The 72089-nt window shown below is 43.7% G+C and overlaps 1 protein-coding gene across 1 annotated transcript; it reads left to right on the top strand.

The window, feature by feature from the left end:
- The first annotated feature begins 39662 nt into the window (after nt 1-39662).
- Nucleotides 39663-71807, top strand: LOC138732922 (amyloid-beta A4 precursor protein-binding family A member 1-like). Its single transcript, XM_069879703.1, has 12 exons — nt 39663-39728; nt 39826-40066; nt 40213-40268; nt 44793-44832; nt 51044-51189; nt 57496-57582; nt 58233-58418; nt 67214-67393; nt 67505-67717; nt 70476-70595; nt 71234-71374; nt 71736-71807. The coding sequence occupies exons 1-12, from the start codon at nt 39663-39665 to the stop codon at nt 71805-71807; spliced, it is 1548 nt and encodes a 515-aa protein (XP_069735804.1).
- The last annotated feature ends 282 nt before the right edge of the window (nt 71808-72089 follow it).

Below are 72089 nucleotides of genomic sequence, written 5' to 3'. Positions count from 1 at the left end.
TATCTTTATAAGTGTTCGATAAACCAAAAAGCCGCATCTGTTGTAAAATTGCATTATTTAAACTGTCTTGATTCTTGAACTGCTACCAACGTTGTTTAATTGAGCCATTTCTTATTGTATCTGTTAACAGTCCCTTCTGTAACGCTGAAACTGTCTGGGTTTCGCGGCAGCAGTGGTGATGGCGAGCGGCACCCCCCTCAGCCCAGGGCAGAGGCCGCTCTGTGGGAGCTGGAGGGGTGGGGGGAGCATCCCTCGGCTGGGTGGCTTGGTTCTCTTTTTACAGTTTTTGGAATCTCCTTTGTTGCTTCATCACTAATTAGTTCCCAGCGCGGACTGCCATGCCGCGCACAGATGAAAGCTTGCAATATTTCAACATTTCCCTGCTGCTGTGCCTCCCTCCTGGCTTGCGCCCGTTGGTCTGAGGGACAGTGAGGGGGTGGATCAGGCTCCTTGTCGGTGTCTATCGGACCCGGGTCAAAGGGATTGTCGGCCCTCCCGTCGGGGGGTGCACAGGCAAGCGCAGCCAGTTTAGGGGGGTGGGGAGTTAGTGCAGGGTTTGACGATCCTGCACTCGGCTCGGAATTATCACTCTGCTGTTTAGAGCCGACATTTTTACAGACAGTTCCTTTCATGCCCTTCACCACAGGCAGTCCAAATAATTGGGAAATTGGACCCGGTTTGACCGGGACCTTTTCACCTTTTGGTATAGGTCCTAGCATTTGAATTGCCGCGCAAGCGACCTCCCGTTCCGCCTTCATCTCTTTTAATGTCTCTAAAACGAGATGCCAGTCTCCACGGACGGCTTTAACCTCTTTTTCTTCCTTTTTGGATCCTGAAAAAGTATTTTGCCATAACATCTCTCCGTAGTTTCGCCAGTCCGAGACCGAAAATATCGTATGCAGGTCTTCAAAATGACCCCATCTTTGACCTAACTGTATCAACCTTATCAGCAGTTTCGCGGGTATATCATGCCCTCTCTTGGAGAGGATTCCCACAAGTAGCGTGGCCGCAGCTTCTGTTTCCATAGCTGCACCTAAGGGGTGAGGAGCGACCTCACACCAGCGTCTACCCTGCTTTTTGCCCAGGCAGCGCTTCCCTTAGCCGCGGTTTCCCACTCCCCTCCTCTAGCTGCTTACCGCAGTCTTGGAGAAGTCAAAGGCCGTTAACCATCCTCTGCTACCAGATGTAGGAGTGGGAGGCGGACCCCGAGTAACGATGGAATCTCAATATGAGTATAGTCGTTCTCCTTTATTTTCACACACAACACTCCTTATATATTTATTCTAGCAGAGCACGCGCTAATAAACAACTTACAATTGGTCCTACTGTGCTGTCCATGCACCTTAAGTAGTTACAAGATTGGTTAAAAGATGTTAAGCATGCGAAGGGGGCTGGTACAATGGTCTTGGCATTTTAGGGACTTTCCAGCGCTGAGTTCCGTGCTTTTGTTATGTACTTTCTTCTATCAACATACCAAGGTCAGCTTAAAGGGGAACGCCAGGCTTAATCACAAGTGTTAAACCCTGGATTGTTCATTGCTATCAAATCATGTCCTCGGTCGTCGAGCCATCCTTCCACAAGTCCTGTCATAAATTTCCTGTCTTTTCCTCCTTGCTTCATGAATCTTTCACAATGGTAGGGAGCACAGAGGCTTGGAGACAGGTACAGAACATTTTTGAGATAAGGAGGTAGGTACGGGTACAAAACATTAATTCTGTACCAGCTTTGGCCATTTTTGTAAGGCCTGCATCTGTGATTTATACAGTCAAGTTCTGAGGCTTAGAATGAGAAAATGTTGAGGCAGAAATCAATCCTTTGACCGACTCTTACACCATCACAGAAATGTGGTGGGACTAATCCCATGGCTGGAGTGTGGCTATCGATGGCTGTTCAGAAGGGACAGACCGGGTAGGAGGGGTGGAGTCATTGCCATCTATCTCAGGAAAGGGATAGAATGTCAAGAGCTGTTGTTGAAGAGTAGCCATGAAGAGGTTGAGAGCTTGTGGGTTAAAACTAAAGACAGAAGAACCAACAGGAACCTTGTGGTTGGTGTGTACTACAGGCCACCCGATCAAGGGGAACCGACCGATAAAGTCTTCTTCCTCCAGCTACAGGAGGCTTCATGCTCGCAAGCTCTCATCCTATTCAGGGACATCAGCCACCCTGACATTTACTGGAAAAGTAGTACAGCAGGCTGTAGGAAATGCAAGAGACTCCTAGAGTGTGTCGAATAGAACTTCTTAACCCAGGTAATAGAGAACCCCACCCGAGGGGATGCAATACTGGACCTGATGGAACTAATAGAAGTGAACTCATCAGTGACATCAAGATCAGAGGCAGCCTGGGCAGCAGTGAGCATGCACTGGTGGAGTTCAAGGTCCAGAGGGATATGAGACAGGTGAGGAATATAGTCAGGACCCTAAATTTCAGGAAAGCAGACTTCCAGCTCTTACAGGAATTACTCAGTAGGATCCCCTGGGATGAGGTCCTCTGAGAGAAGGGAGCAGAACAGAGCTGGAAAATATTCAAGGATGCTTTCCATAAAGCGAAAGAGCGCTCAGTCCCCAGATGTAGAAAATCAGACAGGGAAGGGAAGAGACCGGCGTGGCTGAGTCGAGACCTGCTGGTTAAACTAAAGAAGAAGAGGGAACTACACAGGCAGCGCAAGCAAAGTAGGGTAACCTGGGACGTGTACAGGGATACTTCCCAGTTATGTAGAGATGAAGTCAGGAAGGCCAAGGCGCAGCTGGAGCTGAATTCGGCAAGGGAAGTGAAGACCAGCAAGAAGGGCTTTTACAGGTACATCAACCAAAAGAGGAAGGTCAAAGAGAATGTACTCCCACTGATGGTTGGAAATGGTGTTGTACTTAACATTTTTGCCTCAGTCTTCACCGATAACTGCTCTCCTCACCCCTCCTGGGTTACGGGACAACAAGATAGTGACCGGGGGATAAACCCCCTCCCACTGTAGAGGAGGATCAGGTTCATGACCACCTGAAGAACCTGAACATTTATAAGTCTATGGGACTTGATGATGGGACTTGATGCATCCCAGAGTCCTGAGGGAATTGGCTGAAGTGGTAGCCGAGTCGCTCTCCATGATATTTAAAAAGTCATGGCAATCAGGAGAAGTGATTGGAAGAATTGGATGACCCTGCAAACTACTGACTTGTAAGCCTCACCTCTGTGCCTGTCAAGATCATGGAACAGATCCTCCTAGAATCTATGCTAAAGCACATGGAGGACATGGAGGTGATTAAAGAGAGCCAGCATGGCTTCATCAGGGGCAAATGTGAGCTATCTGGACTTCTGCAAAGCCTTTGACACGGTCCCCTGCAACATCCTTCTCTCTAAATTGGAAAGATATGGATTTGATGGGTGGACGGTACAGTGGATAAGAAACTGGTTGGAGGGTCATATTCAGAGAGTAGTGGTCAACATCTTGATGTCCAGATGGAGATCTGTGACTAGTGGTGTCCCTCAGGGGTCCGTACTGGGACCAGTGCTGTTTTATATCTTCATCAATGACATAGCAAGATTGAGTGCACTCTCAGCAAGTTTGTAGATGACACCAAGCTGAGTGGAGTAGTTACCACACTGGAAGGATGGGATGTCATCCAGAGCAACCTGGACAGGCTGGAGAAGTGGGCCTGTGAGAACCTCATGAGGTTCAACAAGGCCAAGTGCAAGATCCTGCACCTGGGTCGGGGCAATCCCCATTTTCAGTACATGATGGGGAGTTACGTGATTGAGAGCTGCCCTGCAGAGAAGGACTTGGGGGTGCTGGTTGATGAGAAGCACGACATGAGCTGGCAATGTGCGCTCGCAGCCCAGAAGGCCAACCATATCCTGGGCTGCATCAAAAGAAGTGTGGCCAGCAGGTCGAGGGAAATGATTCTGCCCCTCTATTCCTCTCTTGTGAGACCTCATCTGGAGTACTGTGTCCAGTTCTGGAATCCTCAACATAAGAAGGATATGGAACTCTTGAAATGGGTCCAGAGGAGGGCTACAAAGATGACCCGAGGGCTGGAGCACCTTCCATATGAGGACAAGCTGAGAGAGTTGGGATTGTTCAGCCTGGAGAAGAGAAGGCTCCGAGGCAATCTTATAGCGACCTTCCAGTACCTGAAAGGGGCCTACAAGAAACCTGGGGAAGGACTGTTCACAAAGGCTTGTAGTGATGAGACGAGGGGGAACGGGTATAAACTGGAGAGGGGCAGATTTAGACTAGACATTAGGAAGAATTTGTTCACCATGAGAGTGGTGAGACACTGGAACAGGTTGCCCAGGGGAAGTTGTGGCTGCCTCCTCCCTGGAGGTGTTTAAGGCAAGGTTGGCTGGGGCCTTGGGCAGCCTGATCTAGTGGGATGTCCCTGCCCATGGCAGGGGGGTTGGAACTATATGATCTTTAAGGTCCCTTCCAACCCTAACTATTCTATGATTCTATGATTCTATGAAATTGTGATTAGTGCATGATTTAAGATCTATAAATGCAGTAATGCAGCCGATGGGTGCATTACAGCCCAGACTATCAAATACAACTGTTACTAGCTGTATGGTACTTTTTTTATAATAGCTCTAAAAGATTGTTTCTTTACAATCCAGACGACTGTAAGCATTTTGCTTTTTCAGTACCTGATGTAAATAATTCCGAATCCATGAAAAGATATCACTGGACAGTATTAGCGCAGGGCATGATGATCAGCCCAACTATTTGTCAGACTGTGGTCACAGCCGCTCTGCAATCTCTCAGTCTACTTCTCTTTTTTTGCAACAATGGAGCACTGAACACATTACAGGTATACCTCAAAACCCTACTGGTCAAGTCATCATTGAGCGTAGCTATTCAACTGTGAAAAATGTGTTGTTGAAACATAAAAGGGGGAATATGCCTCCCCAGGAAGAATTAGACAATGCTGTCTATACCCTCAATTTTTTAAATGCCGACTTGGTTTCTGGTAGAAATATGACCACTGCAGAAAGGCATTTTTCAGTTTTTGAGGAATTATCACATCATCCAAAGGTTATGTACAGGGACCCTATGGCAAACAATCATTGGAATGGACCTGCTGAACTAATAACATAGGGGAGAGGGTATGCCTGTGTTCTTCTTCCCTCAGGAACTCAATGGCTTCCGGCACAATATATTAAGCCCTACCATGAGCTGGAAAAATGTGACCCAGAATCGGATGCCTCAGATGGAGAAGTTGAACCTGAATGACGATAAAAGACCATGGAAACAAGAGAAGCCAACACAAGATGATCCTATCACCTGGGGAAAACTGAAACAACTATAACAAAGCACAAGTACCATGATGGTAGCTGCAGGTGTATCACCTACCCCAGCAAACACCTTCCTGGCATACTTAGGTATCGTCATTAACAACAGTGCAGTAAGAATGTTAAAATGCTAAGGCAGAAGCTAAAAAGATCTTAATAACTGTACACCATGATGGAAAAGTTATAAAACAGGTAATGGAATGAATTAAGAGAGTGGAAGAACACCATTGGTGGGAAACTTTACTTAGTTGGTCCCCAACAGCCACTGGCATCTTCAATGCGTTTCTGCACCCTGTGGTAGTTGTTCTGCTAATGCCAATCTGCTTGTATTTTGCCATGGTAGTGACTTGTTACAGGATGAGGCAGGTGAAATGCTGCATTGACAACCAGGTGAAAGGACTGGGGCTGGCCAAGCGTTTCCTACCATAGTCAAGGGCAAGACTGGGTTGGCCTCTGTGTTTGCCACCAAGAAGAAGTTTTAGCTCCTCTGCTGGCTGCAACCCAGTAGGCATTGAGCGATGGAGACACATGCCATACCAAACCTTGATGTGAGGGATGGCCTTCTCTGTTTTAAGAGGGCCATCCAGGAGGGGAGAGCATGCCAAGTAGCCTGTGGTTCACTATAAAAAAGCAAGAGTCAGCATAACTAACCTGTCTTTGAATCTCCCATGCCCAAATGCTGTGTGAAGAAACTGATTATGTATGATTTAAATCTCCTTAAGCAGAGGAGAACAGGACAAAGAAAGCCAAGGACAGTGTCTTTGAAGAAAAGAGACAGAAATATGATGCCTGAGTGTTGAAAAGCATCCACTGAATATTGCAGAAATGTTATCAGCCTCAAAGACTTTGGAAAGATGATAAAAGATGAGCCTTGCAAGGACAATTAGCAGTGCTATTAAAGAAAAATCCTGTAAACTAAATTAAATTTACGAATTTGGACATTTGTTTGCCTCAGTTGTGCTTGTGTTGTTTTAATATTTGCAATGCTCAGAATCCTCTGGGAAATGGAACAAGATGGAAATGGCCTCAAGCTCTGCCAGGGGAGGTTTAGGCTGGACATTAGGAAAAAATTTTTCACAGAAAGGGTCATTGGGCACTGGCACAGGCTGCCCAGGGAGGTGGTTGATTTGCCTTCCCTGGAGGTGTTTAAGGCATGGGTGGACGAGGTACTAAGGGGCATGGTTTAGTGTTTGATAGGAATGGTTGGACCCGACGATCCAGTGGGTCTCTTCCAACCTGTTTATTCTATGATTCTATGATCTCAAAAGAACAGAACTCAAGGTCCTTGCTACCCTTGCTGTAAACCCAATCTTCTAAAAGAAAAAAAGGGGAGATGTGGGAGCAATGCCAAGTATGTGGAAGATTAAATGAGACTAACATAAAGCATGGAGCTGGTACCAAACATATTAGAATAAACATTACTAAAAAGACCAAGTGTTCCGAGCTCGACACACAGGATGACGCATCTTGAATATGTGAGAAGGCCAGGCTGGAAAAAGCCGCCTGGGAATAAGTAAATTGGAGATATGGCTGAGAACAGTCACGAGAGTGTAGAATAGACAAAAACCAAAAACATCCTGTTTGTCTGAACATCGGAAAACCGAAGAGCTGTATAAAGATCTGCCTGAATGAGAGAAACCAGAAGGAGGAGGAGTAGTGGCGGTAGTAGTACTTTCCTAAAGTGACTTCTGTATGCTATGCTGATAAAAAGAATATAGAGAAATCTGTGAGGTCTGTGTCTCCTTCATCGCTGCAATGTCCAAAATGTATCTCATCATTAAAGAAGGGCAAAGAAAGAAATCTGCCATTTCTAGAACTGAGACCTCAATGACAGTACAAATGTCACACACAGGAGACCTTACTTTTAGAGAAATGAAGACAATCTAAAATATTTGTTTTATTCCATGGATTCTGTATTTTTTATAATGAGGCAGTTCCACCTAAAAGGCAGAGAACTGTCAAAGAGTTGCAAGAAAAAGACATCCAGAAAGGGAAATTGTTTGTGATCCATTTCATGCATGTATTCATTTGATAAGCACTAGTTTGCCATCCCAATTAATAAAACCATCAGCTATAGTTCACATTTCTATTCAGAACATACAGTGCGTGGCCAGTCCTGCTCAAGCAAAAGTGAACTTTAATATATTTTCATTTGAAGGCGCTATCAAATTATGTTGTATTGTAGTGCTGATATAATCTGTGTTGGAACATTTTACAGAGAACAAGGCCTGGATGCTGTGATACTGAACAACTCTAACAAGGCCTTGAAACAGAGAGCCAAAAGATAAACAAATGCCAGCTGAAAGGAATACAACAGCTAGTTCAGTGGGAACAAGTACCAGCTGAAAGAAAAACAATTAGAGAGAACTATCAACATAGTTAATTTTAGTGTAACTTGGTTTCTTAGCATGTGCAGTAGTTTAGCCAATAATATGTTAGTAATAGCCTTATGGACAGCTACCTTTGACCAATAATACACTGTAGATACCCTTGTGGGCACCCAGTTATGTAACCAAAAAGGGTTTATAAAGAAACAGCTAAGCTCAATAAAGTGAACATTCGCTGATCATATTGATCTCTGCATTTGATTCCGTGATGCTCCCATCAACAAATCTGCTGGTTTATATGAGGGTCTATGACTACACTGCATAAAGAGCAAACTTAATTCTTCATTTGTTGCACTTAACACATCTGAAATTAACTCAAGTGTACCACATATCCATTTACATCTAACTTTCAGAAGCTACCATGTACCACATTTTACATGCATGCCAATTCTAGTTAGAATACATTTTTCTTACATTAAGTTAACCAATGTTTACTATGTATAATGGTTTGAGCATGAACAGATTTCATTTTCTTCACAGCAACTAGTATGGGGCTAAGTTTTGTATTTGTGCTGGAAACAGTGTTGATAGCACACCCGTGTTTTCATTACTGCTGAGCAGTTCTCACAAAGAGTCAAGGCCTTCTCTGCTCCTCACTCCATCCCACCAGTGAGCAGGCTGGAGGTTGGGAGGCGACACAGCTGGGAAAGCTGACCCCAACTGACCAAAGGGATACTCCATACCATGTGACATCACTCTCAGCAATAAAAGCTGGGGGAAAGGAGAAGCAAGGTGGTGGGGGTGTCATTAAGATGAAAACATCCTGCTTTCCTAGAAATGTCTAAGCATCTGCCTGCCAATGGGTAGTTGTGAATTAACTCCTTATTTTGTTTTACTTGAATATACACCTTTTCCTTTACATGTTAAACTGTCTTTATCACAACCCACAAGTTTTCACACTGTTGCAACATCTGGTACTCTCCCCATCCCCCTGTGTGGGGCTTAGCTGCCTACCAGAGTTAAACCACAACAGTATGAAAGGTCACATAATAGCTATAAAACAACAACAACCACAATAATAATAATAATATTAACAATGAAAATAGTAATAATAAAACGAGATCACTAGCTCTTGTCCTTGTGGAAGACTTCAATCTTCCGGATGTCTGCTGACAATACGGAGGAGAGGAAGCAGTCTAGGAGGTTCCTGGAGAGTGTGGAAGACAACTTACTCACACAAGTGGTGAAACAGTCGACAAGGGAAGGTGCCCTCCTGGACCAGCTGTTTGTGAACAGAGAAGACCTTGGCGGAGGATGTGACGTCTGGGGCAAAGTGATCATAAGATGGTAGAATTCTCAGTTCTAGGTGAGGTGAAGAGGGATGTTAGCAGAATGGCCACCTTAAACTTCCACAGGGCAGACTTTGGACTCTTCAAAAGGCTGGTTGGCAAAGTCCCATGGGAGACAGTCCTTAAGGGCAGGGGAGCCCAAGAGGGCTGGGTACTCTTCAAAAAGGAAATCCTAGTAGCACAGGAGCAAGCTGTCCCCATGTTGTGGAAAAGGAGCCGTTGAGGAAAAAAAACTAGCTTGGTTGAGCAGGGAGATCTTGAGAGATATCAAAAAGAAGAGGAATGTCTATGAACTAAGGAAGAAGGGACAGGTGTCTTGGGTGGACTACAGGGAGGAAGTGAGATTGTGCAGAGAAAAAATCAGGAGGATTACAGCCCAACTAGAGCTCAGATTGGCCAAGTCGGTGAAAGAGAACAAAAAATCTTTCTATAAATACATGAACAATAAAACGAGGATCAGGGAGAATATTCAGTCCTTATTGGATGCAAAGGGAATAACTGTGACAGGGGATGAGGACAAGGCGGAGGTACTTAATGCCTTCTTTGCCTCAGTCTTTAATTGTAAAGAAAGTTGTTCCCTCTGTGTGCAAACCCAGGAGTTAGAGGAGCCGAATAAGGCTCCCATGATCCAAGAGGAGGCAGTTAGAGACATGCTTGCCCAGCTAGACACCCACAAGTCTATGGGGCCAGATGGGATCCACCCAAGGGTATTAAAGGAGCTGGAGGATGTGCTGGCCAAATCCCTTTCCATCATCTTCCAGCAGTCCTGGAAGACTGGGGAAGCCCCACTGGACTGGAGGCTGGCTGATGTTGTGCCCATCTACAAGAAGTGTTGGAGGGAGGATCCAGGAAATTAGAGGCCTGTCAGTCTGACCTCAGTGCCAGGGAAAGTCATGGAACAGGTGATCTTGAGTGCTATCATGAAGCACATGCAAGAGAACCGGGTGATCAGGCCCAGTCAGCAAGGGTTCACGAAAGGCAGGTCTTGCCAAACTCACCCGATTGCCTTCTATGACAAAGTGACCCGCCTACTGGATGAGGGAAAGGCTGTGGATGTGGTCTTCCTGGACTTCAGTAAAGCCTTTGACATAGTTTCTCACAGCATTCTGCTTCAGAAACTGTCAGCCTCTGGCCTGGACAGGCACACACTCTCCTGGGTGGAAAACTGGTTGGATGGCCGGGCCCAGAGAGTGGTGGTAAATGGAGTTAAATCCAGCTGGAGGCCGGTCACAAGTGGTGTTCCCCAGGGCTCAGTGCTGGGTCCAGTCCTGTCCAGTGCTTTTATCAATGACCTGGATGAGGGAATCGAATGCACCCTAAGTAATTTTGTGGATGACACTAAGCTGGGTGGAAGTGTGGATCTGCTGGAGGGTGGGGAGGCTCTGCAAAGGGATCTGAACAGGCTGGACCGCTGGGCTGAGACCAATGGCATGAGGTTTAACAAGGCCAAATGTCGGGTCCTGCACTTGGAGCACAACAACCCTATGCAGTGCTACAGTCTTGGTGAAGAGTGGCTGGAAAGCTGCCTAGCAGGGAAGGAGCTGGGGGCGTTGGTAAAAAGCCGACTGAACATGAGCCAGCAGTGCAACCAGGTGGCCAAGAAGACCAATAGCATCTTGACCAATATCAGAAACAGTTTGGCCAGAAGGACCAGGGAATTCTGCCCTTGTACTCGGCATTGGTGAGGCCACATCTCAAATCCTGTGTTTAGTTTTGGGTCCTTCACTACAGGAATGATGTTGAGGTCTTGGAGCATGTCCAGAGAAGAGCGACAAAGCTGTTGAAGGGCTGGAGAACAAGTCTTACCAGGAGCGACTGAGGGAACTGCACCTGTTTAGCCTGCAGAAACGAAGGCTGAAGGGAGACCTTATCACTATCTTCAACTGCCTGAAAGGAGGTTGCAGAGAGGTCGATGTTGGTCTCTTCTCCCAATTATCAAGTGATAGGATGAACAGGAATGGCCTTAAGTTGCTCATAGGGAGGTTTAGATTACACATCAGGAAAAACTTCTTCACATGAAATGGTTCTCAAGCACAGGCTGCCCAGGGAGGTGGTTGAGTCCTCATCCCTGGAGGTATTTAAAAGATGGGTAGATGAAGTGCTTAGGGCCGTGATTTAGTAGTGGACAGGTATGGTTGGACTCGATCTCCAAGGTCTTTTCCAACCTAGTGATTCTATGATTTTTATTGTTCTGTCAACTGAGAAATTCTCACTCATGCATTTCAAAGTTGAAATAGTTAGCAACAATATCAAGATGTATAAACACAAAAAAAGAAAATGTAAAAAAATAAATGAGGAGAGGAGCTACAAGAGAAGAATAGCATTTGCATAGCTCTGTTGTTTTATACTAAAAATAAGCTTAAATGTACTTATATTAAATGAGTAAAGATCCAGTAACTGAAGAGGCAAGTAATGTATCTTAAATGAAATGGCTGTCTCTTACAAAACCACCTTTAAGGCTATATCTCACAAATAAAGAAAAGTTTTATTTACTACGTGCCAAATAATAAATTTTTCCTTTAAAGTAATGAGCTCCAAATAAAATCCACCAAAATCCTCTTAACTGAAACACTATTAAATGCTTTCAAACAACAAAAATAAGAGGCTTATTCAGCAAACTGTTAATTGAAATTGACTCTATAAGACTCAGAGCAGAATTAAAGATTGTCTTTAGACAATCTGCTCCTACAACTCACTTAGCATATGAAAATTGGAAACAAATCCAAAGACAATTTTTAAAATTTATTTTTACATTCTCCTCCTACTCTAAGTTTCCAAGAGCTCTCTTCCTTTTGTGTAATGTTCGTTGTTTGTTTTTAATAACATGAAGTGGAATACCAGTGCTAAGAGACAATATTTTTACCTCTGACTAGGAGTTATTTATTGATTTATTTAGATGTCAATTATTACTCCACAGGTTTTCAGATTAAAAAAAAATAAATCTATTTGAATTGATTACCACAAGCTGGGTAATTCAAAATATGTCCAATTTTTATTAAATAACAGATGTCCAAATGGACAATAAGCTACCCTTTGCTCTAGGCCCTCTTCAGCCAGACAATGTTCACAGCCATGTATTCCCTCATTTGCAAGTCAGTCCAAACTAAAGCAAGGAATGATTTACACTAGGCCCTTTAGTCTTAAGCTGTAACACTGCACACATATACAGAAATATATTCAAGATCCATGGAGCCAGAATCACTTTAATCAAGAATAAATATGACTCTTCACTCCAACTACAAAGTCACTATACCGCGGAGTCGAGAGGAAAGGGCAAAGGAAAAGTCAAGGGTTTGTTGAGAGTTGGGGCAATCCCAAGTACAGTTATAGGCTGGGCGGAGAATGCATTGAGAGTAGCCCTGAAGAGAAGGACTTGGGGGTGCTGGTGGATGATAAGCTCAACATGAGCTGGCAATGTGTGCTTGTAGTCTGTGGGTATGGAAGATTCCATTACTGCAAAAATGTACGATAATACGGAAGATATCCTTGCACTTGTAAGCCAGAAAACATGGGACAGCTAAGGAAGAGGAGAAAACGTGGAGTTGAGATAACTGCAAAGGAAATGTTGGGAGTTTCTGGTTGCTAGATAAGAGGAATATTTGTAGCAAATAGAGTTATGCTGAATCACTATAACTGTGAGACTTCAGTGTGGAAAATCACTAGGATAGCTACCTATCGGACTGTTCAGAAGGCTGGTTGGCAAAGTCCCATGGGAGACAGTCCTTAAGGGCAAGGGAGCCCATAAGGGCTGGGACCTTGGTTGAGCAGGGAGATTTTGAGAGATATCAAAAAGAAGAGAAATGTCTATGACCTATGGAAGAAGGGACAGGCGTCTTGGGTGGACTACATGAGGGAAGTGAGATCGTGCAGGGAAAAAATCCGGAGGGCTAAGGCCCAACTAAAAATTATATTGGCTAAGTCTACGAAAGATAATAAAAAATCTTCTATAAATATATTAAAAATAAAAGGAGGACTAGGGAGACCATACAGTCCCTATTGGATGCAGAAGGAACAACAGTGACAGGGGATGAGGACAAGGCGGAGGTACTTAATGCCTTCTTTGCCTCAGTCTTTAGTTGTAAGGAGGGTCGTTCCCTCTGTATACAAACCCCGGAGTTAGAAGAGCAGAATGAGGCTCCCATGATCCAAGAGGAGGTGGTCAGAGCCTTGCTTGCCCAACTAGACACCCACAAGTCTATGGGGCTGGATGGGATCCACCCAAGGGTATAGAAGGAGCTGGTGGATGTGCTGGCCAAACCCCTTTCCATCATCTTCCAGCAGTCCTGGAAGACTGGGGAAGTTCCACTGGACTGGAGGCTGGCTGATGTCGTGCCCATCTACAAAAAGGGTCAAAGGGAGGATGCAGGGAAATACAGGCCTGTCAGTCTGACCTCAGTGCCAGGGAAAGTCATGGAGCAGGTGATCTTGAGCGCTATCATGAAGCACATGCAAGAGAACCGGGTGATGAGGCCTAGTCAACATGGGTTCACGAAAGGCAGGTCTTGCCAAACTCACCCGACTGCCTTCTATGACAAAGTGACCCGCCTAATGGATGAGGGAAAGGCTGTGGATGTGGTCTTCTTGGACTTCAGTAAAGCCTTTGACACAGTTTCTCATAGCATTCTGCTTGAGAAACTGTCAGCCTCTGGCCTGGACAGGCACACTCTCTCCTGGGTGGAAAATTGGTTGCATGGCCGGGCCCAGAGATTGGTGGTAAATGGTGTTAAATGCAGCTGGAGGCCGGTCACAAGTGGTGTTCCCCAGGGCTCTGTGCTGGGTCGAGCCCTGTTCAATGTCTTTATCAATGACCTGGATGAAGGCATTGAGTGCACCCTTAGCAAGACTGCGGATGATAAAAAGCTGGGTGTAAGTGTCGATCTGCTGGAGGGTAGAGAGGTTCTGCAAAGGGATCTGAACAGGCTGGACCGCTGGGCTGAGTCCAATGACATGAGGTTGAACAAGGGTCCTGCACTTGGGGCACAATAACCCTATGCAGTGCTACAGACTAGGAGAAGTCTGTCTAGAAAGCTGTCTGGAGGAGAGGGACCTGGGGGTGTTGGTCGACAGCCAACTGAACATGAGCCAGCAGTGTGCCCAGGTGGCCAAGAAGGCCAATGGCATCTTGGCTTGTATCAGAAACGGCGTGACCAGCAGGTCCAGGGAGGTTATTCTCCCTCTGTACTCAGCACTGGTGAGACTGCTCCTTGAATGCTGTGTTCATTTCTGGGCCCCTCACCACAAGAAGGATGTTGAGGCTCTGGAGCGAGTCCAGAGAAGAGCAACGAAGCTAGTGAAGGGGCTGGAGAACAGGTCTTATGAGGAGCGGCTGAGAGAGCTGGGGTTGTTTAGCCTGGAGAAGAGGAGGCTGAGGGGAGACCTCATTGCTCTCTACAACTACCTAAAAGGAGGTTGTGGAGAGGAGGGTGATGGCCTCTTCTCCCAAGTGACAGGGGACAGGACAAGAGGGAATGGCCTCAAGCTCTGCCAGGGGAGGTTCAGGCTGGACATTAGGAAAAAAATTCTTTACAGAAAGGGTCATTGGGCACTGGAACAGGCTGCCCAGGGAGGTGGTTGAGTCACCTTCCCTGGAGGTGTTTAAGGCACGGGTGGACGAGGAGCTAAGGGGCATGGTTTAGTGTTTGATAGGAATGGTTGGGCTCGATGATCCAGTGGGTCTCTTCCAACCTAGTTATTCTATGATTCTATGATTCTATGATTCTGTATTGGTTTTATGAGACTTTTTATAACCCTTCTGAGACTGTGTGTTCATATGATCAACAGTTCATACTTGGATGACTTTTTCTCTGTTGTAACTTCATGACTGGATGATTCCACCTTCGGCCTGGCAGCTTCTTAATCTTTTTTACTCGGCTCTTCTTGGCACTTTCCAGCTTCATCAAGGATACACGGGTATCTGTTCAAGGTCAGTGTTAAGCTCGCATTCTGATCCCTTGGAGCAGCCAAGGTTTCCCACAAACTCCGAATGTTTCTATGATTTTAAACCACACTTTGGCTCACTGTCATCAAACAAATGCCACATTGGCAGCTTTATCTAGTCTTTTGATGAATTTATCAGACCATTCAGAATTTATACATAAAATTATTAACACCTTAGAAGATTTAACAGCAAAATTGCAAATATAGAATGAATGGAATGCATTTGCAGGAATTCTTGCTGGATTGAGACCTTGGATTATAAAATTAGTCATGATAGGTTTTATGATTTTACTTAAGTTTTTTTTTCTAGCATATTGATTTGTGTGCCCTGCTTAATCAAATTAGTGCAAAGCTTGATTGATAGAGTGTTAAGACAAATATTAGTAGTTCACGAAAATGAAAAAGGGGGAATTGTTGGTTGCCTTAAATCAATGATAAAATTAGGACCATTAGTGTTAGTCATTTTTATAATAGTGTTAACGATAGTACCATGTTTAACTCAACGTTTGCAATACATGATTGAAAAGGCTGTTCAACGAGTGTTTGTAATACAACAAAAAGGGGGAAATGTGGGTACGGAAGATTCCACCACTGTGAACGTGTAGTATAATACAGCCGATATCCTCGTGCTTGTAAGCAAGAAACCGCGGGACAGCTAAGGAGGAGGAGAGAACATGGAGTTGAGATAACTGCAAAGGAACTGTTAGGAGGTTTTGGTTGCTAGGTAAGAGGAATATTTGTAGCAAGTAGAGTTATGCTGAATCACTCTAACTGTGAGACCTTAGTGTGGAAAATCACTGGGATAGCTAGCTAACAGGGTAGATATGGGTAAATAAAGCTTTGCTTGTGCATAAAATACTCAAACGGAGTCCGTGCCTTTAGTCACCACAGTAGTCCAGAAGGCCAACCGCATCCTGGGCTGCATCAAAATGTTTCTCCCCCTCTACCCTGCTCTCGTCAGACTCCACCTGGAGTCCTGCCTTCAGTTCTGGAGTCCTCGGCACAGGAAGTACATGGATCTGCTGGAGTGAGTTCAGAGGAGGCCACAAAGATGATCCGAGGGCTGGAGCAACTCCCATATGAGGATAGGCTGAGAGAGATGGGATTGTTCAGCCTAGAGAAGAGAAGGCTCCGGGGAGACCTTAGAGGAGCCTTCCAGTACTGAAAGGGGGCCTACAGGAAAGCTGGGGAGGGACTCTTTATCAGGGAGTGCAGGCATAGGACAAGGGGGGAATGTGTTTAAGCTAAAAGAGGGGAGATTTAGATGAGATCGTAGGAAGAATTTTTTTACTATGAGGGTGGTGAGGCAGTGGCACAGGTTGCCCAGAGAAGTCATGACTGCCCCATCCCTGGAGGTGTTCAAGGCCAGGTTGGAGGAGGCTTTGAGCAACCTGATGTAGTGGGATGTGTCCCTGCCCATGGCAGGGGGATTGGAACTAGATTGGCTTTAAGATCCCTTCCAACCCAAATCATTCCATGAAAGAGGAAGAATTGTTTGTTCCAATGCCAAATTTTATACTTTATCCAACCCAAAGGAAACTACGTGACACAGAGAAGACAACCCACCTTCCATAAGTTAACTACTATGATAGAGTCAAACTCCCTTTTGCACTCTAAATCTGAGGGGTTTTTGTGGAGTGGTCCAGATTCAAATGGAAGAATGGAGATATCCCTACTGCTAGATTTACTGTAAGAAATAACTTTGGGGATGTAAAAACTTCAGGCTTTAACTCTATCAATATAAGAAAACACCTAGAATCTAGGTATCCCAGTTCCCTAACCCATTTTCTCATTCTTAGGGAATGGAGAAGAAATCTCTTACCAAAGTAAAATGAAACTATGACAAAAAAATTCACTATGCTGGACTGAATCAGCAGTTTGCATAAATACACATATCAAAGCAGAATTTCAAGTTGGATATAACTTTTTCAGACACTACAAACAAAATTAATCAGCAGCCTAAATTTATGAAAATGTACGTGTATTTTTCTACATTAAAAAAATTATTAGTTATAACTATGCAGGAAAGAAGAATTTAGATGTGCTTTTTTTAGTCTGAAATCCCCATAAGAGATAGGCAAAATTACCAATAGTCTGAAAACTTACAATTTTATAATGATCAGTGCTCTTTTTTATTTGAAATCAATAAACAATATACTCAGCATACATTGAAGAGGTTCTGCTTAAGAACTCCAAGCTCAACAACTTATGACATATTAATTAACTCTTCTTATAGAAATATTCCTGCCTCCATGACTAGGGTTTTTTTGAGTCATAAATGCTATTACTTCCTCTAGAACAAGTTGGTCTTTTCAGAACAGCTTAAAGAACAATTTAAAATGTAAAACCCTAACATGTCTTTTTTTCTCAACAACGTAGACAGGGTATTAGCACTATCTATACATACAGACAATGCTTTCACTACAACCTATTTGTTTCAACTTTAAAAATCTTCAACTATTCAGTCACACATGGTAACTGAAAAAAACCTGGGTTTTTTTTGTTGTTAGGGAATAAGTTTTATAGCTACTTCAGAGAACAAAACCCAGTGGAAAAGAAAAAAATATTTTCTCAAGTAAGACCCAGTTCAAGCAATACTGAAGTCAACTGGGGCTCCAGCTCATTACATTGATTTTGGATTATTAACTTTGTTGAAAGAGCAATAAAACAGATGTCTGACTTACTAATAAGGAAATAGAATTTAATATTCTATCACCACCACTACTGGTAAATAGATGTGCTAATGACCAAAGATTTTTTTCACAATGTAGTTACTATTCTTAAAATAACAAATTATGATCACTGTGCCTACAGTTCATTAATATCTAGATTATAATTTAGTACTGTTCATTAACATCTAGATTATAATTTAGTACCGTCAGAAAGAAATCAGAGTTGATAGTCCTTTCTACAGTTGCAAATTTTACCAAACTGTCCTGTGCTAGGCCAAATATCTGATCCTTATTACTCTTTACTATTCTGTTAGTTTTTGTAATTCACTCCCAGGTGATAAATGGGGAATTGTTTCCTCAAGGGCATACCACACTGAATTCAATGGTAAATCATACTGTCATTAAAGCAGTTTTGAGATTTTCATATTAGTTTCTTATTAATCCTTTTAATGCTTTTCAAAACATTTTTTGAAGTACTAAATCTGACTTGCAAGAGATTACTGCTAATCCTGGGATGGCTGGAACAGAGCCTGCCCTACCCATCCTCTGCAAGGTTTCCACTCAGGGAAGACAGGAAGGCTCAGCTGCTCGCACAGCAGCTACTGAACCACTGCATACCTGACTACTAATGTAATCCAAAAAAAGCATATGTTTAACTTTAAATGCCAGGCCATTAACTGCAAGGATTCAACAGCTATTCTATGAGTATTTCCAAACAACAAGCAGGGCTGACAGACAGAAGCAAAAACCCTGTACAGCTGTTCTATGGTAAGACAGCTGCAACTATTCATTTCAGTCATAAATGTACAATTTTTATATTGTTACTTTTATCAATATATTTAAAACATCAAGAAAATCAAATATGGTTTATTTCATCATAATTTTTTTAATATATCAAACTATGCTGATTTGCATTAATTCAATTGCTCTTTTATCTGAATCTTTTATCAGCTTCTCCACTCTTCTGTCTGAAGCTTGACTTCAGGTTGAATGGTTTATAGATAGATATCGTCCTTTATCTGTTCTTTTTCGAATCTGGCAAAATATCAGCAGTCTTCAAAGTGTTTTTTGGCATTTAAGAATTTATCAAAGTATCAGTGGGACAGACTGTCTTATCCAGTTCGGTTTAGGCCATTTTTCCAGGCCTGCTAATTTAAAAGTACTTATCCTTCACAGGTTTTAATACTCTCCTTGTATACTCACTGAAAAATACTCCATCTTCCTTGGGTCATAAAAGCCCATTATCCTGATTCTTTCCAGATGGAGCACAAAAATATCCATGCCTTTTCCAATATCACACTGAAAAAATGAGGACACTAAGAGGGCTCTAAGGCTTTGTGTATAGTTAAACAGAATTAAGGAAACAGTATGGAATAAAAGAGTGTCCATAAATGAAACAGCAGTGTTATGAACCTGGTACCTTCAGTTCTTATTCTCACTCATTTTGCATTAAGTGTGCCCAGGTCATTAGTAAGAAAGATGTAGGAAGGAGCAGAAAACAGGTATCACTGAAAACTGTTCTTTGTTCATGAGCTGCTTGTTTCAGTAACAAGGACTTCACACAAACTCAGTAAGTTTGAGTTGTCTTTGTCAAATCTTTTTTTTTTGTGCATCATTGCATTTAACAGAACTAAAGAGGAGGAACAAATTGGTTTATCAATATCTTGGAGTTTTCTTACAGAAGTCTGGTTCCAGGAAACTACTTTCAGTGTATATATTTGTGTATTTTCAAAGAACTGTAATTTTGATAAAATACTCAGAAATTAAGTGCATTAGAAATAACAAAAAAGTAAAATAAATAGTCAAAATAAAGTATAAAAATATTGAGGTGCACTTTCAACAGAACAAACAAGAACGAAAAAATTTTAGGTTGGAATTCATCTATATTGTACTATTCACATATGCACAGCAACTTAATAAAAATACTTCTTTACAAACTAAAAAGGTGCACATTTCCTGCTATGCCTTTTAAAGGCATCTTTCAACATGACTATCCAAATCAATCTGAACTGAGTTTTGCTGATGCACTGAAGAAAACTATCAAATGAGAAATGCTCCCTACAGTTCATTGCCAAAGTCCTACACCCCAATCAACAGGAAAAAAATTAACTTTTGGCTCAAATAGCAAATACAAACAAATAATTTAGCAGCATGTGTCTTCTAAAAACCTTGGTTTTTTAAAACCAGGGTCTATTTTGATGACAATGACCTAACTACTAGAATAAAAGCTGCATATCTGACAAAGAGAAAGGACCCACCCATTAACACTTCCCAGAGCATTCAGGCTAAATCACAGACCTTTGCAACGTTAAATAAATTTTTAAGAAGTCAGAGAATTTTAGGATTCGTTAAACATACAACATTCCTCTTATAAGAATCCTCTGTATTTCTGTTGCTACATAGCTCGCAGTTAGTCACTTATCAGTGCATTTCTGACTGCAGCAGTACCCCCATCCCTTTACAGCTCTCATTTTTCCAGCGAAGATGAAAAGCTGCTGCAGTGAAGTGCAGAGGCAGCACCGCCGCGTCCTGTAACGCTGGGCTGATGCCATGCGCAAGGGAACTCCGTACTGTTGCACAACGGGACGTGCACTATCTCCAGAGGAATACGTTAATGTTCCGACCCCACAGGCAAGGGCTGCACATCCTTAAATACCCGTCTCGCTTCTTCCCATCACTGTAGGGTGGCACAGCTGCCCCAGATAGAGGATTTAAGACCGTCACCAGCAGCTGCCGCTGTGGCAGCGCGAGGGGGCAGGACAACCTCAGCCCTGCTCGCCATATATCTCTTTCATTCTTCGTTATCTGATGCTCCTTTTCTTAGATACCCTCCTCCCCCACTCCTTTTTATGTCAACAAGCTTTTTTTTTTTTTTCTCGCTTATTTTAACCACAAAAGTGTGTTTTCTCCCTTTCCGGCATCGCTGCCTTCGTCACAGGCGCGGCTGAGCACCGCAGGGAGCCGTCCTCGGCTCCCCCCGCAACAAAGCCACCAGGATTCGACAGCCCTGCGCCGCCAAACGCGTGAGCGCCCACTCACTCATTCATCCATCCATCCACCCCATCTCCGCAACTACTTGTGCTTCAATCCCACTACCAGCGGCCCCACCCGCGCCCAGTGGCTGCACTAGTACCGCGACCAATACGCCGTTCCACGCCCCGCCCCAAGTCACGGGCCGCTCAGCGCCGCCGCACAGCCAATGGGACGACGCGCCCCGGTGATTGTCGTCTATCCCGTCCTTCCCCTCCGCCTTCCCCCCCCGGAAAAGAGTTGCCTTAGGCGGAAGGGCTCCGGCGAGAACTACTTCCTGAAAACGTACGTTTCGTCGCATTTAGCACTTGCTGAAACGACGGTGAGCTGCTGCTCTCAGAGCAGCCCTGATAAACGCAGCACGCGTCGCCGACAGTAAACGCTTCGGAAGGGCTAACGAGCAGCTGTGCGGAGTGGACCGCACTGTCACAGAGGGGCGCTTCCCCCGAGTGGCTACTGCATTCCTCTTTAACGCGGATTCATCCACAGTGTTAATGGACAAACAAATATAAAATAGTAAAAAAGTAACCACTCGGCCGCCAACAGTGAAAAACAGGACCCAAGGGTATACCTCTGCCTGAAAGTTAATGCAAAAGAGGCTAGAGAAGTTAAAGCACTAGTTCAATCTGAATAACTATGCAAAGACACTTTCATTCCAGAATAACAAGGTTGTGTTAGTCTCAGACAATATTACAATGCTATGGAAAGGGCACACCACTGAGTACTTAAAACATCTAAAATCTGTTGCCAGTCTGAACACACCTACAATGCGCACATTAGTGAATACAGAATATGAGTTCTGTTAATGCACGTGACCAGTACCCCCTGCTCCTGACAGCATGGCTAGCATAACACCATTTTCTAAGACAAACAGCCATAATATCAGCGTGCTGATCACATATCACCCCCTTCTCTCTTTTTTTCAACACTGTGGTTATCACCAGGATGTGATGACCCCCATTATAGAACAGATAACCCCCTGTCAGCATTAGGACAAGACTATTTGCCCACCAAGCATTGTTGCCAGGATGTGGTGCCACTCTATATGGAACAGGGAAGCATAACAGCACATAAGATATTGACTATAAAATCAAGCAGCCGCAAGTCTAAGCAGGACTCAGTCCAGAACTGCTGCTGGATGGCAAACCCCATGATCTCCCCGTGTTAAGGGGCCCCTCCACCATTGTCTTCTTCCTCCAAGGATTGAGTGACTCATGTTCTTTTAGGTTCTACGTGTACTAGAAAGCTAAAGCTGAGCCAATCAGCAAAGCTGGTAGCATTTCTGTGAAAATATATTTTTAAAAGAGTAGAAAACACCAGACAGAGACAGGAGAAAGGGAACAAGAAGAATGAGAAATAGAGGGAACACTAAGGCCAGAGAAAGGAGGAGGAAGAGCACCATGGCAGAGCAGATATTCCCTGCAGCCCATGGAGAACCTATGCTGAAGCAGGGAAAAAGAGGGAATGAAGGACCAGCAGAGAAATTGCCATGTAATGACTGTAAACACACACACGCCCATACCAATTCCCTAACCCCCAGCACCGCTGGGGGGATTAGAGGAGTCTGGTGTGAAGCTGGGGAGAGAAGGAAACTTATTTTAATGTTTATCATCTTGTTTCTCACTACCCAAATCAATATCTATTTTAATTGGCAATAAAATAATTTTCTTCAAGTTGAGTCTGGTTTTGCAGTAATTGGTAAGTAATCTCCCTGTCTTTACCTTGTCTTTACCAGGTTGCCCAGGGAAGTTGTGGATGCCCCATCCCTGTAGGTTGGATGGGGCCTTGGTCAGCCTGATCTAGTGGTATGTCCCTGCCCATGGAAACAGATGATCTTTAAGGTCATATCCCTGATCACTTCATCTACCCGTCTTTTAAATACCTCCAGGAATGGGGACTCAACCACCTCCCTGGGCAGCCTGTTCCAGTGCTTGATAACCCCTTCTGTGAAGAGATTTTTCCTCATGTCCAATCTAAACTTCCCCTGAAGCAGCTTGAGGCCATTCCCTCTTGGCCTATCACCTGTCACTTGGGAGAAGAGACCAACACCCGCCTCTCTACAACCTCCTTTGAGGTAGCTGTAGAGAGCATGAAGGTCTCCCCTCAGCCTCCTCTTCTCCAGGCTAAAGAACCTCAGTTCCCTCAGCCGCTCCTCATAACACTTCTTCTCCAGCCCATTCACCAGTTTCGTCACTCTTCTCTGGACACACTCCAGGACCTCAATGTCTTTCTTGTAGTGAGGGGCCCAAAACTGAACACAGGATTCGAGGAGCGGCCTCACCAGTGCTGAGTACATGAGCAGAATCACTTCCCTGGTCCTGCTGGCCATGCTGTTCCTGCTACAAGCCAAGATGCCATTAGCCTTCTTGGCCACGTGGACACACTAGTGGTTCATGTTCAGTCGGCTGTAGACCAACACCCCCAGCTCCTTCCCCGCTAGGCATCTTTCCAGCCATTCTTCCCCAAGCCTGTAGGGCCGCATGAGGTTGTTGTGTCCCAAGTGCAGGACTTGGCACTTGGCCTTATTAAACCTCATCCCGTTGTCCTCAGCCCATCGATCCAGCCTGTTCAGACCCCTCTGTAGAGCCTCCATACCCTCCAGCAGATTGACACTTCGTCCCAGCTTAGTGTCATCTGCAAACTTGCTAAGGGTGCACTCGATCCCCTCATCCAGGTCGTTGATAAATATATTGAACAGGACTGGAACCAGCACTGAGCCCTGGGGAACCCCACTGGTGACTAGCCTCCAGCTGGAGTTAACTCCGTTCACTGTGGGCATAAAAGATTCCACTGTCATGCATATACCAGGGCAAGCGGCCAATGCCTTGGCATACCCACGATATCAGCAGCAAGCACAGAGCAAACGGCCGATGTTCTCATGCTTGCTAGCTTAGTGAGACCTTGGAATCTTTACCGAGACCCATGACTTAATAAGAAAAGAATGCGTTAGACGGAAAACATGAAGATAAGGGGCACATCGGTACCAAGTATTTGTTGCTCTTTATCATTGTAGCTGTGGGATTTTTAGACGTGGAAATTCACTGGGGTAGCTGCTATCTGGGTAGAGAAATACTATATAAGGCTTCGCCTCTATACAATGAAGCGATTTCGTTTGTCACCCCAAAACAGAGTCCTTGCCTGAATCGCTACAAATGGTGCCCAACTTGTGAAGGACCCACAAACCTGAGGGCAAACCCTGATATTCAGGGGAAGAATCACTGTGCAGCAGCGATGGTAGCAAAGCTCAGTTGAATGTACTAAGGCCACTAAGGAGCACTGAAGCTGTCCGGACAATAATGCCTGAAAGAAGGTGAGCAACCGAGAACGGGAACATAATGAGGTCTTCAATGTCCGTGGAAGAGCGGTCTACACTTAACATCTTTACATTAATTTTGAAGAAACGGGGGGTTAAGTATGATGAGCAATGACTCAGAACTTTGTTGAAATGGATACAGGGTCGGGAGCCAAGTTTAGATGGGACTCATACATGTGATATAGAAGTCTGGGACGCCGCGGGAGTTAAATTTTGGGACACAGCTACCAGGGAGACCCTGTGGCGCTAAGCCTGTTATCTACCTGGTGGTTAATGTCCGCATTCTCAAAAAAGATTTAGTGGAACTACAGAAGACGCAGGAGGCCACTGATATTCCCTATTCTGAACCAAGACAAGGGAAGGTGCCCTCCTGGACCTAGTGTTTGTGAACAGAGAAGGCCTTGTGGGGGGTGTGGTGGTAGGAGGACGCCTGGGGCAAAGCAATCATGAGATGATAAGGTTTTCAGTTCTAGGTGAGGTGAAGAGGGTGGTTAGCAGGTCAGTCGCATTAAATTTCCAGAGGGCAGACTTTGGACTGTTCAGAAGGCTGGTTGGCAAAGTCCCATGGGAGACAATCCTTAAGGGCAAGGGAGCCCACGAGGGCTGGGAGCTCTTCAAAAAGGAAATCCGAACAGCTAAGGAGAAAGCCATCCCCATGTTCCAGAAAAAGAGCCAGCAGGGGAAATAACCAGCTTGGTTGAACAGGGAGATCTTGAGAGATATCAAAAAGAAGAGAAATGTCTATGACCTTTGGAAGAAGGGACAGGCGCCTTGGGTGGACTACAGGAGGGAAGTGAGATCGTGCAGGGAAAAAATCAGAAGGGCTAAGGCCCAACTAGAAATCAGATTGGCAAAGTCTGTGAAAGATAACAAAAAATCTTTCTATAAATATATTAACAATAAAAGGAGGACTAGGGAGACCATACAGTCCCTATTGGATGCAGAAGGAACAACAGTGACAGGGGATGAGGAAAAGGCTGAGGTACTTAATGCCTTCTTTGCCTCAGTCTTTAATAGTAAGGAAGGTTGTTTCCTCTGTGTACAAACCCCGGAGTTAGAGGAGCAGAACAAGGCTCCCATGATCCAAGAGGAGGCAGTTAGAGACATGCTTGCCCAACTAGACACCCACAAGTCTATGGGGCCAGATGGGATTCATCCAAGGGTATTAAAGGAGCTGGTGGATGTGCTGGCCAAACCCTTTTCCATCATCTTCCAGCAGTCCTGGAAGACTGGGGAAGTTCCATTGGACTGGAGACTGGCTGATGTTGTACCCATCTACAAGAAGGGTCACAGGGAAGATCCAGGGAACTCCAGGCCTGTCACTCTGACCTCAGTGCCAGGGAAAGTCATGGAGCAGGTGATCTTGAGCGCTATCATGAAGCACATGCAAGAGAACCGGGTGATGAGGCCTAGTCAACATGGGTTCACGAAAGGCAGGTCTTGCCAAACTCACCCGATTGCCTTCTATGACAAAGTGACCCACCTAATGGATGAGGGAAAGGCTGTGGATGTAGTCTTCTTGGACTTCAGTAAAGCCTTTGACTTAGTTTCTCACAGCATTCTGCTTCAGAAACTGTCAGCCTCTGGCCTGGACAGGCACACACTCTCCTGGGTGGAAAACTGGTTTGTGGAGAAATTTTACAGAGAAGAAGGCCTGGATGCTGTGGGACTGATTGATACTGAGCAATTGTAACAAGGCCTTGAAACAGAGAACTGAAAGAAAAACCAAGGTCAGTTCAGTGAGAACAAGAGACAGCCTTCTGATAAACAAAAGCCAGCCGAAATGAATACAAGAGCTAGTTCGATGGGAACAAGTACTAACTGAAAGAAAAACAATGGAAGAGAACTATCAACATAGTTAATTTTAGTGTAACTTGGTTTCTTACCATGCGAGGTAGTTAAGCCAATAATATGTTAGTAATAGCTTTATGAATAGTTACCTTTAGCCAATAATACGCTATAGATACCCTCGTGGGCACACAGTTATGCAACTAATAAGGGTATATAAAGAAACAGCTAAGCTCAAGAAAGTGTCTTCGAGACATCAGATTGAAGTCCATGCGTTTAATCCCCTCACTGGTTGGATGGTCGGGCCCAGAGAGTGGTGGTAAATGGCGTTAACTCCAGCTGGAGGCCAGTTACAAGTGGTGTCCCCCAGGGCTCAGTGCTGGGTCCAGCCCTGTTCAATGTCTTTATCAATGACCTGGATGAAGGCAACGAGGGCACCCATAGCAAGTTTGCGGACGACACTAAGCTGGGTGGAAGTGTCGATCTGCTGGAGGGTAGGGAGGCTCTCCAAAGGGATCTGAACAGGCTGGACTGCTGGGCTGAGTCCAATGGCATGAGGTTTAACAAGGCCGAATGCCGGGTCCTGCACTTGGGGCACAACAACCCTATGCAGTGCTACAGACTAGGAGAAGTCTGTCTAGAAAGCTGCCTGGAGGAGAAGGACCTGGGGTTGTTGATTGACAGCCAACTGAACATGAGCCAGCAGTGTGCCCAGGTGGTCATGAAGGTCAATGGCATCTTGGCTTGTACCAGAAGCAGTGTGACCAGCAGGTCCAGGGAGGTTATTCTCCCTCTGTACTCGGCACTGGTGAGACCGCTCCTTGAATCCTGTGTTGAGTTCTGGGCCCCTCGCCACAAGAAGGATGTTGAGGCTCTGGAGCGTGTCCAGAGAAGAGCGACAAAGATGGTGAGGGGCCTGGAGAACAAGTCTCACGAGGAATGGCTGAGAGAGCTGGGGTTGTTTAGCCTGGAGAAGAGGAGGCTGAGGGGAGACCTTATTGCTCTCTACAACTACCTAAAAGGAGGTTGTGGAGAGCAGGGAGGTGGCCTCTTCTCCCAAGTGACAGGGGCAGGACAAGAAGGAATGGCCTCAAGCTCCACCAGGGGAGGTTCAGGCTTGACATCAGAAAAAAAATATTTCACAGAAAGGATCATTGGGCACTGGAACAGGCTGTCCAGGGAGGTGGTTGAGTCACCTTCCCTGGAGTTATCTAAAGGATGGTTGGATGAGGTGCTCAGGGACATGGTTTAGTGATTGATGGGAATGGTTGGACTCGATGATCCAGTGGGTCTTTCCAAGCTAGTGATTCTATGGTTCTATGATTCTATGTACATGTTTCAGTTGACACATATTCGAATGCAATATGGGCAACAGCACATACAGGGGAATCTTCAAAGGAAATAGTGAAGCATTTTTTCAATGCATTTGCAGCTTTGGGAATTCCCACACAGATAAAAACAGACAATGGGCCAGGATACCTAAGTGACTGACTTAAGAAATTTTTTCAAACCTGGGGAATAACACATCACAGGCATACCGCATTGTCCACAAGGACAAGCGATAGTAGAGTGAGCCTATCAGACACTGAAGAATATATTGTTAAAACAGAAAGGGGGAACGAAGAGTGAAACACAGCAGAACAGATCAGTTAAAGCACTGTATGTATTGAATTACTTAAATGTGCGAAATCAGGGAGTAGAACAATCACCTATAGTAAGGCATTTTTTGTCTTTACAAACAGAGGGTCAACAGCTCAAAAGAAAGGAGTCAAGGTATTGCTAAAATCTTTGGAATCAGGCCGATGGAAAGGACCATATCAGTTAATAACATGGGGCTGAGTGTTTCCACGGGTCAAGGACCCAAGTGGATGCCAGCACGGTGTGTTCGTCCATATTTAAGCAGAGATGGTAATTGTGACGAAGATGACAGCGATACTAATATGGACAGCAATAATGCTGCGGCTGTATCGGCACTCATGGATGGGACAATAAGTTTGAAGATGAATGATGGTTGAAAAACTTGTTATAAAGGATGTTTAGGTTGGAAAACTTGCTTGGTGGATAAGGATTGACAAGCTAGCTAAAAGCTTTAATCAAAATCACTTTTCTTTCTATATTTCTATGCCTAATCATGTGTTTATTATGTTTTCTGTGAAAGGTACAATGTACAATTGATAGTCCTTCGAAGGCTGTGATGATTGCAAACAAAGAAGGGGGCGATGCGGGCATAAAAGATTCCACTGTCACGCGTATACCAGAGCAAGCGGCCGATGCCTTGGCATACCCACAATACCAGTAGCAAGCACAGAGCAAACGGCCAATGTTCTCATGCTTGCTAGCTTATTGAGACCTTGGAATCTTTACCAAGACCCGTGAGTTAATAAGAAAAGAATGCGTTAGATGGAAAACATGAAGATAAGGGGCACATCGGTGGTAAATAGTCGGTTGCACTTTATCACTGAAGCTGTGGGATTTTTAGAAGTGGAAATTCACTGGGGTAGCTGCTAGCTGGGAAGAGAAACACTATATAAGGCTTCACATCCACACAATAAAGTGATCTCATTTGGCACCTTGAAACGGGGCTCGTGCCTCAATCGTTACAGTTTACCACAACCTTTTGTGCCTGGCCATCCAGCCTGTGTTTTACCCAGCAAAGTGTATGAGCCATGAGACACCAGCTTCTCTAGGAGAACGTTGTGGAAGACAGTGTCAAAGGCCTTACTAAAGTCCAGGTAGACAATGCCCACAGCCTTTCCCCCTTCTATGAGGTGGGCCACCTGGTCATAGAAGGAGATCAGGTTAGTCAAGCAGAACCTGCCCTTCTGGGAACCCATGCTGACTGGGCTCGATAGCCTGGTTGTCCTGCATGTGCCACGTGATGGCACTCAGGATGATCTGCTCCATAACCCTCCCTGGCACCAAGGTCATACTGACAGGTCTGTAGTTCCCTGGGTCCTCCTTCTGGCCCTTCTTGTAGATGGGTGTCACATTCACAAGCCTCCAGTCAACTGAGACTTCGCTGGTTAGCCAGGACTGCTGATTAATGATCAAAAGTGGCTTGGTGAGCACTTTCACCATCTCCCTCAGGACCCTTGGGTGGATCCCATCTGGCCCCATAGACTTGTGTATATCTAGGTTACATAGCAAGTTGCTACATAGCTTCAAAGTGCTTTCCTATAACTGCAAAAAAATGTACTTGGAACCTGTTGGGCAAGTCCAGGCAAGAACAGTCACATTTTTGGTGCTTCACTCTGTACCTTGTTGTGAGAGCCTTGTATGGAAAGAGTCACTGACCATCGGGCTCCTCACATTCCTGTGTACCCTTGTTAAGAGTGCTGAGGGCTGCAAGCTCTACTCTAGTTGAAATAACTGTCTGTAAATCAGGTGCTTTGTATCCATATAAGGATGGGCGCTTCCTTTTCAACAGTGGGATATTTTTTTCTCACACAGTCCAAATGTAATGCCTATTTTAGCATGTTTCCAAGGTGGCTGAAGATTGCTAATATCTCTAATAGGAGGTAGTATATGATCAAAGGTACAGCCTATCCAAATGATTTTTTTTCAGGCACTTAAGGATGCTCTCAAAATTCAGTAACATTATCCAGATGACCTCTGAGTCCAGGCTGGCTCTGAGAGCACTCTGAAAAGTGTTGGGTACCAGTGCGTCTGTGTGGCACGCTTTTGAAAGTGGACCCAGCATCGAGCCCTGGGGAATAACACTTGTGACCAGACTCCAGCTGGATTTAATTCCATTCATCACCACTCTTTGGGCACAGCAGTCCATCCAGTTTTTTACCCAGCAGAGGGTGCGTCTGTCTAGGCCAGTGGCAGCCTGTTTCTCAAGCAGAGTACTGTGAGAAACAGTGTCAAAGGCTTTACTGAAGTCCAGGTCCACTACAGCCTTCCCCTCATCCATTAAGCAGGTCACCTTGTCATAGAAGGAGATCAAGTTAGTTTGGCAGGACCTGCTTTTCGTAGACCCATGCTGACACTGTCCTGTGTGTGCTGTGAGTTGGCACCCAAGATGACCTGTTCCACGACCTTCCCTGGCACTGAGGTCAGGTTCCTGGATCCTCTCACTGGCCCTTCTTTTAAATGGGTGTAACATCTGCCAGACTCCAGTCAATTGGAACTTCCCCAGTCAGCCAGGACTGCTGGTACATGATGGAAAGGGATTTGGTGAGCACCTCCACCAGCTCCCTTAAAACCCTTGGATGGATCCCATCCGGCCCCATAGACTTGTGAATGACTAATTGGTCAAGCAGGTCCGTAACCATTTCCTCTTGGATCAAGGGAGCTTTGTTCTGCTCCCCATCCCATCTTCTGGCTCGTGAGGTTGAGTATCCAGGGAATGCCTCACCTTACTATTAAAGACTGAGGCAAAGAAGGCATGAAGCACCTCAACCTTATCCTCATTCTTTGTTACTATTGTCCTCCCTGCATCCAGTAAAGGATGCAGATTCTCCTTGGCCCTTCTTTTGTTATTGATTTATTTGCAGAAGGATTTTTTGTTATCGTTCACAGAATGGGCCAATCTAAGTTCTAATTGGTCTTTAGCCCTTCTGATTTTATCTCTGCAATATCTCACTTCATCTCTGTAGTCCTCACAAGTTGCCTTCCCCTTCTTCCAGAGTTCATGTATTTTCTTCTTTTTCCTGATTTCCCTCCAGAGCTCTTTACTCAGTCAGGCCGGCTTTCTCCCCCGCCGGCTTATTTTCCAGAACACGAGGACAGCCTGCTCTTGTGCTGCCAGGAATTCCTTTTTAAAAAGCATCCAACCCTCATGAGTTCCTTTGCCCTTAAGGACTGTCTCCCACAGAACTTGATTGAGCAGCCTTCTGAACAGACCAAAGTCTGCCCTCCGGAAGTCCAAGGTGGCCATTCTACTGACCCCCCGCCTTGCTTCTCCTAGAACTGAGAATTCTATCACCTCGTGATCGCTGTACCCCAGGCCTCCTCCAACCGTTACAATTCCCACAAGGCCTTCTCTTGTTCACAAACAACAGGTCCAGCGGGGCACCTTCTCTAGTCGATTCAATCACCAGTTGCATCAGTAAGTCGTCTTCCACACACTCCAGAAACTTCCTAGACTGTTTCCTCTCTGCTGTATTGTACTTCCAGCAGACATCTGGTAAGTTGAAGTCTACCACAAGGGTAAGGGCTAGCAATCATGAGACTTCTCCCAGCTGCTTATAGAATAACTTGTCAGCCTCCCCATCCTGTCTGGGTGGTCTATAGCAGACTCCCACCATGATATCTGCCTTATTATGTGCACCTCTGATTTTCACCCATAGACATTCAACCATCAATGATTTCAAGGCTGTCGAAACTCTCTCTAACATAGAGGGCTACCCCACCGTCTCTTCTTCCTTGCCTATCCCTCCTGAAGAGTCTGTAGCCTTCCATAGCAGCACTCCAGTTATGTGAGTCATCCCACCATGCTTCTGTGAGAGCAATTATTTCCTAGTCCTCCTCCCTTACCATAGCTTCTAGCCATTCTTGTTTATTGCCCACGCTGCGTGCATTGATGTAGATGCACTTCAGTAGGGATGTTGATCCCGCTACGCTCCTAAGGGGAACAGTCTTAATTCCTAAGCAACTACTCACTGAATAATCTAAACCTTCTGTGGAGCCATTTGAAGTGCTATTCTTCACTTCCTGTGAGGTGGCAGACCAAGGGTCCTTGCCAGCACACCATCTATCAGAAACTGGAGTGCCATTCCCAGGTTTTTTTCTATCAAGCCTGGTTATGTCCCACTCCCACTTCACATCTAGTTTAGAGCTCTATTGATGAGCCCTGCTAGCTTCTTGGTGAGTACACTTTTGCCCCTAGGGGACAGGTGTACCCCATCCTTGGACAGCAAGCCTGGTGGTTTGCCCATCAACCCATGATCAAAGAACTCAAAGTTTTGCTCCTCACACCAGGTTCAGAGCCATTTAGTTATTTCCCGGCACTTCCTAATCTTTCCCTCATCATTGCCAGTAGTTGGAATGACAGGGGAGAAAACTTGTGCCCCCGAACCCTTCACCATACTTCCCAGGGCCCTAAAATCCCTTTTAATTACACTCAACTTTTTTGTTGAGATTTTGTTACTACCTAATTGGAAGATCAGCAATGGCCTGACCAGAGTCGGAGGTTTTCTTCCTACATCTCTAATCGAGGCCCCAGGAAGGCAGTAAACTTCCCTGTGCAATGGGTCTAGTCTACAGATCAGGCATTCTGTTCCCTGGAGAAGGGAAGTCCCCTATGACAATAACCCACCTCTTCTTCTTATCAGAGGCTGTTTTAATGGAAAGCTTGTTTCATCTTAACCTAGGGAATGCTTCTAAGCTGTGAGACCCATTATCCTCATTAAGGTTCAGTTCCACTTGCAGAGCTTCATATCTACTGTGCGAGGGAACCTGGGAGGCTGAGGCTGTCACAGGGCAGACACGCCTGCTGCGTCAGGCAGGAACCTGCTGCCATTCCACTCCATCTCCTAAATTTCTCTCCGCAGCTGAATGGAGAGAGGATGGGGAGTCCTCTGTCACATGAGGAACACTTGGGTCTGAGACAGGGAGCATAGGGTGTTGTTCCAGTGTTCAATCTCTCACACTCTCTGATTGTTCTCAGCCTGCTTACCTCCTCCCGGGTTCCATCACCGAGTGGAAGAGTTGCTCCATGCGAGCACACCTCCCACAGGTGAATTCCCCACTGGTGTCTGATACCAGTGCAAGAGGGAGGCATGCCTTTTCAGGTGATGAAATGAATATGCATAAATTTGTAATATAAAAGATGCAGTTTTCTTGCTTGGCATGCGTGTTTTTGAAGGATCAACCCCCCACACATCCAGCGCTGCTAATAATAAAGGAAATACCTGCTTAATAACGACTATCCAGTTGTTATTGAGTTATTATTTCAGAATCCTTGCCCAGCCACACCTAGCCTCCCACTTTGGTGAGGTGTGTTAGAAAGCAAGGGGACTTGGAAACTCCATCCTTTGAATCAATACACTCAGTCTCTGAATCAGTAAGTCAGTAGAAGAAACTGAGCACATGCCTAAAATGCCTACAGTGGCTCAAGTTACAGGACAGTGATATTTTGCTGCTTCTTAATTTAAAACATCAGACATAAATTACAGTATTCACATATAAATGGATGACTGCACATGCAAATGGATGATGAGATTCGGTTCCTTGGTAAGTTCAGGTTGAAAGAAGTCACTGCTAAAAAAATAAATGCATGTATGCAACCCAGTTGTTTGAGCTTTATAGGAAACCTATGAGCTTCCCAAAACTCTACAATGCTTTGGAAAGATTATTGAGAAAAAGGTAATCATTGCACTGAAACGACAGACCTTTCATTTGTCAGTCTTTACTTTGTTTGAAAAAAAATTGCTTACCATTAGTAGTTTAATTTGTGAAGCCTTATGATAAAATATATACACAAGGAAAGAACCCAATGAAGAACAAAAAGACCTCAGCCCCTAAAACACCATTAGACCAACTGTCACGTGGACAGAGCATGAAGAGTGCATGAGGGGTGGGAACGGAGATTATAAGGGTATAATTGCTCAAGGATTTTTTTTTGTTCGAGGTCCCTCTCTGGAGGCACCCAGCTTGAGCTGTAACCTGATGCTGTACCATCAATAAATTAGCCTGAAGTAATTTGTATTGGACACTCTGCCTAGGGAAACCTAGGGTTGAGCTAACAGGGGAAACCCAACAGAGTGTGAGTAGATTACGGAGTCAAAAGGGGCACTCGTTGGTTCATTAGAGCTGCCCAGTGCATATGGTCCATGGTCCTAGCAACTGAAGTCTCAGGTGGAGTGAACATGACTCTCAGTGTGGTGTGTATGCTCTGGTGAGTTGTTTTTTCTGTAACATGAGACAGTGGTGCTCAAGACCCCCTGGGCAGAGAGGAAGGTGAAAAGCAAGTTCACAACCCTGGACTTGAGGAAAGCAGACTTCGGCCTCTTCAGGGATTTGCTTGGAAGAGTCCCATGGGATAAGGACCTGGGGGGGCAATAAAGCTGGTTAATGTTCAAGGATGACCTCCTCCAAGCTCAAGAGTGGTCCATCCCAATGAATACAGAGTTAGGCAAAAATGCCAGGAGGCCTGCATGGATGAACAAGGAGCTTCCAACAAAACTCAGATATAAAAAGGAAGTATACAGAAGGTGGAAGCAGGGACAAGTAATGTGGGAGGATGTGGTGGGTTGACTTTGGCTGGCTGCCATACACCCAACCCAACTGCACTCTCATTCCCCTTCAATAGGATGAGAAAAGAAAATAAGATGGAAGCACTTGTGAGTTGAGATAATTACAGGGAAATAATTTACCAATTACCATCATGGGCAAAACAGACTTGACTTGGGAAAAATTAATTTCAATTGGCAATAAATTACATTTGAGTAGGATAGTGAGAAACAGAGACAAAAATCTATAAACATCTTCCTCTCACCTACCTCCTTCTTCCCAGGCTTAACTTCATTCCTGACTCCTCTACCTCCTCCCTGTCCCCACCACCCTAACCAGCAAGGAGAATGGAGGTTGTGGTTAGTTCTAACAGTTCCTCTCTGCTGAGCCTTCCTCTTCACCTTTCCAGCATGGAGCCTCTCCCATGGTCTGTAGCTTTCTTAAGGGCATATCCACCTGCTCTGGCTAGGGTCTTCCATAGGCTGCACTGTTGATATCTCTACCCCTCTGGCATTCTTCACTGACTTGGCATCTGCAGGACTTTGGTTTGATTTTTTTTATGCATACTTTTTTCTCACTTCTCTCTCCCAACTGCTGTGCAGTGTTTTTTATCCTCTGTTAAATAGGTTATCACAGAAGTGCCATCAGATTTTCTCATTAGCTGAGCTTTGTCCAGCAGTAGGTCTGGTTTGGCTCCGTCTGGCTTGTTGTCTCTTCTCACAGAGGCCACACTTGCCACTCCCCCACTACCAAAACCTTGCCACATAAACTCAATAGAAGGAAATATAGAGACACAGGAGAGCCAAAGCCCACCTTGAGTTGAAACTGATGAGAGGTGTCAAGGGCAACAAGGGCTCCTATAAGTACATCGAGGACAAAAGGAAGGCTAGGGAAAACGCAGGCCCACTGCTGAATGAGATGGGAGACCTGGTGACACAGGACATGGAAAAGACTGAGGTACTGAATGCCTTCTTTCCCTCAGTCTTTACTAGCAAGACTGACCTTCAGGAATCCTAGGTCCCAGAGACCAAGGAGAAAATGGGGAGTGTGGTATCACAGACTTGCTAGGCCCTGTGGATGGCAAACACTAAACTCATTGTGAGTTTGCAAAGGAGAGGTTTTTGAAAAAGAGAGTGGTTGACAAGAGAGAGCAGCAAAGGACAACTGCATCTGGTAAAACAGATAGTGTGGGTGGTGATCTAACACTCATATCAACTAAGAGATACCTGGGGTGAGACAGAGACCTCACAGCCTGGTGCTGCTTTATTGAAGAACAGAGACATCCCTGAAAGCATGTACTGAGCTCCCCACTTCAAAGGCATGGCAAAATACCAAGTAATTGCTTCTGACCACCTACTTGTTTTATACACACACACACACTTACTGTTAACTGGTTGTAACTTTAAGGCAGCAAGTATATTTATCAATGGCAATCCCCAAATTGTTTTAATCTGTCACTTGAATTAAATTACTTGCTGTCTCCAGCATTGCGAAATTGTTTTTCTAACAGGCATTGCTGCAAGCAGTTTGGGCTACAAGCCACAAGTATTAACCCCATGTGTACCAGTCTCTGAGGAGGCTCTCATTGGTAACCAAATTCTGACTTGTGGCAAAACCACGTATAAGTGCACACATACATAACCCTTTAGTCATAAACCATCAACCAAGCCTGAGACTAGAAATGAATCCAGCTGCACCTGGGCTCCTCTCTGAGGGGATGCTGAGAAAGCAAGAGCGTCCATCTTGAACCTCATCCCTCAATGGGAGGGCCTCCTTAGCCACCTGTCAGAATCTCCCCTGTTTAACATGACAGGCGAGCAAGGAAGGTGCACCCTTGGTGGAAGAGGATCAGGTCAAGGAATACTTACGCAAACTGGACATACAGAAGACCCTGATGGGATGCACCCACAAGTGCTGGGGGAGCTAGCTGATGTAATTGCAAGGCCACCCTGGATAATCTTTAATCAAACATGGCAATTGGGAAAATCTAACTAAAGTTAATCCAAAAATCTGTCATTAATCATTACATTTAATGACTAATACATCTGTTAGCAGGTAAAACTACATGCTGATTACACATCTGTGAAGGGTCTGAGCACAAATCCTATGAGGAGTGGCTGAGGGAACTGGGGTTGTTTAGTCTGGAGAAGAGGAGGCTGAGGGGAAACCTTACCACTCTCTACAACTACCTGAAAGGAGGTTGTAGAGCAGTGGGTGCTGGTCTCTTCTCCCAAGTAAGAGGTGAGGACGAGAGGAAATGGCCTCAAGTTGCACCAGGGGAGGTTTAGATTGGATATTGGGAAATATTACTTTACTAAAAGGGTTGTCGAGCATTGGAACAGGCTGCCCAGGGAGGTGGTGGAGTCACAGTTGCTGGAGGTGTTTAAAAGATGTGCAGACGTGGTGCTTAGGGACATGGTTTAGTAGTGGGCTTGGTAGTGGTTAACTGTTCAACTTGACCTTAAAGGTCTAGACGATTCTGTGATTTTATGAAAGTTTACTGAATAGTTTATGACTGCTAGTGATTCAAATTTGTGACTTGCACTATCTCTGCAGCCATCAACACCAAGGTGAGGACCAAAACCCAAAAAATGTTTAATTTTCAAAATGCATCTGATATTAATATATTTATTCTGATTAACATAAACCAAGACAAATAAACATCAACAGTATTATATTGATATGTTAGCAACTTGAGGCAAAGGGGAAATTCTGTATAAGACTCATCAGAATTTAAAACCTTTAAGAGAGCCACTGATTAACTCTGTGGTTTTATTCAGATACTGTACACACTAAATAGAAGGTTTTGAACTTGTTTGATCAAACTATTTTGCTCCATTTTCAGAAGGTATATCTTGTTTCACAGTTGAATAAGCCTTACCCTATTCCAAGAGATGTTATACATACACAAAGCAACAGAGGTAACATTGCCAATAGAAGTGCAAATTAACACTGCTACAGTTAACTATGCTTCTAATATTCTCTTTTCAGATGGTTCAAATCAATAAGGCATGGATTGCATTATTAAATAAATCAGAAATATGGGTTTTTTTCTAGAAGGTTTTAATTTTTAAATGCAAAAAAATATTTCTGTATTTCAAGCAGTCTAACAGTAGTTATAATTTAAATAAAAGTTGTTATTCCACAGTACTGGAAGAAACCTTGATCGTTAAAGTACCTATTAGGATAACAAGTCACATGATTGATTCTTGTAGAATGTGAACATAACCTGTTCAAAATCTTATGCTACAGCTCTCAGAAAAGCTTCATTCCTAGAATAACGAAGTTATGACAGTCCAGGACAGTACTATTATTACAAAGTAAAATGTATTTTAAAATTTAGGAACTATGAGTCTTGTCACTGAACTATTTGAATTCCAAGACAACTAAGTGGGGATCAACACAGTAAATTTATTTCTCAATACATTTGTTTATATGCTCTCACACACATGCAAATAAAGGTACCATTAGTGTTAACTACATGATAAGGACTTCCTAGAATTTGCATTTAATATGCAAAGAGTTTATATATAACAAAGTACAAAATATCCATGGACAAAGATTATCCAGATCTGCAACACAGAACTCGCATATGTGAACAGAGTAATTTCAATATATACTCCTCTCATAATAGCATATACTCATACAGTTTGTAAAGGAGCAATAGCACATTTGGCATTCGGGTCAACCTCGAAGAAGAAATAACTAAAACCTCCAAACCCAAGAAATCCACCCATAGAAGTACAGATATTAACTCCCCTCAACTTTTCAATGTTGCTTGTTCTCCCCTGTTTCTGTTAATTACAGCATATAACTACTCCTTTAACTATCAACAGCTTTCCTTATATTCTCCTCCAAATCCAAGCAAAACTGGCATGAAAGGTAACATCATTCATATCAAACAGCACAAGATTGGCAAATCAATCTATTCTCCAAGAGCAGATAACAGCTGCAAGACAAGGCATTGTGAGCAAGAACTTTATACCCACAGTACCGTAAGTTACTTTTAACAGACAGGAGAACCATAGCTATAATTGTTATATTATAGAGAGAAACCCAGCAGTTACCCTAAACAGAGAAAGCTGCCAATTTATTATGAGGACTAGTTATGAAAAGCCTCCTAAAAACCACAAACAAGAAACCCTCTTTGCAACAAAATATCTTTGCTCACTATGTGCCATATTTCCTTGTTTTTATTAATACCCTACAGTTTTGTGGAAATAATTACAATGCAAAGTCAAAATAGCATTACACTTATGAACAATACTTCAAACCGCTATTTAGCCTCAAACTTTAGTGTTTTAGCTTACTGTTTCAACAGGAGTCAAATTATTCATGCTCTAATACAATTATATTAACAAGTTCAAAAACACGTTCTTTTATACTGAACTTTACTCCTCACCTTCTGGAAATCCACATGACAAATGCAAAAATAAATTCCCTAGTCTCAAAGTGTTCACACTTTTGAAATTTCTTACTTCCACTAGCAATAATAATATTAAAACAATCACCCTCTAACGATGACAAACATACTCATAGAATTCTATTAATCTTTGACTGTTGAGTCAAATCAGCATAGACTAGCCTTGTGACTATGTCCATCCAGCAAATAGTATCAAAGGTACTATTATAGTAGCACATGCAAATAAGACAAAGCAAATATTGTTCTTTAAAGTTTCCAGCTGCCTATCCCTCCTATAACCTCTAACAGAAGATAGCACTTCCACTCAATATAGGCCTCTGACATTGAGTGAATGCTTATTGCCTAGAGACTTCATCCTCCAGCTACACCTGATGCAAAACTGAATGATTACCATCCATCAATTAAAATAGAATTCTACAACGGCCCAGTATCAGTTGCCATTGAAGTCACTATCACAGGTTTTTAAATACTATTTTAGCAAACTGGTATATATAGTCATAACACAAGTTAATTAAGATAAAAAAAAACCAATCCATAAGTGTGGGGTTTTAAATAGCAGAACACTAGAAGCTGAATATGTGAGTCAGGGGTCAAACCTAAGTTTATACAGTGCTTTTGCTTTCCTATAATTGGTAACAAATGAAGATAATGTGAATTCAAACAGCAAACCACTAGAAGATCAGTTTAAAGATCAGTTACAACTACTAGATTGCTGTTGCAAGGAGAGTCGGCCAGAGTCAAGACACACACCCAACATGAGTTTAGAATCTTGCTCCGTTTATTACGTGCCTTCCACCAATTTTTATACACCGTGTTACAGTCTATGCGTAAGGTGCCTATTGGTCTGTGTCCACTATTCACGCACACTAATACACTAATTGTATTCACATACACTAATTGGTTAGCAGTTACTACGCACTAGGTGCCCATTGGTAGCAGTTGCCAAGCATGCTCTGTTCTTGTTCCTGCCTTGCGGTTAGCTGTACTACTTACTACATTACCCACTTCGCCTTGCTACAAGCCAACTTCCTCTAAATGTCAAGGTTATTCTAAGATTGAGGCGCTGCCACAATATCAAGCCTTAAAGAGCCAGCGTCCTGATGCCCTTTCCTTCTTAACCAATACTCTACAGATTGCCATTTCCAAGCTGAGTTCTCCTACATTCATTTAGTAAGGTCAGGATGCTTCTTTTAAACCTACAAAAGAGACTCCATTAAAAGCTGAATTCAGGTGCATCACAGGATTTTATTTTACCATTCAAAATACTGATACCCTCATTAAAATGAGATTAGTGATGTGTTTTACTTGTCAAGTTGTTCATCTGTTTAATTTCACTTCATTCATCCATGAAGTTTGCAGTTGGCGATGGCAGTCAAGAGCTTCTGGGCAAGGACTAAAGGACAGACAGTTAAAACAGATGTCGTCGTGGACGTCTGCTATAGGTCACCCAACCAGGACAACGACACCGATGAGTCATTCTTTAAGGAACTAAGGGGCATCTCCCAGTCATCTGCCCTTGTCCTCACAGGAGACTTCAATTTGCCTGATATCAACTGAGAGTACCACACAGCTGGTACAAACAGGTCCAGAAGATTCCTACCTAAACTCTCTGGACAATAACTTCATGGCACAGGTGCTGAGGGAACTGACCAGGAAAGGTGCCTCTCTTGATTTGTTGCTTGTTAACGGAGAAGGTCTTGTGGGTGAAGTGGTGATTGAAGTCTGCCAAGGCCACAGCGACCACAAAGCAGTCAAGTTTAACATCTATGGTAACAGAAGGCAAACTGACAGCAAGACCTCAACTCTGGACATGAGGAAAGCAGACTTCAGGTTGATCAGGGAACTGCTTAGTAAGGTCCCCTGGGAAAAAACTTTTGAAGGTGCTGGGGTCCATTGGTGCCGGTCACTTTTTAAGTACCACCTCCTAAGAACACAGGACTGAGCAATTCTGAAATGCCAGAAGTCAAACCGGTGAGGCAGAAGGCCGGCCTGTCTGAGCAAAAATCTTCTACTGGAACTGAGGCATGAAAGGATGGTGTATGGCCAGTGGAAACAAGGACAGGTGACATGGGAGGAGTACAGGGATGCTGTTTGCCCCTGTAGGGCAAATATTTGTGCAGCCAAAGCTCAATTAGAGTTGAAGCTGGTCAGCGCTGTGAAGGACAATAAAAAGGGCTTTCAAAAATATATTAATAACAAAAGGCAGGCCAGAAATAACATTGGCCCATTGCTTGATGAGCGTGGACATATAACAAACAGGGATATAGACAAAACAGAGACATTTAATGATTTTTGCCTCTCTCTTCAACACCGATGATGGGCTCGCCACACACCCCCCCAAGCCCTGGGCTAGAGGAGCAAGACTGGGCAAATGATAAACTCCCAATCACCCCCAAACTTGTGCAGGATTTGGTGCTCTAGCTGAATCCCTATAAGTCTATGGGGCCTTATGGGATTCATCTGAGCGTATAAGCTGGCTGATGTCATAGCGAGACCTCTCTCAATGATTTTTCAATGCTCTTGGGAATCTGGAGAGGTACCAAGTTGACTGGAAGCTGGTAAATGTTGTCCTAGTCTTCAAGAAGGGCAGCAGGGATGAGCCTGGTCACTGCAGGCCTGTCAGTCTCACTCCAGTGCCTGGTAAGATCACAGAGAAGATTATTCTGGGACCTACTGAAAACCACCTCAAAGGCAACACAGTCATTGGTCCCAGCCAGCACGGGTTCATAGTGGGAAGGTCCTGCCCGAGAAACTTAATTTCCTTCTATGACAAGAATCATAGAATCATAGAATAACCAGGTTGGAAGAGACCCACCGGATCATCGAGTCCAACCATTCCTATCAAACACTAAACCATTCCCCTTAGCACCTCGTCCGCCCGTGCCTTAAACACCTCCAGGGAAGGTGACTCAACCACCTCCCTGGGCAGCCTGTTCCAGTGCCCAATGACCCTTTCTGTGAAGAATTTTTTCCTAATGTCTAGCCTAAACCTCCCCTGGTGGAGCTTGAGGCCATTCCCTCTTGTCCTGTCCCCTGTCACTTGGGAGAAGAGGCCAGCACCCTCCTCTCTACAACCTCCTTTCAGGTAGTTGTAGAGAGCAATGAGGTCTCCCCTCAGCCTCCTCTTCTCCAGGCTAAACAACCCCAGCTCTCTCAGCCGCTCCTCATAAGACCTGCTCTCCAGCCCCCTCACCAGCTTTGTTGCTCTTCTCTGGACACGCTCCAGAGCCTCAACATCCTTCTTGTGGTGAGGGGCCCAGAAATGAACACAGTATTCGAGGAGCGGTCTCACCAGTGCCGAGTACAGAGGGAGAATAACCTCCCTGGACCTGCTGGTCACGCCGTTTCTGATACAAGCCAAGATGCCATTGGCCTTCTTGGCCACCTGGGCACACTGCTGGCTCATGTTCAGTTGGCTGTCAACCAACACCCCCAGGTCCCTCTCCTCCAGGCAGCTTTCTAGACAGACTTCTCCTAGTCTGTAGCACTGCATAGGGTTGTTGTGCCCCAAGTGCAGGACCCGGCATTTGGCCTTGTTAAACCTCATGCCATTGGACTCTGCCCAGCGGTCCAGCCTGTTCAGATCTCTCTGCAGAGCCTCCCTACCCTCCAGCAGATCGACACTTCCACCCAGCTTAGTGTCGTCCGCAAACTTGCTAAGGGTGCGCTCAATGCCTTCATCCAGGTCATTGATAAAGACATTGAACAGGGCTGGACCCAGCCCTGGTTAACCTTGTTTGGGCAACAAGGTTACCGACCTAGTCAACCAAGGGAAGCCAGTTATTGTAATCTTTCTGGATCTACAGCTTCCTCACAAGGGGAGGAGGAGCAGGTGCTGATCTCTCCTCCTCTGTGGTGACCAATGATAGGACACGAGGGATGGCAGGAAGACATGCCAGGGGAGGTTTAGGCTGGCTATTAGGAAAAGGTTCTTCACGCAGAGGGTGGTGGAGCACTAGAAGAGGCTCCCCAAGAAAGCAGTCATGACACCAAGCCTGACGATATTCAAGAAACATTTGGAAAATGCCCTCAGACACGTGGTGTGAATGTTGGGCTTGTCCTATGCAGGGACAGGAATTGGATCCTTGTGGGTCCGTTCCAACACTCAGGATATTCTATGATTCTACTCATTCAGTCATTGTCATACAAGCTACTAGAAATACACTGTAAATACAGAAGAGAGACATTGCTTTCTACTGTCCAAATTTAATTGGGCCAACTCAAATGAGAATGGTGAGGCCTCAGTTTCATATGGGGTGAGAGTGTTTCCTGTAATTCATTAATTTCTACCATATAATCCTATGAAAAATTCTATAGCATAATGGTGAAAAATACTAACTTGCATGCTATACTAAGCTAATTGTATACTCTGACACACCAGTCATGATACTTCATAACAACTTGCTACCATAAAGTATTTGAAAAAGCAGGTATAACACCTTCATGAATAATTCTATTGTTACTGAGTTGCCTGAAACAAACAGGACAAGTAATATAAAATAATCCAAATTATTCTAGTTTTACCCAAAGTAAGTTTTTTCAGTCTAGCCAAAATAAAGTCAGCTAGATGTTTTCCCCACTTGATCATTTTAAGATTAAAAAAAAAAAGTTTTATTTAGTATTCATATGATCTTGGAAAGACACGAGTCCCTCATCCAAAAGATTAAGGAGGTATTAGAAGGTTCTAGAAGTAATCTAGAAGTCTTTAAAGATGTAAACGAGTATATAAACATGTATATATGTGTGTATATATATAAATTCATAAGGTATTATAAGTGCAAGATACAGGTGTTCACTGAGACTAACAACTATTATTTTAGCACTAGTACTGACCAAAATGCTATCTACATAGTAACACAACACATCCTTGAGGGTGTTAATTTGATATTCTACAGAAACTTTATCTTAGTTAATTGACAAGCACTATGTAACAAATATCTTGGTATCAAAACTTCACATACACAAGCATGTATTTCATTACATTTGCTAAGACACATTCTTATGCTCCATAGTGTTTGCTACTGCACTGTTTAGAAATAAAAAAAAACAATAAAAAATCATTATCTATGCCACCATTTAGATTTCCTGAGTTTAGTTCATCATGCTGCCTACTATCATATCAATGGGCAAACTGACCCATAGGAACAAGTAAGTGATTTGTCAATAGCCTGCCAATGATTCACAGGGAGAACTGGATCTAGAATCTAGAAGTCCTGACTACAGGCTCCTTGCAAGCAAGGCCTGTACCTGGCAGGTTTCCACAATGCATTAGTTCCACTGAGATGAGAAATGCCTCTCATCTCACTGATATGATAATTTTTTTTTCAAACTTCAATGTTAGATTTGTTAACAGAGCTCTGTAAGCAAGTAGATGCAGCTGCTGATAGATAACTTGTGCTTAGCTATCAGCTATTAATGTGATATCTTCTACAAATGAATAAATCAATCTACTGTAACCAGAAATATTTGTTGAAATTTAAACAAGTCTTTGCTTATTCTTTTTTTTTTTCCTTCTTTATCATCTGGGGGGGGAGAAGCTTGTAGCCTGTGTATATATATTAATTTAAGTCTATGCTTGCATTTAGAAGGGGATGGAAGCTTTCAGAAGACTTAGGAATTTTGTCCCTAATTTATTCTGCACCAAAGCCTTCAACATTATTAGACTGTGTCATTATGATTTCATCTACAATATTCTTTAGCTTGCTAAAGCCTCTGGCTTTGTTCAGTTTAAAGATGTAGTTGCTTTGTGACAACTCTAAAGGCTGACACTTGTTAGGTATCATTAATCTTACTCAGAGTTAAAAAACGAACAAAATGCCAGCCATTACGTTTTGCGTTTTTTCTATTAGTCCACCTTTCATGAAAGTGAGACGTTACTTGTTTATTTACTTGATTAAACGAACAAGGAATAAATTACTTGCTTGCAGTTTTCATTGTCTAAATCATGCACATTTATACGTACTTTTGTGCTTGTTACAGCATAAACATAATCAGTGTAGGACTGTTATTATATGCATTTACTCCAGCAGATATAGGTGTCTACATAGCCTGTCAAGAACAATCCTAATAAGTAATTAAATTTGGTTCATAATTAAAATGCTTTTTGTTACAAATAATAACATTTTTGGCCCTTTTTAAACATTTCCACATGTAAGTATTTGGAAAATGTCTTTGAGAGATTATGTATTTTCCTGTATTTCTATTTTTAAAGAGAGCACAGCACTAATTAGTAGTCAGGAAGCATGCTGCCAAACATCAAGAGCTAATTCAAAGTAATGTAGTGTGTTGCCTACTTGGTAGAATATACCATATTTAGGGATAATAACCCTCTAATAATTGGTCAGACTTTTAATTTAAAAGTAAATACTTTCCTAGTAAACTCTCACAGTCTTTTGCTTATATCTATTACTATCATTTCATTTTTTATGGAAGAATTCTTAATGTACATTCAAGCTTATTTTGTTCTGTTTGAAATCCTATTTGTCTTGATTACAGGCCAGAAAAAGCTTGGCTTCATTCCCAACATATGTTGAAGGTAAGATACATTTCCCACTCCCCATTCATATCTAGTTTAAAGCCCTATCTACCAGCCCCACAAGCTCCTGGGCAAAGACCCTCCTCCCACTCTGAGAAAGGTGGCTCCCATCCGATGCCTGTAATCCTGGTGCCATGTAGGCCATCCCATTATCAAAAACCCCAAAGTTATTGCAGTGATACCAGCCACGGAGCGATGTACTAATTGACTGGACCCGTCTGAGCTGTGCTATGTTACCACCTGTAACCGGAAGGAGGGAAGTAAAAATCACCTGGGCCCCAGATTCCCTCAGTATCTGTCCTAAGGCCCTAAAAATCTCTTTTAATCCCCCTTGGGCTTCTTATGCTGTTTCATCCTCTCCCACATGGAGCAGTAGTAACGGGTAACAGCCTGTAGATCTCACCAGGTTGGGAAGTTTCCTGGCCACATCTCTTAGCCGGGCTCCTGGGAGGCAGCAGACTTCCCTGTGAGTGGGGCCTGCTTGACATATTGGACCCTCCGTCTCCTTCATTAGCGAGTCTCCTACAACTATGACTCTCCTGTCGATCCTTTTGGCAGTTCTGGCAATACAGCATTCATGCCGTTTTGGTCTCTGACCCTGCTCCAGTGTGGGTGCATCTTCCTCCGTGTTTTCCTCTGGTCCGTCCTCCACATCGAGAGCCTCAAATCTGTTTTGGAGCGACACCTGAGGTGGTGTGGGCAAGGAGGGGTTTGATTTTCTGCCCCATCGGTGGACATACTTCCACTCACTACCTCCTTTTGAGCCTTCGCCTGCAACCTTAGGGGTGAAGATGCCAGATCCTTTTGATCCTGGGCTCTTACCTGTTGAGTCTTCTCTTGTGCCTTGGAGCTCAGGATGTGATCCCACCAATCTATCTCTAGGTCATACTCCCTGATGCTCCTTAGCCTCTCTACTTCCTCTTTCAGGTCTGCCACCAGGCTGAGGAGGTAGTCCACTGCCCTTGCTGCCCTACGTTTCCAATGCAAGCTGGTGGCTCTCTGTGCAGCCCGAGACCTGGATGGCTGCGTGCTTTCACGGGAGCTCAGTCTGAACTGATGCGTCCCTTCTCGCAGGTGTGAGGGATGCAGCCTTCCATTGGGTGGACACCATGGCTCGGCTCCCATTCACTGACCGAGCTTACTTCTCGAGCACCGGAATTGCACCCTCCCTGTGCACCCTGCCTTCACGAACTGATTTCGCAAACTATTTGAGCCCACCCCTCGGAAGAGTGCGCCCCTGTTTGCGCGATCCTGTTCACGGTGCTCCAGGTCACAGCGCTCCCTGAAGATCGTTTAAATCTTCCGTGGCCACTTCAGGGATCGTCACCCCCGCGTCGGTCGCCACGTACGGGCCTGGGTTTCCGGGAGTCCGGACTGGCCCGCCGGGCTCCGTCCGGGGTTCCTGGGCTTCCCCCAATCTGTCAAGCACCCCTTCGCCTCGATCTAGCACTCGGCGGCAGCACTTACCGTGTCTGCTGCCGAACCACGCTGATTAACCCACGGTTCGGGGCTTAAGATTAAGATCATGAAACAGATCTGACTGTTAGTAATTAAGATCATGAAACAGATCCTCCTAGAAGTTATGCTAAAGCACATGGAGGACAGGGAGGTGATTAATGGCAGCCAGCATGGCTTCACCAGGGGAAAGTCCTGTATGACCAACTAAGTGGTTTTCTATGATGTGATAACCACAGCAGTGGACACGGGTAAACCAATGGATGTGATCTATCTGGACTTCTGTAAAGCCTTTGACACGGTCCCCCACAACATCCTTCTCTCTAAATTGGACAGATATGGATTTGATGGGTGGACTGTTAGGTGGATAAGAAACTGTTTGGATGGTTGCATTCAGAGAGAAGCGGTCAACAGTTCGAAGTCCAGATGGGGGTCCATGACAAGTGGTGTCCCTCAGGGGTCCGTACAGGGACTAGTGCTGTTTAATATCTTCGTCAATGATATTGACTGCGAGATCGAATGCTCACTCAGCAAGTTTGCAGACGACAACAAGCTGAGTGGTGCAGTCGCCACACCGGAAGGATGGGATTTCATCCAGAGGGACCTGGACAAGCTGGAGAAGTGGGCCTGTGTGAATCTCATGAGGTTCAACAAGGCCAAGTGCAAGGTCCTTCACCTGGGTCGGGGCAATCCCCAATTTCAATACAGAGTGGGGGATGATGTGATTGAGAGCAGCCCTGCAGAGAAGGACTTGGGGGTGCTGGTTGATGAGAAGCTCGACATAAGCCAGCAGTGTGCGCTCGCATCCCAGAAGGCCAACCATATCCTGGGCTGCATCAAAAGAAGTGTGGCCAGCAGGTCAACGGAGGGGATTCTGCTTCTCTATTCCTCTCTTTTGAGACCCCATCTGGTGTATTGTCTACAGTTCTGGAATCCTCAACATAACAAAGATATGGAGCTGTTGGAATGGGTCCAGAGGAGGGCTACAAAGATGATCCGAGGGCTGGAGCACTTCCCATACGAGGACAGGCTGAGAGAGTTGGGCTTGTTCAGCCTGGAGAAGAGAAGGATACGAGGAGATCTTACAGCAACCTTCCAGTACCTGAAATGGGCCTACAAGGGAGCTGGGGAGGGACTTTTTACAAAAGCTTGTAGTGATAGGATGAGGGGTAATGGATATAAACTGGAGAGGGGCAGGTTTAGACTAGACGTAAGGAAGAATTTGTTCACCATCATAGTGGTGAGGCACTGAAACAGGTTGCCCAGGGAAGTTGTGGCTGCCCCATCCCTGGAGGTGTTCAAGGCCAGGTTGGATGGGGTCTTGGGCAGCCTGATCTAGTGGGACTTGTCCCTGCCCATGGCAGGGGGGTTGGAACTAGATGATCTTTAAGGTCCCTTCCAACCCAAACTATTCTATGATTCTATTATCCCATGATTCTATGATATTTAATTTGGAATGTGTTTGAATTCCTCGATTGCTTTACAGTGTAATGTCTTTAGACTGTAAATTTTGGCATTGGTTTAGTCTTTTAAAGTATATGTTTTATATTTTAGAACCTGTTACCAGACAAAGTGGTGTAAGTTACATAGCTTGCTTCAAAATAGCTGAAGTTTAGAAACTCAAGCCAGTGAAGGATCTGTCTCTGGTAGACAACCCTCTCTGTGTCACGGACCATCTTAAAGTGTGTCCCTGCCCCCCAGCAAATAAAAAAAAATCTCTTACCATTCTTTGAGTTATTGTTCCAATGGACACTTGCTTAAAACATTGAACACATTGTTTTTATGCTGGTAATTGTGAAGAACAATACTGTTGTTCTGCAAGTGTGTTCAGATATCATAAAAATAAAACATGTTCCTCTTGAATATTCTTCCTGTCTTATCTGTACTTCTTTCACCCTATGTTTAAGATTTTGTGTTTTGATCAAGAACTGTTCTATAAAGTGTGTGTAATGGAAGTGCTGAAAAGGCCTTTATGCATAGAGTAATAAATATCAGCAATTAAAATACTGTATGATTCAGTGCTTGAGACCATATGCCAATATGTAGCACATCTAGATGCTATGTGGTTGGAAGTGGTTGGTAAGATGTTGATGCTGTCAGGCCTGGAATAGGCACCAACATAGATATCAGGATGTTTGCTCCATCCCATCTGGGTGTTCCCTGATAGCCAAGGAAAGCTGATAATGGAAGCAGCTTTGACATGTATCCTATGGTCAGAACAACAGGTTTTGTTCATTGTCCTCATTTAGACTGCAGCGACTGAGCAAGCATAGGGTTGCACAATGGGGGCCGACAAACAACACAGGTCACATGATTTACATACTTTATTATCCTTTTTCCCATGCTTCACCCTCCTTTCTGTTACCCTTGTATCTCCCTTTCTAATATCCATGCCTGGACTTGCCCCCCCCCCCCCATCTTGAGTCTTTCTAGAAGCAGATCTCCTACTTGACAGCTAGTCCAGGTTGATGTCTGCTAGCAAATTACACACACACACACACACACACACAGAGTATTAATCTTCATTAGGGAAATGGAAACGCACCCTGATTCCTCCAGTTGCTAGCCACCTAGACCTATAGGCCCTGTGACTTGTGGACCCTTCTCCAGTTGCTGGCACCTAGATCTTGCAGCACTCACATAGGGCAGAAAAAATGAATTAAGAAAAAGGATTTAAAAAGAAGACAGGACAGACTGTAATGATCAAGCACAAGGCTCAGTCAAACAAGTGTACTGACTGGCAGCTTGCTTGCATGCGAGCAGCCTCTTCTATCCCCCTCTTTCTCCATCTTCCCATGCTTGTACTTTCCCCTCCCATCTACTTTGATCCCTCCCATTCTCCATCCTGGTCTCCTCTAATTAGTTTTCCCCCACTGGTCCATTTTGCTACATCCGTACCCAACTTTGGCATTTCTGATACCAGTCCCTAGACACTCTCAGCCTTATATGCTACAGTTACCCAGGCATTGTTGACCTTGCAAGGTCCTACCCCCGCCAAAGGCCCCCAATGCTCCCTGTCAGGTGTCTGTGAAGTCTCACGTAGCTCCCCCTTAAGCAGCAGTGCAATCCAGCCATCCCTCATGGCACTGCCTGTAACTTTTGGCAGCTTCTCACTCTGTTACTTGTCACATCCAGCAATTTGTCTAGTTGCGGCCAGTGGTTTTCCACATCCTGTTCAATGAGCCAAACCTTGGGCCACAGTCTAATCAGTGGCCCACTCATTTGCCTGCAGCCCTAACAATATAAATTCCATTCCTTTGAGATTCATTCTTGAAAGTGACTTGTGACCATAGTTGCTTTCATTTTTTGGGTATCCATTTATGTGGTATCTGAACAGACTGAGCACACTCAAGCTACCTCAAAATCATCTATAAAGACATAAATTGGAAAAGCTTCATGATAAAGTTTGTGTATGTACTCATATCTGTGTATATATTATGAGCATGGTTAAGAATTAGCTCTAGCTACTAATTTTTTATTAAGTTAATAATTACCCATTATTTTGCGGGTAAAGTTCTCAGTTCTTGTTAATATTATCTTTGATGAATTAGAAGAAAATAGGCATTTTTGTCACCAGCTAGTCTGACTTCGGCACCTCTTAAATCTCAGGCTAACTAATTTTTACTGGCCTTGAACATTTTTTTTTCTTACTTGTAGCAAAACAAGAAGCTTCTTGAATAAACATTCGTTTTTCTCAAAGCCCGACAAATTTAACATATTTAGAGAAAAGCCCTGTCTTCTGCAGATATAATCCTCAAACGCCTGAAAACTCATGTATTATGCATGTTTCTCTGTACTGACTTGTGAGGTGATAAATACCTCATTGACTTTTAAATTTACACAGAAGCTTGTGGAAGGATGGCTCGACTACCGAGGACATGATTTGATAGCAATGAACAATCCAGGGTTAAACACTTGTGACTAGGCCTGGCGTTCCTCCTTAAAACTGACCTTGGTATGTTGATAGAAGAAAGTGCATAACAGAAGTACGGAACTCAGTGCTGGAAAGTCCCTAAAACGTCAAGACCACTGTACCAGCCCCCTTCTCATGCTTAACATCTTTTAACCAATCTTGTAACTACTTAAGGTGCATGGACAGTACAGTAGGACCAATTGTAAGTTGTTTTATTAGCTTGTGCTCTGCTAGAATAAGTATATAAGGAGTGTTGTGTTTATGAATAAAGGAGAACGACTATACTCACATTGAGATTTCATCGTTACTCGGGGTCCGCCTCCCACTCCCACAGAAGCTTATGAGAGCTGAAGTCGTTAAGTATCTTGCAGAGCCCTCGCTCTGTATATTTACCTTCAACGTCTTTTTGTTTAACACCTCTCCCTTGTTGGGAAGGAGTGTGTTTTTTATAATATTGTTCTCTTCTATTATGGGGGGAGGATGTATGTGTGTGTATCATAAACTGTAAAGCACATGTGAGGAGATTCCACTACCTGTTCAAAGTGCTGCAAGAACAATTTAAGTGTTCTTGTTTCTATGTAAGAACAAAACTAAAGAGGTTATTTTGCTCTAGAGTGAACCCTGCCTTATAGGAGAATGATCTATTGTGAGAAATTGAATTAGCAATCAGTTTCTGCTGGAGAGATGTTGAGAAGACATGCTCAGTGTATTGTACGCATCATGCTAAAGTGAAGTAGCTCAGAGGAGCATTTACAGCTCTTAGGTACAGGCTCAAGTAGTCAGAATATATATATATTTTTTTTTAACATGTTTCAATGTGATTTTTCCTCCCTGTATTTGTAGTTCCTGGACCTTGTGATCCTGAAGACTTGATTGATGGAATAATTTTTGCTGCCAATTACCTTGGCTCCACTCAACTCCTTTCTGACAAAATTCCCTCCAAGAATGTGAGAATGATGCAGGCACAAGAGGCTGTCAGCAGAATCAAGGTGAGGGATGACTCTTGTTGTTTCTCAAGTTGGTGTTTTAAAACTGCAGATGTGAACTTCTTGTACACTGAAGTATTCTCATGTTGTGTTATCTGTGGTTTCAGAAACATTAAGTGACTAATCTTTCTTTTTTCAAGATAAACCACTTATTTAATGCTGCTTTTGGAACAAGAGCGAAAGGAAAAAGAGTTCCAGATAATTCTAATTTGTACAGTATAACTTTGGCTCTCTTAGCCAAAAATCTATACTTATCAGTGCAGGCCCAAAATGAGAGGCAAAGACACATGATTCAAAGGCTCTAGGCAAGTAATAGCTCAAAGAGGCTGAGCTCTGCCTGCTAGCCAGTTCTATTAGCTCTCCACAACTGCTCAAGGGAGACCACTCAAGGGAGTCTTCAGGGGTTTAAAAGTCACTTCTTCGCCAGATGAGGAGGGAGACAAGAATGCTTAGCATAGAATTACCAAGGGGATTTATTCTCCTGTTCTAGCTATGTGCACAGGGATGCCCCAGCCTAATGCATGGAGGGCCCTGATACAGAGGAAAGCAGGGTTTATGTATGTTACAATACAGTTGTGTAGACCAATCAAATTATTCATGTTCAGGGGTGCGCTATTGCTCACATAATCAGTATGTAATTGTCCCATGCAGGGTCAGTACATGCTTGTCTCATGCAGGTGGTGAGGATGTACAGTCAGTGGTGCGTTCATCTTCATTGTTCTAAATCAATCTCCCGTGCAGTGGTCTGGGGGTGGGGTGGGGGGTTATACTGGATTCTGGTCAGTTGTGATTCTGGTCGTGGTTATACGTCTGGGTTTTTTTGAAAGGTAAATCGTCTATTGTTTTATCATAGGTATTGGGTATTCTCAGTCAGTGAGAGCCAGCTTAGATTGGGTCTTCAGGTCACATCGACCCTGAGTTAAAAGCTCATAGTCTCAAGTAGTGTTTGTACTTCTAAGGAAGTCGTATTGCAGTTAGCATCTTGCCTTTCATAGGGGAAACCCCCTGGACAGCCTCTGGAGTAGTGGGGTAGGCATGGGGATGAAAACCATACTGCACATAAAAACGGGTCTGCTGTGTAGAAGAGTGGACAGTGCTGTTATAGGCATATTTTGCCAATGGTAACACAGAGACCTGGTCATCCTGATGGTAATATAATAATGGAGATACTGCTGCAGGATCTGGTTCACCCACTCTGTCTGACCATTAACTGTGCGTGATACAGGTAGGAAAGACAGAGTTGCACCCCCAGCAGGCCCATAAGCTGTCTTCAGAACTGGGCAGTGAACTGGGCCCCTTGATCCATCTCCATGCTATCTGGCAGGCCATGGCAGAAAAAACCCACATGCTGCAAAACCAAACACAGTCTGAGGGGCTGTGAGCAGCTCTTTAGTAGAACAAAAATAGCAGCCTTCATAAACAAGTCCGCCATCACAAGCACTTCTGTGTCCCTGAGACACAGGCAACTTCACAGTTAAATCCATTGAAATAATTTTCCATGGCAACTCAGGAGTTGGCAAGGGATGTAGTAGACCCTGCAGCCTCTGTGACATTGCCTGCAAGAACATAGCTCATGACATCTTCATGCACAATAGGCCACCAGTACGTCTGTGTGACTTGATGCAGAGTCTTCCAATGACCACCATGCTCTGCTGTCTGCGTGTGATGACAGTGCTGAAAGAATTGTGTGTGCAGTGGGCCAGCGGGGATATATAACCACTCATATACAGGCAACCATCCTTCTCCTGCAGATTCTGTGAAGTGTCCCCCACCTGAAACTGCATGACCAAAGAATCATCAATCATTGCCTGGTGCACAGAACTTAAAAAGGCATGGCCCAGTGTGGATGCAACAAAATTTTGCAGAGAGGAAAAATTACAGGGGGGTAGATCTGCCTCAGCAATTCCTGCTGGGGCTTCCTGACATGACAGGGTATCCACCCTACCATTCTATTTGCCCAGTCTGTAGGTGATATTAAATGGAAACTGAGAGAAAAGTTGCCCAACAAGTCAATTGGTGAGAGAGGCACTTCAGGTTCCTAAAACATTTCAGATTTCAATTGTCAGTCAGTACCAAAAATGGGCTCAGCAGGACCCACAAGAAGATGCCTCCACTCAGTAAACACCTCATGTATAGCCAACAACTCTCCCAGATATCATAATTTCTCTCTGTAGCAGTCAACTGGCAGAAGAAATAGGCACAAGGATGAAGCTGTCCATCTGATGGACCATGCTGAGAAAGTACCACCCCAATGGCATGGGTGGAAGCATCCACTTCAAATACAAAAGGATGACTGGTATCTAGGTGGACCAAAACCTGGGCTGTCGTAAATGCCTGCTTCAAGTCATCAAAGGCCCCCTGAATCTCAGGCATCTGCTAAAAAGGGATACGCTTACAAGTAAGTGCTGTGAGAAGAGCAACCTGTTGAGCAAAATTCCAAATAAAACACTGATAAAAATTGGCAAAGCTCAAAAAGCACTGCATATCACACACCACTGAGGGAGCCTGACAATGAAGAACAGTGTTGATCTTCATGTCCATGTTCACGCCTCAGGTCCCATTGACTACCCTAAGATGTTCATACACCGTTGGAAGAAGGCACGCTTCTCCAGCTTGGCATAAAGACAATGAGAGTAAAGGTGGGAGAGAACCTTCCAAATATGAACAAAATGTTCCTCCCATGTTGTCAAGTAAGCTAAAGTGTCATTCAGATATGCAATGACATAATTGTCCAACAAATCACAGAATTCTTTCTCTGTAATAATTAGATATGGATCAATAATGGTTAGACTGTTAAGACTTCAGTTATACTAACAATAAATTCTTGAATATATACATTTTTAAAAAGACGTGCTTCGTCTTTAGCCATAAACAAGATTTTGAGCATTATAGGCCTTGGCATAATAGGCCCTTGTCCCCTCACAGAACTATCCAAGAAGAGATGTTCATCTTGTAATTAAAAAGGATATCTGCCAGTAGATTGAATCTTGCATTTCTTCGATAAGCAGATCCATAATTTCAGGTCTTCAATGTCCTTGGGTTTATATGTAAACCAACTTCAAGCAATAGAATTGCAATGATACTTATTTTCAATCATTGTTCTTGTCACAGTAATAGCACATAAGAGGTTCTCATGGGATTAGGAAGAAATATCTTTGGATATAAAGCAGTCAGAGTTACAGTAATACTGCTTCATAATAAGAGACAACTTCAGTTGTTTATGGAATGTATTATTTTCTCCATTATTTGAAGAATGGGATGGTACAGAAATATCCTTATGAAGGTGTCACAGAAAAACTTGGTCTCCAAATGCATAGGTGTATTTGCATAGGCGGAACTGTAGTTGGGGGCAGAAGGGTTCAGTCAGCTATAACTTCTATTTTTTTTCCCAGGAAAATATAACATATTTCTGTGTTTGGGATTAAAGACTTCATGCTTTGGGATGTATGATTCCATGTGTGTGAGAGACCATTAAGCAATCCGTATTTAAATTCTTTAAATCCGAGAAAGTTGGTATAATAATAGGTGGGATTCTTTTCTTGCATCTTATGCTGACTTTACTTTGGAGAAGCCACTCCCATTTTGTACTGCTGTAAATGAGGAAAGGCTCTTGGAGAGTCAGAGAGCAAACTGTTTCTTCAGAGTAATGTTTAAATGGGGAAAAATCCTTTTATATACTCTCCTGGTTCAGATCTCTCTTCATTTTTTTTAACTGTTAAAGGTGGAACTTTTTATTTTACTTAAACCAAAAAGAAATGGAAGAAATTAATTAAGCAGAGACTAATCCAGAACAACTAATAGATTGAGCCCTGGCATTAGTGTATAGATTCCTGTTTGTCTTAAGAGTCTTTGCAAGTTCTTCTCCAACTATTTTCCATCTCTGTTTATTACATGCTAAACAGATGGCCCAAAAATTATTCAAAGGCAGGAAGAAGGTACAGTACAACCACCATCAGCTTGATGTTATGTCTATTCGTTTGTTTGGTTTGTTGGGGTTTTTTTTCCTTTTTATTTTGTGTTTTTCATTTCTATATCCAACAATGGGTTTTTAGGTTTATTTCTGATCTACCATGTCAGTTAATATTTCTCAGAAATCAGTTGCCTGGTTGGCTGTCATTAGCCATTGAATATCATTAGTCATTTTGTGTAAGAAACAGGATAAAAATTGGACTTATCAATTTAAAGAGATATAGAAAGTACCAAAAATGTATACCAAAGAAATACAACTGATATGTTAAAGGTTTTATTCTGTAAACTCACAAAGTAAAAAAAAGTGCTTTTTTATTCCTCTGTAGAGAGTGTTTTGCTTGATTCAGAGCTGTGTCAAATAAAGGAAAAAAAGTATAGAGACACAGTTATATGCTGACTGACTCCTATTTTAGTAATATGTTATGATTACGGAGTTCACAGAATCACAGAATGGTAGTGGTTGGAAGGAACCTCTGGAGATCATCTAAGTTCGCCTAGAGCAGATTCCACAGGAACGCGTCCAAGTGGGTTTTGAACATCTCCAGAGGAGATTCCACAACCTCTCTGGGCAGCCTGTTCCAGTGCTCTGTCACACTCGCAGTAAAGAAGTTTTTCCTCATGTTCAGGTGGAACTTCCTGTGTACCAGATTGTACCCATGGCCCCTTGTCCTGTCACTGGGCACCATTGAAAAGAGTCTGGCACCATCTTCTTGGCACCTGGCCTTTAGATATTTATAAGCACTGATAAGATCCCCTCTCAGTTTTCTCTTCTCCAGGCTCTCCTTGATCAAGGGACAGTCTTCCTTTCTCTAGACTTTCTCTCTTTCCTCCAGGGTCTGGGATTCCTGAGGGCCGGCCTTAGCAGTAAAGACTGAAGCAAAGAAGGCATTCAGTAGCTCCGCCTTCTCTGTATCCTCCATCACGAGGGCACCCACCTCATTCAGCAGCGAGCCTACGTTTTACCCAGTCTTCCTTTTGCTACTGATGTACTTGAAGAAGCCTTTCTTGTTGTCTTTGCCATCCTTTGCAGATTTAATTCCAAGTGGGCCTTAGCCCTCCTCGTTGCATCCCTGCATACTCTGACAGCGTTCCTATATTCCTCCCAAGTGACCAGTCTCTTTTTCCACATTGCATAAACTTCCTTTTTCCATTTGAGTTTTTCTAGAAGCTCCTTGCTCATCCATGCAGGTCTCCTGCCTCTTATGCTTGATTTCTTACTCCTAGGGATGCATCGATTCTGAGCTTGGAGGAAGAGGTGCTTGAAGATTACCCAGATCTCTTGGACCCCCCCCCCACCTTCTAGAGCCCTCACCCATGGGATTCCTCCAAGTAGGTCTTTGAAGAGGCTTAAGTTAGCTCTCCTAAAATGTAGGGTTGTAATCCTGCTTATTGCCCTGCTTCTCCCATGCAGGATCCTGAACTCCACCAACTCATGGTCACTGCAGCCAAGGCTGCCCCCAACTTTCACATCCCCAACCAGACCTCCTTTGTTTGTTATTACAAGGTCTAGCAGCACTCCTCTTCTCGTTGGCTCCTCAACCTCCTGTGTCAGAAAGTTATCATCCATGCTCTGCAGGAATCTCTTGGACTGCGTGTGGTTAGCTGTGTTGTCTTTCCAGCAGATATCTGGGTGGTTGACGTCCCCCATGAGAACCAGGGCCTGTGATTGTGAGGCTACTTCCAGCTGTCTGTAGAAGGCCTCATTGACTTCCTCTTCCTGATCAGATGGCCTGTAGCAGACACCCACAACAATGTCACCCTTATTAGCCTGCCCCTTAATTCTTACCCATAAGCTCTCAACTCATTCCTCATCCACTCCTAGGCAGAGCTCGATACATTCCAGTTGCTCCTTCACATAAAGAGCACCTCCACCACCTCTCCTTTCTGGCCCGTCTTTTCTAAAAAGTGCAAGTTCTTAAACAGTTATCAGATTTTTTTATAGGCACTTAAAATTGTGAACATTTGCTTTTTATTCACAAAGGTACAGATTCTGGAGGGAGTTAGCCTACTAACAGTATGTTGCATGACTGTGAAGACACTCTTGCCAGAATTGTACTATAAATTATTTAAAACTGCACCTGTGGCACACGATTCCATTATTCTGAGAAGTCACTGTTGTTAAGCCCCTGTATGGGCAGGGAGGTCAGAGTGATTTTCATGGGATTAAAAAGTTCACAAATTACATCTAACCCACTTTCATATCTAATACAGGATTTCCATATCTTTTTATTTATTTTTAGCTTCTGGAATATCGAAATTTGGACTCTGTCTTGTTTGTAATCTAATATAATTGTTAAGGGTCTTACATAATGCTATTGATTCTATTCCATTTATTTGCAGGCTCCAGAAGGTGAATCTCAGTCTGTGACTGAAGTGGACCTCTTCATTTCTACACAGAGAATAAAAGTATTGAATGCAGACACACAGGTATGGACAAAGAAACATCTTTGCCAGGTCAGGCCTTGTCGGTGTTATAATAATAGTCCTTAGAAACAGAACTTCATCTACCTGCCAAAATCTGACTTTCAGGGAACTCTTATAGTTCCCTCCAAGACTTCCTGGACAGAAATCTATGCTCAAGAACCATGTCATTCATAGAATTAATCACAGTTGTCTGACTGATTTGGCAGGTATGCTAATTGCAGTCAGTCCAAAAGACAAGAAGCTTTGTTCACATTATACAGCATTCTAGTCAGCCTAGTACGATAATATGACAAGTACCAATTGTCCTCGGACAAGCCTAAAGTTCTGATAACTAATTTGAAGTCCTTGGTCCTCAGCATGTTTTATGTGATACCGAAGATACCAAAGATACCGAAGTCTTTGTGTTCTTTTCCACATTAACTTTCATTTTCAAACTATGCTTTTTTTTTGGTTTCTTTTCTTTTTTTTTTTTTTTGAAAGTGAGACTGTTGGTTCTTCTTGGCACCTCCTTTCAAACAGGAGATTTTTTTTGCTTTTTGTAAACATTTACTTAATAAAGGTGTCATGCTGCCAATAATTTTTCTACAAAACACCAAAAGTACAATAAGAATTTGCTTAAAACAGTGTCTCATATCATTTTTTCTATCCTCCAGGAAACCATGATGGATCATATTCTGAGGACCATTTCTTACATTGCGGATATAGGGAATATAGTTGTTCTGATGGCTCGTAGACGAATGCCACGATCAAATTCCCGGGACAATGTGGAAACATCTCACCCCTCCCAAGATGGAAAAAGGCAATACAAAATGATTTGCCACGTCTTTGAGTCTGAGGATGTAAGGATTTTTTTAATCTTGCGATTTTTCTAGGAGGTAAAGCGTGAGCACATCTTGACAAGCTTGAAAGTCTATAGCCATTGGTGCTGTTTGGCTTGTTTTGTTAATTTGTTTGTTAATTACATAAAAATATTTCATCAAAGTAGAAGAACTTGCTTTCTCTTTGCATGATGGAACCTTGTGTTTTACTTGCAAAGACAGTATTTATAGAACTTCCTGGTTTTCAAGTAAATTTAATACTTTCCTAGAGTCAGTGAGGGTCAGATTCTAAAATAACACTGTTGCCATAGGTTACATATGCCAGCTCAGGTTCTGTGAGAGTGAGCATCCATCAAAGCAGCTTATTTTCATAGGGAGCTTCCATTCCCTTGTGCTGCCACAAGGTTTGCTATATACCGTAAAGTGGTGTTTTGGGCTTTTTTTTGTTTGTTTAGGTTTCCTTTTGATATGATGATGGAGTTCAGGAGTAGCTGAAATTATTCCCTTCCCCCTAAAAAAGCCCAATCAATAATGCTGATAATTACGATAGAGGGTCCTTTGTAATTATAGAGTCTCTTTATAATTCCTTGGTTGCTGTTTAAATCAGGAGATGATCATCTTCCCCTTCATTGTTATCAATTTGGGGCAAATGCCCTCTCAGACAGTTCTAAGTGTTCCATTCACACCAACTGTTGCACTCACCCACCGTGGTGAGCTGACCCTGGCTGCCAGGTGCTGACCAACCTGCTCTCTCGCTCTTCCTCCTCAGCGGGGCAGGGGGAGAATATAAGACGAAAACCTTGTGGGTTGAGATAAAAAGCTAAAGTGAAGAAAAGCAAAGGTCACACACATAGGCAAAGCAAAGCAAAAAGATTTATTCTCTACTTCCCATCAGCAAGTGATGTCCAGCCACTTCCTGGGAAGTAGGGCCTCAGTGTGTGTAGCGATTGCTTTGGAAGGCATACACCTGAATAACGAATGTCCTCCCTCCTCCTTTCTCTCAGGTCTCCTTGTTGAGCACAATGTCATATGGTATGGAACAGCCCTTTGGTCAGTTTGGGTCAGCTGTCCTGGCTGTGTCCCCTGCCAACCACTTGCCCACTCCCAGCCTACTGGCCTTTGGGGTCAGGGAGAGTTGGAGAGACAGCCTTGATGCTGTGGGAGCACTGCTCAGCAGTAGCCAAAACACTGCTGTGTTATCAACATCATTCTGGCTACAAATACAAAGCACAGCATTGTGAGGGCTGCTGTGGGGAAATTTAACTCCGTCCCAGCCAGACCAAATACACTCACTCCCACTAGCATCTTATCATCTGTTCTTACCCAGGCCATTTTACTAAGTATGAGTGCACAAGCACCCCTGTAGAAGGCTGAGTTGTCTGTTATCAAACCTGATGTCCTGTCCTCAGTAATTAAAACCCAAATATTTTGAAAAAGAAATATCAAGAAACTTGTTAATTTTATGTAGCTTTTTAAAAAAAAAACGAACAAAACAAACTAAACTAAATAAGCAAGGGGTAAAATAATACACAAATGCATTAAAATTAACTTAGGAGACAGAGTTGTCAGTCTTATAATCACGTTAGTCCCAAATAAAAATGATCTCACACAGTGCTATCTAATTGACAAGACAGCAAATCTCATTTTTTGCTCAGCTCTCCAAATAACAGGATATTATGTCTCCATGGTGACCACCATGTTTAAGCTGATCAGATGGTTCATACAGAGGGAGAGGAATCACTCCCATGTGAAAATCAATTCTTAGACTACAGCAGTTATGCCAGTTAAGGCATCCTGCCTGAATTACAGATGGTGAGGAAATAGCCTATTTCTAAATCCCATGCCTTGCACCTCACTTAAACTTCACTAATGCCTTAAATGCCTTCAAAAATATTGGTAAGGGCTTCCAGATGGGAAAGTTTCCTTTAAGAAGTGTCTGTTTTTATGCATTTGGGAACCTATTCTGAAGGCACCATGTTCATATAAATCTGTGGTTGCAGGTACATATGCAGCCTACTGCTGGGATTCTCAGCGGTTTTGCTTTACCTTTTAAAGATAGTTCTCTACAAAACCAAATTTGACATAAAACCTTAAAGACTGATTTTTATGCAAAATAGCACATAAGAGACTTTTCTTGTAATGCCCTTCATGAAAATGGTATGCAAATAGAGAGATTAGACTATGATTTTTGTTGGTTTGGGATGTTTTGGGTTTTGTTTGAATTTTTTTAGGGGGAAGGACGCAATGGTTCCTTTTCTTTCAGAATATGATAGCATTCCTGGATCTATTTCTCAATATTTTCTTGGCTATTCAAAATGTATGCTTCCATTAGAGGACTGTTGTCATTACCTTGTGTGGTTTGGTCAGATGATTTCATATTTGTGTCGGACATGATCCTTCCCGTGCCAGAAAATATTATCCTGGAAAGTACAACATGTCTGTAGGTCTAAAAAAAAGCATTGATTACTAAATAGTCTGAATATATTCTGAGGATTTTTCAGGACATGAGCATTCCTCGGTCATAGAGTAGTTCAAAAATAGATTATAAACATTCTAAAAAATGCAAATGAGTAGGAATAAAGACATGGTGGGATGGATACTATGATTGGAGTGCTGGAATGAAGGCATGAAGGCTCTTTAGGAAGGACAGACAGGGGTGATGAAGAGGTGTTGCCCTTTATGTCAATGACCAGATGGAGTGCATGGAGCTCCACCTGGGGATGGATGAGGACCCAACTGAGAGCTTAAAGGTCAGGATTAAAGGGAAGGCGGGTGACATTATAGTGGGGGTCTGCTACAGGCCACGGGACCAGGAAGAGTGAGCAGATGAGACCCTTTATGGACAGATAGGTGCAGCCTTGCATTCCCATGCCCTGGTCCTCATGGGGGACTTCAACCACCCCGATATTTGTTGGAGCATAAACAGGGCATAAGCAATCCAGGAGGTTCCTGGAATGCGTTGATGATAACTTCTTTCTCCAAGTGATAGAAGAGCTGACGAAGACAGGTGCAATGCTGGACCTTGTTCTCATCAACAAGGAAGGGCTGGTGGGGAATGTGAAGCTCAGGGAAGCTCAAGATCCTTAGGATAGCAAGGAGGGTGCAACAGCAAGCTCGCTGTTCTGGACTTGAAGAGAGCAGACTTCGGCCTCTTCAGGGATCTGCTTGGTAGAACACCATGGGATAAAGCCCTGGAGGGGAGAGAGGCCCAAGAAACTAGTTAATATGCAAGGATCACCCCCTCCAAGCTCAGGAGCGATGCATCACATCAAAGAGGAAGGCAGGTATAAACGCCAGGAGGCCTGCATGGATGAACAAGGAAATCCTGGACAAATTTTAACTCAAAAAAGAAGCCTGCAGGGGGTGAAAGCAAGGGAGACCAGGGAGAATGCAGGCCCTCTGCGGAAGGAAACAGGAGACCTTATTGCCCAGGATAAAGAATCGTAGAACCATAGAATCACTAGGCTGGAAAAGACCCACCGGATCATCGAGTCCAACCATTCCTAGCAAACACTAAACCATGTCCCTGAGCATCTCATCCACCCAGCTTTTAAATACCCCACGGATGGTGACTCAACCACCTCCCTGGGCAGCCTGTTCCAGTGCCAAATGACCCTTTCTGTGACAATTTTTTTTCTGATGTCCAGCCTGAACCTCCCCTGGTGGAGCTTGAGGCCGTTCCCCCTTGTCTTGTCCCCTGTCACTTGGGAGAAGAGGACAGCACTCTCCTCTCTACAACTTCCTTTTAGGTAGTTGTAGAGAGCAATGAGGTCTCCCCGCAGCCTCCTCTTCTCCAGGCTAAACAACCCCAGATCCCTCAGCCGCTCCTCATAAGGCTCGTTCTCCAGCCCCGTCGCTCTTCTCTGGACATGCTCCAGAGCCTCAGCATCCTTCTTGTAGCGAGGGGCCCAGAAATGAACACAGGATTCGAGGTGCAGTCTCACCAGTGCCGAGTACAGGGGCAGAATGACCTCCCTCGACCGGCTGGTCATGCCCCATTTCTGATACAAGCCAAGATGCCCTTGGCCTTCTTGGCCACCTGGGCACACTGCTGGCTCATGTTCAGTCAGCTGTCAACCAACACCCCCAGGTCTTTCTCCTCCAGGCAGCTTTCCAGCCAGACTTCTCCTAGTCTGTAGCACCGCATAGGGTTGTTGTGCCCCAAGTGCAGGACCCATCATTTGGCCTTGCTCAACCTCATGCCATTGGTCTCAGCCCAGCGGTCCATCCTGTTCAGATCCCTTTGAAGAGCCTCCCTACCCTCCATCAGATTCACGCTTCCACCCAGCTTAGTGTCGTCCGCAAACTTGCTAAGGGTGCACTCAATGCCTTCATCCAGGTCATTGATAAAGACATTGAACAGGGCTGGACCCAGTAAAGACCCCCCCGGGGAACCCCACTTGTAATTGGCCTCCAGATAGATTTAACGCCATTTACCACCAATCTCTGGGCCCGGCCATCCAACTAGTTTTCCACCCAGGAGAGTGTGCGCCTGTCCAGGCCAGAGGCTGACAGTTTCCGAAGCACAATGCTGTGAGAAACTGTGTCAAAGGCTTGACTGAAGTCCAGGAAAACTACATCCATAGCCTTTCCCTCATCCAGTAGTCGAGTCACTTTATCATAGAAGGCGATCAGGTTTGTTTGGCAAGACCTGCCTTTCGTGAATCCGTGTTGACTGGGCCTGATCACCCGGTTCTCTTGCATGTGCTTCATGATAGCACTCAAGATCACCTGTTCCATGACTTTCCCTGGCACTGGGGTCAGACTGACAGGCCTGGAGTGCCCTGGAACCTCCCTGCGACCCTTCTTGTAGATGGGCACGACATCAGCCAGCCTCCAGTACAGTGGGACTTCCCCAGTCTTCCAGGACCCCTGGAAGATGATGGAAAGGGGTTTGGCAAGCACATCCGCCAGCTCCTTTAATACTCTTGGGTGGATCCCATCCGGCCCCATAGACTTGTGGGTGTCTAGCTGGGTAAGCAAGTCTCTAATTGCCTCCTCTTGGATCATGGGAGCCTCATTCGGCTCCTCTAACTCCTGGGTTTGTACACAGAGGAAACAACTTTCTTTACAGTTAAAGACTGAGGTAAAGAAGGCATTAAGTACCCCAGCCTTGTCCTCATCCCCTGTCACTGTTGTCCCTTTGCATCCAATAAGGACTGAATATTGTCCCTGATCCTCGTTTTATTGTTCATGTATTTATAGAGAGATTTTTTGTTATCTTTCACAGACTTTGCCAATCTGATTTCTAGTTGGGCCTTAGCCCTCCGGATTTTTTCCCTGCACTATCTCACTTCCCTCCTGTAGTCCACCCAAGACGCCTGTCCCTTCCTCCAAAGCTCATAAACATTTCTCTTCTTTTTGATATCTCTCAAGATCTCCCTTCTCAACCAAGCTGGATTTTTCCCCCGCTGGGTCTTTTTCCAGAACAAGGGCATGGCTTTCTCCTGAGCTGCTAGGATTTCCTTCTTGAAGAGCTCCCAGCCCTCGTGGGCTCCCTTGCCCTTAAGGACTGTCTCCCATGGGACTTTGCCAACAAGCCTTCTGAACTTTGGGGACAGGACAAGAGGGAATGGCCTCAAGCTCCGCCAGGGGAGGTTTAGGCTAGACGTTAGGAAAAAATTCTTTACAGAAAGGGTCATTGGGCACTGGAACAGGCTGCCCAGGGAGGTGGTTGAGTCACCTTCCCTGGAGGTGTTTAAGGCACGGGTGGACGAGGTGCTGGGGGATATGGTTTAGTGTTTGCTAGGAACGGTTGGACTCGGTGATCCGGTGGGTCTCTTCCAACCTGGTTATTCTGTGATTCTGTGAACAGTCCAAAGTCTGCCCTCTGGAAGTTTAGTGCTACTGACCTGCTAACCACCCTTTTCAGCTCACCTAGAACTGAAAACACTATCATCTCGTGATTACTTTGTCCTAGGCGTCCTCCTACTGCCAAATCCCCCACATGGCCTTCTCTGTTCACAAACAGCAGACCCAGGAGGGCACCTTCCCTTGTCGGTTCACTCACCAGCTGTGCGAGGAAGTTGTCTTCCACGCACTCCAGGAACCTCCTGGACTGCTTCCTTTCTGCTGTATTGTACTTCCAGCAGATATCTGGAAGATTGAAGTCTTCCACGAGAACAAGAGGCATTGATCTAGAGAGTATCCCCAGCTGTTTATAGAAGAGCTCATCAGCTGCTTCTTTTTGGCTGGGTGGTCTGTAACAGATTCCCATCACAAAATCTGACTTCTTTTGGGCTTCTCCCATTTTTACCCACAGGCACTCGATCTCCTCATTGCCACAATGCATTTCAACGGTATCCAAGTCCTCTCTTACATAGAGGGCTACCCCGCCTCCTCTCCTACCCTTCCTGTCCCGCCTGAAGGGTTTGTACCCCACCATAGCTGCACTCCAGTTACATGAGTCATCCCATCACGTTTCTGTGATGGCAACGACATCATAGCCTCCTTGCCCTATGACAGCTTCCATCTCCACCTTCTTATTACCCATGCTGCGTGCATTGGTGTAAATGCACTTCAGCTGGGCTGGCGAACCTAAATGACGCCATACGGTGTCTCCTGTGCCTTCTGATCATTTTTGGGGCCCTACTCTAGATCTGCTCTAATAGATCCATGTTTGTCTTATACTGAGGTCTCCAGAGCTGGAAGCAGGACTCCAGATGGGGTCAAACCAGAGCAAAGTAGGAGAATGACCTCCCTTGACCTGTTGGCCACACTTCATTTGATGCAACCCTTGATACAGTTGGCCTTCTGGGTTGCAAGTGCACATTGCCGGCTCATGTCCATTTTTTCATCCACCACTATAGAAACATCGAATCATCGAATCATCGAATTATAGAATATTTAGAGTTGGAAGGGACCTTAAAGATCATCTAGTTCCAACCCCCCTGCCATGAGCAGGGACATCCACTAGATCAGGCTGCCCAAGGCCCCATCCAACCTGGCCTTGAACACCTCCAGGGATGGGGCAGCCACAACTTCCCCTGGGCAACCTGTTCCAGTGTCTCACCACTCTCATGGTGAACAAATTCTTCCTAATGTCTAGTTTAAATCTGCCCCTCTCCAGTTTATACCCATTGCCCCTAGTCCTATCACTAGAAGCCTTTGTAAACAGTCCCTCCCCAGCTTTCCTGTAGGTCCCCTTTCAGGTACTGGAAGGTCGCTATAACATCTCCCTCGGAGCCATCTCTTCTCCAGGCTGAACAAGCCCAACTCTCTCAGCCTGTCCTCGTATGGGAAGTGCTCCAGCCCTCGGATCATCTTTGTAGCCCTCCTCTGGAGCCATTCCAACAGTTCCAAATCCTTCTTATGTTGGGGATTCCAGAACTGGACACAGTACTCCAGATGTGGTCTCACAAGAGAGGAGTAGAGGGGCAGAATCCCCTCCATCGACCTGCTGGCCACGCTTCTTTTGATGCAGCCCAGGATACGGTTCGTCTTCTTGGCTGCGAGTGCACATTGCCAGCTCATGTTGAGCTTCTCACCAAATAGTACCCCCAAGTCCTTCTCTGCAGGGCTTCTCTCAATCATATCATCCCCCATCCTGTATTGAAATTGGGGATTGCCTGAACCCAGGTGAAGGACCTTGCACTTGGCCTGGTTGAACCTCATGAGGTTCTCACAGGCCCACTTATCCAGCTTGTCCAGGTCCCTCTGGATGACATCCTGTCCTTCTGGTGTGGCAACTGCACCACTCAACTTATTGTCATATGCAAACTTGATGAGGATGCACTCGATCTCGCTGTCTGTGTCATTGATGAAGATATTAAACAGAACTGGTCCCAGTACAGACCCCCTGAGGGACACCACTTGTCACGGATCTCCATCTGGACTTTGAGCCATTGACCTCTACTCTCTGAATACGACCATCCAACCAGTTTCTTATCCACCTAACAGTCCACCCATCAAACCCATCTCTCTCTAATTTAGAGAGAAGGATGTTGTGGGGGACCGTGTCAAAGGCTTTACAGAAGCCCAGGTAGATGCCATCCATTGCTTTTCCCGTGTTCACTGATGTGATCACCCCATCAGAGAAAGCCACTAGGTTTGTCAGGCAGGACTTGCCCTTGGTGAAACCATGCTGGCTGTCTCGAATCACCCCTGTGTTTTGAATTTCCTTAAGGATGGAGACTCCAAACCTCTCATGGTTTAGTGCTTGATAGGAATGGTTGGACTCGATGATCCGGTGGGTCTCTTCCAACCTGGTTATTCTATGATTCTATGATTCTCTCTGGACTACGTGTTCTGGTGTTCAATCCCACCCTCACAGTAAAAAAGTGTGTTCTTGGATTTAAGTGGAATTTTCTGTGCTTCCATTTGTGCCCATTGCCTCTTGTCCTGTCTCTGGGCACTACTGAAAAGAGCCTGGCTCCATCTTCTTTACACACTCCCATCAGGTATTTATACGTATCTGTAAGATTACCCTGATTCATCTCTTCTCTCAGTCTCTCCACATATGTCAGGTGTTCCAGTCCCTGGTGAGAGCTCAAATTTTTCCCCTGTAGTCTCAATTTGAAGTCATGCAATGCGTATGCCTCTATGTTAGCAGTAATTAGCTGTGAAAGGAAGGCTTTACTTGTGATTCTTATCTGTAGTTATTCATTCAGCTGGGTTTACTACATGGATGACAATGTTGATGTTCTGGTTTGCTTTTGTAATTACTACTTTAGGTTCATTAAAAAAAATAATTATTACAGTTCCGTAACTTGTAGACATTAACCATTTTGCAGCATGTTTATAACAGAGAAAATGTCAGTGAATGAAACCATCAGAATGTTTGATGTTATTCTTTTCTTCTTTGGATATTACTACAGGCACAGCTGATTGCACAGTCTATAGGTCAAGCATTTAGCATGGCCTACCAGAAATTTCTAAGGGCAAATGGAATCAATCCGGAAGACCTAAGCCAGAAGGAATATAGTGACTTGCTCAATACCCAGGACATGTACAATGATGACTTGATTCATTTTTCCAAATCTGAAAACTGCAAAGATGTATGTGTCTGCATGTGTTTGTTTATATGGAAACATATGGGAGGGTGGGATCATCAGTTTCATAGATGAGAATAAAGCTTTTGTTTGAAACTTTTGTTTGTTATGATTCAGGTTTACATTGAAAAGCAAAAGGGAGAAATTCTAGGTGTAGTGATTGTGGAATCTGGCTGGGGATCCATTTTGCCTACAGTTATCATAGCCAACATGATGCATGGAGGACCAGCAGAGAAGTCTGGGAAACTAAATATAGGGGACCAGATCATGTCAATTAATGCGACCAGTTTGGTTGGCTTACCATTCTCAACATGCCAGAGCATTATAAAGGTACAGAGAATATTCCTGAATATTACGTGTTTTAAAACCTTTATTGGAGTAGTGGGAGAGCAAAAAGTATAGAACTATTTGTTGTTTGTTAATTCTGTTCTTGTGCATTTTATAACAGTTTCCTTTTGATGACCTTAAAGTAGAGGGCAAATTCTGTTTTACCTATTTTCTGAGCCCTAAGAAAGGAGCTATGCATTTAGCTGCTTAGACCTGGGCACGGTGCAGGACTTCGGACCCCAAGGGATTATTTGGATCCAAAAGGAAGATGTCTGTTACTGTCTGGAGGCACCTAAACTTCACAGAACAGTCTGAGACATAGGTGCCTAAAATCTGCATTGGTGCAATTTCAGCCATTTAAATGATTCTTGTGATCTGCTTCCCAGAGAGCTAAGTAATTTTTTTAAAAGCTTGTTTTTTTAAAACATATATTAACATTTTTGCACACTTTGAATTTAAAAGAAAAATTAAGCCTATTTTCTGTAGAAACAACTTGAGTGTATTGGAAAGTATAATGTTTCTTTGAACTTGGCTAAATGGTGGGATTTTTTAATTTGAAGAACTTTAATTGACATGGGACCATGCAAAAAAGCAAGCAAGTCAACTGTAAATGAAGAGCCTATGGGGCAGATGCAACATACAAGACAACTGGTATTTAAACTTCAAAGCTTCAGGAGGAGGAAAGATGCAGCCTTTGAGAATGCTGGAAGTTCAGCTAAATTGTCTTCTGGGTTACAGTCACTCACCACAGAACTGCTGCATATTGTAGCGTGTAGGCCTGCAATGTAATGCTATATATGACTATAGAAATCCTTTCATGTCCCTGATGGGTAGTGGTGTTCTGCAGTAAAAAAATGGGGTTTTTTAGTAATTCACAAAATAAGTATGTCTTTGTTGCCCATGGATTCCTTTCTTAATGCTTGAACAAAAAAATTGCTATAAAGATCTGATATTCTGGTTTCTGAAAATGTAAATGCTATGCACTAACAAGTAATAGATATTTACGTGTCTAAGACCAACCATTCTGGATTTAAAGAATTCAAATGGTATCTTGTGAATGCAGTATATTAAAACAACACTCTTTTTTTTTTTCTGAAGCAGAAAATAAACCTTAACTATCTCTTCGCCATACTTGTTTTCTATCCCATATCAGTTTTATTTCTAAAACTGATGTATGCTTTTCTCATACAGATGGGCTTCTGCTGTGATGCATGAAGAATCTTCTGTACTTTCTCAGAATGAAAACATTCAGAGAACTAGCTTTGCTGCCTCTTGCCTTTAGAGGCCTTTCTACTTCTTATTCATAAATACATGAAGCTATTGCCAGAGGAACTGCTAGCCATTTATCTTTCTGTTAAGAAGGTAGTCGATGCATCTAGAGTTGTTTATGTAACATTTTTTGATAACACTAATGAACTCCCAAATAAAACATCAATCTCCCAAGTATCTATTCCAATGTTACAGAGATATGCTAAGATTGCAAACTTTTTTTAGTATGCTATAAGGACTTCTATGAAAAAGATAAGCATTTACAAACTGACGGATCTAGGAAGGAACTTTCCATATGTGATGGTTATTCCCTTATTGTATTATGCCACTTATGTCTTTCTCAGAAGCATCTGATGCTAGACTACTATCAGAAACAGATTCGGGGACTGTGTAGCTGTCATACCCAGGCATTTAGAAACATTGACTTTTCATCCCAGCAGAATGTCAGTCTCAAGTTAGTACCAAGTCTAGAGTTAGGCTCAACAAAACCAGCAGCAATCAAATGCCTGTCGACACATCAGTATGTTACCTTAGGTGTAATAGGAGTTATTTTTCTGAATGAAAACTTAATCCTGTTGAAGTCAGTGACAGGCAACCCACTGTTTTCACTGGAACACCTATTTCACTGTGCGTGTGAAAGAAATTCAAAAGCAGGTGTTGGAATTGATAAACGTTAACATGATTGAAGGTTGAAGCTACCATACTCTCTACATAGCATCTATTTCCCACATAGGTTCTGTTTATTGAAGACTAAATGTGTGTAAATATAACATTTAAGTATGTTGTGTGTTCAGTTTTATATGTTGTATAAAAAAGTAATCTAACATTGGAGTTGGATTTATTTACAAGAAGCAGCTCTGAATGCTTGAGTATATGTGTAATGGACAGACTCTATAAGTGTCTCCACTTTTATGTTTGGGTTTTCCTTCTTTATTTAGTTCTTCTGATAGCAAAGATTTAATGATGAATGTGATGAATACAGTTTAGAAGGGAAGGGTAATGTAAATGTGAGTATTGCTTATACAAGGACTTGATGTTTACATTGCAGAATTGAATATAACTGCACCAGGAATGTAATTTATTTGTATCGATCTGTCTTAGCTGCATATTTTAAATTTAATTTCCCAGCCAGAATGTTTGGCAGTTTTCTGGTCAACTGCATAGACCTGCTTTTTATTTCCTTTGCTCCCTTTAGAATCATAATTTGTGTTCTCAAATGAAGAAATTGCTAACAGGAAGCTAGATTTCTTAAAGCAACCACATCAGCTTCTGGACTAGAAGAGGTTTATACTGCATCATTCAATTCCCTGAGCGTCCTGTTGCTTGTATCTGGTATTCAGGAATCCTGATTCATAATGATACCTTCAAAGAACTGCTTATTCAGGACTATTCCCATGTTAACATTCTAAGTATTGGTTTTCCTAATGCTCATGTTAAATTGTTTCACTCCATCTTTGTCAGCATTTTTCATGGTGCTCGTTATTTTTTGCAGGGTTTGAAAAACCAAGCCCAAGTTAAACTGAATGTAGTTAGATGTCCTCCGGTAACCACAGTCTTGATCAGGCGACCTGACCTCAGATACCAGTTAGGCTTCAGTGTACAGAATGGGATTGTAAGTAGCTTCCAGGCCTTTTGGTGATGCTTTTGCATATGTTAAAGTTTACGTATGTAATAAATTGTATTTTTTCTCTCACTGCAGCAGGGGCTCAGTATGCATTTTAAGTCTATGATATAAAAGCTGACCTGGTCAAAGTTATTTATCTGACTTTCTTTCCCAGTCACAAGTAGGAAAAAAACCCTTTATTTCATAGCTTTAGAATCAGTCAGAGGAGTAAAAAAACTGGTTTAGGTTAAAGAAACAAAAGTGTATGGAGAAGGCTGCTTTCAGTCTATCATTTGTCTCTGACCAAATCATTGTATATGGTCTCAAAAGAAAGCCTGTTTGATTCTCTCTTAATGCAAAGCTTATGCACTTTGAACTTTTTGTAAACTATGGTTCTATACACGCTCTTAAATTTTCAAATCATGAAGTAAAAAGTATAATATGGATAGCTTTTGATGGATGGTTTCTTTTGCTTTTGGAAGAGAATGCGTAATGTTTGATTGTTAATAAATGGTACTTTGAATCAGCGATTCACTACATTTTAGACTTTGTTGCAAACACATCTGTTTAAATACTGAATTATCTTTTGTGATCAAAAGCCTCTGTTCCATATGAAAATTGTGATAATTTTGTCCTTTCCTTTCCAGATCTGTAGCCTTATGAGAGGAGGTATAGCAGAGCGAGGAGGAGTGCGAGTTGGCCATTGTATCATTGAAATCAACGGGCAAAGTGTTGTAGCAGCACCTCATGAGAAAATTGTTCACATTCTCTCAAATTCTGTTGGTGAGGTAGGAGCAAGCAGTGTGTCTAAAGAGTATTGCATATTTCATCATCATTGCCTCTTTTGGATTGTTACTGTTCAAAGGTAAATACTAGAAGTGAAAGTGAGAACCACCAAGATTTTTCTTATTATTGAAGTGCCCACAACTTTAAATAAAATTGAGATGGTTGGTAGATACTCAACACCTTAGAGAATCGTTTTCCCCTAAATCTTAGTATGGATATGAAAGTTCTAAGGCTTTCCTTTTCCCTTCTATCCTATGTTACCTCAGCTAGTTTCTTTCCTAGCGCTCCCCAGACTATTAACACTCATGGTTTTGATAGCATGCCTAATAGGAGTATTGCTTAACATGTCTTATTACCTCCTAGATTCATATGAAGACCATGCCAGCTGCTATGTACAGACTGCTGACTGCGCAAGAGCAACCAGTTTATATCTAAGGCTGACACTTCACCTTCAAAACATGCATGAAGGATAGTTTTCCTCATTACTGCTTCTGTTTCTAGTGCTGCATTTGTGTCTGCAGATAACATTTCTCTCTCCCCGACATTTGCTGCGTATAGAGGGGGAGGGAAAATACAGCCATGAGACTTTTTGGTTGCATCTCTATACAATTAAAACTTTATGCAACTCCATGCACCGAGTAAATAGCAGCAGTAGCAGTGTCCATGGGAAGATTCACAAAAAGACTTACTTGCCTATGAAGAATGAATAACTGATGC

This window comes from Phaenicophaeus curvirostris, chromosome W, assembly GCF_032191515.1.
Source record: "Phaenicophaeus curvirostris isolate KB17595 chromosome W, BPBGC_Pcur_1.0, whole genome shotgun sequence".
NCBI lineage: Eukaryota > Metazoa > Chordata > Aves > Cuculiformes > Cuculidae > Phaenicophaeus > Phaenicophaeus curvirostris.
This window is presented reverse-complemented; position numbering and strand designations above follow the sequence as displayed.

Bases quoted from the DNA above. Each gene is read 5' to 3' on its own strand.
- LOC138732922 (XM_069879703.1), top strand. From the start codon at position 39,663: ATGGCAGTCAAGAGCTTCTGGGCAAGGACTAAAGGACAGACAGTTAAA. The intron at 58,419-67,213 runs GTAAGGATTTTT...ATATTACTACAG, and splicing joins ACGTCTTTGAGTCTGAGGAT to GCACAGCTGATTGCACAGTC. The intron at 67,394-67,504 runs GTATGTGTCTGC...GTTATGATTCAG, and splicing joins AATCTGAAAACTGCAAAGAT to GTTTACATTGAAAAGCAAAA.